Raw genomic sequence first — 60,948 nt, forward strand, 5'->3', positions numbered from 1 at the left:
GAATGTTTCTGGTATAATGAGAGCAAATACATAGAGTCTATGATATTATTTTGTGATGTGAGCTTGGGGACGATGACAAGCTCACCCTTTTTTTTCTCCCCGGATGGGTTGATTCTTTTTTATTTCATTAGATTACAATCTTCTGCAACAGCTCTTCTACTGCAATTTTTCCTGTTACTTATAGGTGATGCAAATCACTTTTTGTGTTTATTTTCAATTATCTTTACACTGATTGTTTTTTCTGTTAGTTTGTTTAGTCTTGTTTTGTTTTGTTATTTTATGCACACTGTGCTGCACGACTCTGCCCCCTGCTGATGTAAACTGGTAATTGCAAGTTCCTTGGGATGGGTGTTTTTTCACGTTGTGTGAGGTCCAACCTTTGCTTCGGTTTGACGCAATGCTTGCCGGTATCGGACCTGTTTTGTTTAGGTTTTGTTTCTTGTGAGCCATGAGTTGTCTAACGCCTCAAGCGGAGGGAAGGCTGATAACGATTGCTTCACATTATTACACTGCCTGGATAGAAATATTTTAAATATTGGATGATAAAGGATTTTTGCTGAAAACAATTCAGAATCAACAGTGATCTCCCAGAATTGTCTTGTGCTTTTTCGCCACAGGTTGTGGAACCAGGAAATTGGGTTCTGATGAAGGTGCTGAAACCATCGACATATACATATATGGACAATGGGTTTACATAGGCTCCAATAACACATTTTTGCAGAGAAATGGGAGGTGGCCACCACCACCATTTTGACCGTGTCAGAGGTTCTGTCAAGCCCAGACAATCCTACAAATGGGAAGAGAAGTGGAGCTAAGGGTGGGGCTGTAAGGCTGGGATCAACTGACGACAGCCGGTCAAACTAGCTACAAGCTAACCTGAAGCTAACCCAAAGCTAATGCGGAGGTGGGAGCTAAGCTAACGGAGGTAGCAACCTAGCTACAACCGGAGTTAACTGTGCACAACACCAGAGCTTCTGAGTCAGAGGTACGCCAGAATGACCGCTGGGTAAAACCGGGTGGAACGCAGAGGTCTCCCGAGAGCTCCACAAGCCGGCAGCCCACGCAGCAGACAGAAGCCACGATCAGACAGAGATGCGCCGAGCTGCGGGGAGGGGAGAACCGGGTGGAAAACATTGGTTTCCATCTGAGAGCTCCACAAGCCAGCAGCCCGCGCAGCAGACAGAAGAAAGAAAATTTAAAAGATGGAATTTTGCAGTTGAATTGTTATGGATGAAATTTTTAATGATGTATTTTTTTGCATTAAAACAATAGAAAAACATAATTTTAGATTATTAAAATAGAATTCCATGATTTGAATGTCTAAAAGAAGTCATATTCTGGTGAGACTGAATTTATTCCATAGCAAAGTAAAATCTGATTGTCTTCCTTTATACATGCCTGTCCAAAGAAGTCACTGCCTGGATTTAAATAAGCAAACAGGAGGGAGCCTCCTATTGGTTAATTACTGCATTACTTTCATCTGGCAACAAATTGTTGAACCCCAACTGGTGCAACGAGTTATTTCTCATTTCTTAAACAACCATGTGGAAAGACACTGGTGGTGGTGGAAAAGATGTTTGAAAAGGGTCAGATCATTGGCATGCATCAAGCAGACAAAACATCTAAGGAGGTTAAGAACTGTTCAATGCATTATTAGAAACTGGAATGCTAGTGGGAACCCATCGTCTTCAAGGAAGAAATGTGGCCAAAAAAATCCTGAATGATGGCGACCAAACAAACGTTTGGTGAAATCAAATCAAAGAAAAACAACAGTACGTTCTCCCAGCCATTAATTCTCCACACAAAAGGAGCCCTTTTAGGACTTAGCTAAGACATCAGCATATTGCAACCAATTCATTTTTATTTGTAATTGTGAAACTTTGTAATTCTTGAAGACTTACCTCCAACTCAACTTACAAGCTTCACATATCCAAAACTTTAGTCTTGACTCTTCTCTCTAAATGTTTTTATAACCATTTGCACCTTGTGACCAAATCAAACATGCTGACCAGGTAAGTAGGTCACTAACACATGACTCCAATGTGAATCTCCTTACATCACCTTATCAACCCCAAAGCCTTTTCAGGTCAGAGAAAAAAAAAACACACAAAAGCCAAAAATTAAGAGAGGAAGTCAGTTTCCTTCTACTGAGATTGTCTGAATTCCTTCTGCCACAAAATTAGTGGACTTCTTTTTTGTTTTGTTTTGTTTTGTTACAGTGAATCAAAACACACTGCCTGCCCCCCCCCCCCAAAAAAAAAAAAACAAAAACAAAAAAAAAAATAAAATAAATAAAAAATAAAAAACAATTACCACCCAAGAATAAAATAAATAAATAAAATTAATAATTTGTTGCTGCAGTATTGTTTCAGTAAGCTTTTCCAACATCACAAGATTTATTTCCATCCAGTGTTGCATTAATTTTTCACCATGATCTTACATTGATGATGATGGAGTCTGACCGCTGCACGAAGCCTTCTCCAGCACATCCCAAAGAATCTCATTGGGGTTAAGGTCTGGACTCTGTGGTGACAAATCCATATGTTAAAATTATGTCTCTTGCTCTCTGAACAACCCTTTGACTATTTGAGCCTGATGAATCCTAGCATTGCCATGTTTATGTTTATATTTATGTATTTAGCAGACACTTTTGTCCAAAGCACGTCAGGGTTCATTTCAAGATCCTGGTTCTGGTCTATAGGGCCTTACATGGACAAGCACCATCTTACAGTGGTCAATCAATTTCCCTCTGGGATTAATAAAGTATTTTTGAGTTGAATTGAATTGAATCTTCTTAGTCCCTACACCCCCAGCAGGTCCCTGATGTCCAGTAATCAAAGCCTACTGGTTGTGCAGCGCACCGGGCTAAAGACTAAAGGTGACAGATCATTTGCTGCTGTGGCCCCCAGACTCTGGAACTCTCTCCCCCTGAGCCTGAGATCAGTGGACTCAGTGGTCTCCTTTAAAAAACTGCTGAAAACTCACTTGTTCAAGCTGGCTTTTGTATGACCTTCTTCACCACTCTCTTTATTCTGCTCTCCCCACCTATTCCACCTTCCTCAGGATCCACTGATTTCCCTCTTTCCTAGTCACTCTCTCTCCTTCTTAACATTTTTTAATCACAATTGTCTATTTTTTGCTCATTTAAAAAAATTTCTAACCATATTCTAAATTATTTTTCATATTTTTACATTTTTTGTTTTTGTGAAGCGCCTCGTGATTTTTATCTTGAGAGATGCTATAGAAAAGATATTTTCTTCTTCTTCTAAAATGACTTACAAATGATAATGAAGCCAGCAGGTTGCTCTTGAGGCTAACAACAAGCTCTAGTCAGTCAATACTAGGCAGCAATGAGGCAGCATAATGAATCATAAAGGGAAGGGAACAAGGAGTGGACAGTAGAGTGGGGGATGGGTGCAGGGATGGGTGATAGTTTAGAAGATGCTCTCTGAAGAGCTAGGTCTTCAGGAGTTTATTGAAAACCGACAAGGACTCCCCTGTTCTGGTAGTGTTTGGTAGGTCGTTCCACATCTGTGGAATGACACATAAAAATGTCTGGATTGTCCCGAGCGAGGTGTAGGCACTGTTAGCCGACGATCCTTTGATGACCGGAGCGGCCGGGCCGTGACATAAGCCTTTACAAGAGGATTCAGGTAGATGGGAGCTGTACCATCTCGGACTTTGTGTGCTAGTGTCAGCAATTTGAATTGGATGCATGCAGCTAGCGGTAGCCAATGGAGCTCAGTGAACAGAGGGGTTACATGTGCTTTTTTAGGCTGATTGAAGACAAGATGTGCCACTGCATTCTGGACCATTTGAAGAGGTCTCACAGTAAAGGCTGGAAGACCATAGATGGGCACTGCAGTAGTTGAGGCAGAAGATGACAGTATATTGCACCAGGAGCTGGGTGGCATGTTGTGCTAGGTATGGTCTGCTCTTTCGTGTGTTATACAGCTCGAAATGGCATGAACGAGCAACAGAGGTAACGCAATCTTTAACGGTCAGCTGGTCATCAATCACAACACCCAAATTTCTAACTGTCTTTGAAGGAGCCAGAGATAGTGAATCCTTTTAGATTGAGATGTTGTGCCGTATGGATGGTTTCACTGGAATGACAAGTAATTCGGTTTTTGGGATGTTGAGTTGGAGATGGTGAGATGTCATCCATCTTGATATGTCAGAGAGACAGTCCGAGATACGTGCGGAGAATGCGTGGTCGTCCGGCTGGAACAACAGATAGAGCTGAGTGTCATTGGCATAGCAGTGATAAGACAAGCCATGGGATCAAATGATCTCACTCAATGAGGTGGTGTATATGGCGAGAAGTTGTCCTAGTGCAGAGCCCTGGGGGACTCCGGTGGCAAGATGGTGAAAATACATTATAAGATAGATTACACCTGAGACCAAGGGCATCATTTTAGCCAGGATTGCCAGGAACATGTCTCCACCACAATTTCTAAATGGGATTTTACCCTCAATCCTTTTGAACAGGAAGTTTATGAATCTACCACTCTGTGCTCCTGTATGAACTTAACAATCTTAAAAAGCAAATTGCAGGTAATTTTTTTCTAATTCATATAAAATACTGTCCAAAAAATAATATTTAAAAAGCTTACTGTGGGTATTTGGTTTTAAAATACATAACAGCAGAGTTTTTCTAGTAAAAAGTGGCCGTTCTCAGCAAAGCTTCTAAAAATGCTCTTTTTTCTAAATCTGAACCTCTGACGTAACCAAAGGGAGTTAGAAGCTCGGCACTGCCTCAGCTCAGTGTGGAGAGTGGGTAGTTTTAGGGTAGAGAGATCATGTTATCCAGTCAGTGTGTGTGTTTACTAGTGTTGGATTGTGTTCATGTTGATAAACTATAGTCTGTGAAGACTGTACCAACTCCAGCCTGTCTGGACATCGAGTCCACAGGTTTCCAGATAAGAGAAACAATGCCTCTATCTCAGTGCCTGGGGGCGTTTCTGCAGCTGAAAAGACGGACTTCTGTAGCTTGCATCGGTCGGTATCAGGACAAGGAGGTCCGAGCTGGGCTCCAGAGACCCGTGGTGGGGTTTAAAAAATTAAATGTGGATTTCTGGAGCTCAGATCACCGTCAGAACCAGGTCAGAACCGACCACCAGGTCTGCGGGCCAGCTGATTTCCGGGGCGGAACCGAATCAGAGCCGCTGCACCAGGAGAGGATGCGCAGCTTTTAAAAATACCAGCTCTACTGTCTCGCTTGTGTTTGGGTCAAATCCAGCTCACAGAGGCCCACATGAGCTCCAGAACCAGATCACAGGCGTCTCTCTGCCTCTCACTAAGAGCTAAACTACGTTACGTGAACGGATATTAACGAGTATGAGACAGCTGACAGATGCTCATTAGTATTAATATTATATTAACTGACCAACACTATTTTAATTGTCTGGTACACAATAGTAATCTGTACAATATTGTGATGTTAGCACACAAGTTTAAGTTAACATGGTTAACTCACGAGACACCTGCTGCTCCCCCGCTGCTTCTCCTCAATCTCTCTGCTTTGGCCGATGGTTTCTTTCTCTGGTTTGTCTCTGCTCTCTGGGGCGTGCAGCAAACTCATAACTTTATGTTCTATTTCATCTAGTCTTAACCCTTAAGCTAGCTGCTATTGGAAGGGTGATCTCAGCATCAGCCAATCATGAAGAGCTTAAATGTACGCCCACCAATGGTGGACACCCCTGTGGGTATATAAGTGGAGCGACTCCGCTGTTTGCCTCCGTTTTCTCTTCAAGCCAAGCCTAAGAGCTTCATAAAAGAGCAATTATCTACTCACGACCATGTCCAGCAACGTCAGGACCTGCCCGGCCTGCCAGACGGGCTGCATCTCCAGCAGCGACCTGCATGCCAAATGTGGGGACTGTCTCGGGGCTCATCACACTGGCCTGGCTTTGACCCCCCAGGCCTCGTGCCCGTTTTGTGCCACTCTGCCCATGGCTGAGAAGATCCGCCGGGTTGAATACTTCACCCTTGCCACCGACGAGGAATTTCCGGTGGCTGACACGTACTCGCTGGACAAGGCCTTACAGTTCTTCAACGTCGGCCAGGAACCGGCTGGCTCCAACCGACTGGATGATGACATCGACCGTGAGGAGTACGGCTAGGCTGGCTACCATAGCCCTTCTTCCCTCCTGGACAACACGGAGGTTGACAAGCCTCTCTCAGCGGGTTCTTCTGCTCCAGTGCCTTCCCGCTGTTCCCTGCCAGCAGTTAGAGCACTGCTCCAGGAGCTACCTGTCATCATCTCCGCGGTTGCGGTCCGCAAGGGGCTAGCCGTGCCAGAACCGGCTCCGCCTGAAGCAGATGATTTGGTGGGAATTTTCGGGGCAACACAAAAGCGCTGTCCAGACCCCATCTGGCCGCGTTTTCCCGCTTCCATGAGCTGCTAGTCTGCCGCCTTCTCCAAACCTGCTAAACTCAAGGCGCCAAATTCCACATACGCGCCAAGAACCACCTCGCTGGCCAGCGAGCAGTTCCCACTTCTAAGCATGACCATCTGCTGGCGCGGCTCACCGATTGCGCACACCAGTGCGCCTTCAAGACCGGCGCTGCAGGAAATAACATCACCCTTCTTGTCTTTGGCGTTTCCAAAATGGTGGAAGAGCTTGACGCTCCTGACGAGTCGAAAGGCATCATTACTAAAACTGCTGATGCCATTCTCAATCTGTGTGCTGCTGTACTCACCGGTTCTGCTCGCTTTGTTGCCTGGCAGACCCTTATCCAGCGGGCCTTGTGGCTCAAGGCCCTGCCCTCCATTCCCGAGCACCTGCACAGATAGATGCTGGAAGGCCCCATCACCTCCGACTCTCTGTTTGGTCCCCATCTTAGGAGCGTCATCAAGAGGGCTCATGTTTTATTTTTTTTTGTTTTGTTTTTTTTTCTTCTCTGGCGCTCACAGGGAGCAGACGCTTCTGCCTTTCCTCCTCCCTTATCTGTGTTTTCCCAAGGCTCTTTTTGTCCCGTCTGCCTACAGAGCGCTTCTCTGCATTTCCTCTGCAATCACCTTTTTATTTTTCAATATGGACTTAATTAATTGGTCATTCAACGCGATTGATAAGATTTTTTCTACAATGAGGACGGAGGAGGGGGCTCACGCTTGTCCTCAGGGGACACATGCAGCGGGATACATGTTCGATTCCTGGAAAAAGTGGAATGTCATCTGTCTCTCTCAGCTGTCCATTGAGGACGTCGAAGATATGTGGATATTTGGCCTGATGATCGTTGGATTTCTTCTGATTGGAGTGGGAGGATATCTGGCTTTCCGTAAAATTGGGATGACGGGAGCGATTGGAGGGCGACCCGCATCCATGGACGGCACCGTCCGTGTGGATACCTCACAGACTGGGACGTTGCTCGAGGTGAATCGCAAGCTGGACAATGTCTTGGCTGCGTTACCGGTGTTAGCGCGCAGGATTGATAACATCTCGGACAGGGTCACCGGACGGTGTGGAGATGTTTAATCACTGAATTGGCTTCACTGGAGGACTTGAATGATCAATACAGACTTAAGGCAGAGAGGAAAAATTATCTCTGTCTGACCCAAAACAAAGTTCTGTTATCGAATCTGACGCCATAAGCAGCCTTGGAGTTGCATGCAAAACCCCCACGCTGGAAGGAATGCAGACAAATGCTGTGAATCTCTATCCACCCACCCCCCCGCCTTTAGATTGTGCTCTCTACCGAGGTCATGAAGCTGATGGACTCTCTGCTCTCTGTGCTTCCCCTGACCTCCCTCCCACCTGCGGAGCCGGCTGGTGAGCGCCACACAGGCCGCCCCCGCTGATGAAACCAGGATCCCAGCCCCACCCCCCTACCTACCGGGTCTCATGTTGTGAACTGTGACGTTTGTTGCTTACATGTCGGGTGTTTTTTTTTTGCATTGGAGCGCTACACCCTGCTGGTGTAACTCTGTTAATGCCTTTTTTTTCTCCCTCCCCTGAACTTTCCTCATGTATTCCCTTACTCATCTACACAGGAGCGCCGTTATGGCTGCTCCCATGGTCTGCCTGTATCTGTTTTGTCTATGTGTGTGTAACCTTGGTCAGGTTGTACTGTGGAGTCAAGTTCCTACGCTCTGAAAGGAGCGCTGGCAATAAAATTCTTCTGATTCTGATTCTGAAAAAGACAGCTGAACTGTCAGCCACGGTGTGAGACCTGGTCCACCCCCGGTCTGCCTCTCACTCCGGCCATTCCTCCAGAGGATGTGACAAACGGCGCGGGAACTTCAGACGCCCAGCTGCACTGCCCACCCCACGGAGCCGGCCTCCTGCTTCGGTTCCACCTCAGCGGGACCAGAGAGTTGGCAGCCAACGGTTTCGAAAGAGCCAGCAGACACCGTCTTGGCAGTCACAGTCTCAAGAACCTCGCCAAAAGCAACCACGAAAATGACTCGTTGGGGGGAATGTGTGTGCTTCTGACTGTAATGTTAACTATGTGAATGATTTTGGTTTTGAAATATAACCCAAAAAATGTCACATTGAGAGCACAATCCTACAGTCCTCTGCAGAATCTTCTGCTGAACCCTCACACTTGTTCCCCACACCAAGCACTGCGAAACACCTGCATGTTCACGCAGTCAATCATGTTACAAGCCCACAGCCAGCTGTACAGGTGTGCTCCATTTGCGCACCTGCCCTAGCTTCCTGCCAGGCCCAACACATCCCGCTCCCCCCACAACGTAGGGTGGGACGGGATGTCATAGCACTATCGCGACCACACACGGCGGCACAGTGCGCGGCTCCATCCGCTGGCCCTTTGTTGTCCCCGTGCATGGGTCCGGCTCCCACTTGTCCTTAATTTTTGGACAACACGCTCCGCGGTGCGGATCAGCCTCTTCCAGCTGTTTCACACGCACTTTCGAGCGCAGCCCTCCATTGGTTGATCCCAGTTCTCTGGTGCGAGCGACGGCGGTAAGGGCGCAAACCCAGTCCTCAGATGTCGTTCACGTGACCTCGAACACACGTCCACTGTCGGAACGCGCGCAAGAATGGCGCCGCCTTTGTCACATGGGCAAATGGATATCGGACACCATTCATTACGGTCATACACCCCATTTTCAGTCCGCTCCTCCTCCCTTCAACGGGATCGTGGAGACGACATTCACATCACAGGAACAATCTCAGGCCCTGGAGCTGGAGCTACGGGAACTTCTGTCCAAGGACGCCAAGTTCCTCGTGCGCAAGAGCTCTCGGATTTCTACTCCCGCTACTTCGTAATACCGAAGAAGTCGGGAGGGATGAGACCAATTCTCAACATTTCCCTGTTCAACTGCTCCATAGCAATGATGCATTTCCGCATGTTAACAATGAGGCAAGTCCTAGAATACGTGCGCTCAGGGGACTGGTTCACATCAATAGACCTGAAAGACGCATACTTCCACATCTCAGTAATTCCCAAACACCGGAAGTTCCTGTGCTTTTCATTCAGGGGGGTTCAATACCAGTTCAATCGGCTCCCTTTCGGCTACTCGCTAGCCCCGCGCACCTTCTCTAAATGTCTGGAGACAGCTCAGCAGCCATTGCGCATGGCGGGCATGAGAGTTTTATTTTACCTGGACGATCTGCTCCTATGCACCCGGTCCAAGGACGAGGCGTCAGAGCAAACCAGGAAGTTAACAGAGCATCTGTCAACCCTGGGGTTTTCCATAAACTGGGAAAAAGCTCCATCCTTCCATCCCAGTCGGTTGTGTTTCTCGGGGTGGAGCTGAACGCCTCCCTAATGAGAGCACGTTTATCTCCGATGAGAATGGCAGATCTCACCACGGTGATCTCCCGTGTGCAACCCCGCAAGATCGTGAGAGCCCATGAAACTTCTGGGCATGATGGCTGCAGCCCACGCTGTGGTGCCGATAGGTTTACTGCACACGAGGCGCCTGCAGCGTTGGTTCATCCGCCTCCGGGTACACCCGATACGTCAGAAGAGACGTATGTTGAGGGTTCCCCCTTCAGTGGGCGGGGACCTCGCTCACTGGGGGAATCCCTGCATCCTCTCACACGGGGTCCCCATAGGACGTCCTACGTCACACGTATCTGTGTTTACGGATGCGTCACTGTTGGGATGGGAGGGCACGTGCTTGTCCCATACGGTGGCAGATCGCTGGCCCTCCCACACGCACGAGCACATAAATGTGTTGGAGCTTATGACAGTGAGAAACGTGATCAGGCACTTCGCTGCCCTTCTTGAGGGCCGTCATGTCGAAGTTCACGCAGACAACCAGGTGGCGGCAGCCTACATAAATCGCCAGGGGGGAGTTCGATCCCTCCCACTATTGCGCGTAGCCACGGATTTACTGTGTTGGGCACATGTCTGCCTGCTGTCCATCAAAGCCACCTACATTCCGGGGGTCCTGAACGTGGCAGCAGACATCCTGTCGAGAGGGGGACCCCGCGACTCCGACTGGCGTCTGCATCCCACACTGATATCACAGATCTGGACCAAGTTCGGGGAACCATCTATGGATCTGTTCGCGGCTTGCGAAAATGCTCAGTGTCGCCTGTGGTTTTCCCTGAGTCCCTGGGACCACACCCCGCTCAGAGCGGACGCCTTCTCACACCAGCCCTGGCCTCAAACGCTCCTATATGCATTTCCGCCGGTCCCGCTGATCCCCCGACTCCTGGACCGAGTTTGGTCGGAACAACTCTAGGTAATTCTGGTGGCTCCCAGATGCTTGTCCGCGTCATGGTTTCCAGACCTGCAAGCGCTGTTGTCCGGCTCACCGTGGAGGGTCCCGTGGAGGGCGGACGCCCTTCTCCAGGTGGATGGGATAATCAAACATCCTTCAGAAATAGGCCAGCGGCTGTGGGTCTCTGGCCGCTGAGCGGTTGCACTTAGAGGCTTCTGGGCTGCCGCATGATGTGGTGGCCACGATTCAGAGTGCGCGGGCGCCTTCTACAGTCGCATCTTATGCTGCTAAATGGGCAGCTTTCCAAAAATGGTGCACAGAATGGAATGTTCAAGCACTCTCCTGCCAGCTGGCGGATGTCCTATCGTTTCTGCAGATACTGATGGACAGGGGCCTCGCATTCAGCACTATTAAGACATATGCTGCAGCTATCTCATCCTGTCACCAGGGTTTTGGAGATAGATCTGTTTTCAATCATCCCCTCTCAAAACATTTTCTAAAAGGTATCAGAAGGAACAGACCCGTGTCCCGCCCATTTATTTCCCCAGTGGGACCTAACGGTGGTTCTGCGCGGCTTATCTGATGCCCCATTTGAACCCTTAGACCAGGTATCACTTAAGTTCCTGTCACTCAAAACTGCCTTGCTGCTGGCGCTGGCATCAGTCAAGAGATTGAGCAACCTAACCTCCCTCTCAGTGGCTCCCACATACCTCAGGATCCAGGAAGATGGCAGATCTGCTGTTTTATGCCCCAACCCGGCCTTTGTGCCCCAAAACATTAATACTTCCTTCAAATCCAGGTCGATTTCATTAGCTGGACTTTTTCCTCCTCCCCATAATTCTGACGAGGAGGCAGCTTCCCACCTTCTCTGCCCGGTGCGCGCGCTCGCACAATATGTGTCATGCACTTCAAGGATTCACCGCTCACAAAGCCTGTTTGTGCACTACAGAGACTCTTCCCTTGGGCAAGCCCTGTCGACCCAGCGTCTTTCACACTGGCTATGTGATGCCATTTCACTTGCTTACACATCATCAGGGCGGGATCCTCCTGAGACACTCAGGGCTCACTCAGCCAGAGGGATTTCCTCTTCTATGGCGCTCCACAGTAGTGTGTCGATGGAAGAAATTTGTCAGGCTGCTTCATGGGCTTCCCCATGTTCCTTTACTCATTATTATTTATGAGATGTGTCTTCAGGATCCATCACTCGTTCAGTGCTTGGACCTCAGCAGGCTGAATGAAAGCATTATAGCACCACATCAGCCCTACTTGCATGAATTTCATCCTCTTGGATGATATTTTAGTGGGAACCCCACTCTTCTCTCTGGCTGCCTAAGCCCTGGGCTGAGGCTGAGCGACCCTCGCTAAAAGGAGACATGTTGGGTGTGTCCATTTGGTTGAGCTAACCAGTGTGGTGTAAACCCATCCAGCTGCGCATTATTCCAATAGCAGCTAGCTTAAGGGCTAAGACTAGACAAAATAGAACGTTTGTTACGTATTGTAACCCCAGATTCTATGAGTCTAGTCACAGCCCTTAAGCCAATGGCCCCTCTGGTTCTGTTTAGACCAAGAGCCATCGGAGGCAAACAGTGGAGTCGCTCCACTTATATACCCACAGGGGTGTCCACCATTGGTGGGCGTACATTTAAGCTCTTCAAGATTGGCTGATGCTGAGATCACCCTTCCAATAGCAGCTAGCTTAAGGGCTGCGACTAGACTCATAGAATCTGGGGTTACAATACTTGACCAACGGTTTTGGTCCATCAGAAGTAGAATTAAAAACATTTAAAGTTTCCTCTGTGTCAGAGCCGCATTGGATTCCATACTTTTCTCTGGATTAAACTAACAGGACTCCCTCAGCTGACGCCACTTGGTTTGGCCCCCCCAAAAAAAAAATGTTCTCACAAAAATGACCCTAAAAGCCTAAATAATTTATGTATGTGTAAAAAAATGTTTAAAACAAGTTTCTGTTATGTTTATCCAAATATTGGTTCATGGGAGTCTCTAACCTGCAATACGCTCTTTAATATCAGAAAGGAATTTTCTTTTAACCAACTCCATAACCTGTTTCAGTCATGGTGTTTCTTGTTCATTGTTAATGTAAGAACTTTAATTAGCCTTTCCTTGATACATGTAGATCTATGTAGTCATTTAATCAATGATCATTTCATTTAGAATAAAAATTGTAGTGTTATGGTTTATTGCTCTTTTATGAAAGAGGAACCATTCTACATATTAATTAGAGATATTAATTTTTAATAAATTAATAATCAAATTTTATAGTTTTAAGAAGACTCAAAGGTTGTTTTCATCGATAAACTGACAATCATATCCGTAGTGTCTGTGTTTCAGTTCAATGAAGGGACAAGTTTGAAAGTTAAAAGTTTTAATTCTTCAAATTAAACTAATGATTTTGAAATGACAAGCATAAGAAATAACAATCAACAATGGCAACTTTGTTGGACAATCTTTAACAGTTGATATTTTAAACTTGCTCAAATCGACCTTGTGTTGGATGTGCTAAAGATTGAGAATGATGTGATGTGATTATGGATGCGTGTGTGCGTCTGAATTTGCTTCAGGAAGAAACAGGTGTCTGAGTGAAAACGATGGTTTGACTTAAACTTAGGTCTTATTAGAAAAGGGCATCAAACGCTATCTATTGTGTTCTGCCTCACCATACGAGGACCCTCGTTCAGATCCGGACCTCAGGAGGATGTTTATCCAGGTCACACCTTGGCTGGCAGAGGAGACGAAGGTGTGTGATGATCCGGTCCAGAGATGCCCCCCGGTACACGTTGTTGAAGCGTTTGCAGATGCGCTTTCTTAAGTTTAATTTACTCAAAAAATCAAAGACTCTGGACGAGTCTGCGTTAGCTGGTTACGATCAGCTATCCAGCGTGGGGGGTGGGGGGTGTGTGTGGGGGGGGGGGGGACGGACAGGAGCCGCAGGCTCCCTTCCCCGTGTGTGTGTTCACTACGTCCGTTCTCTCCCGTGGTCAAACTCGAACTGCATCGTGAACTGAAACTTACCAAAAGCCACTTCTCTTCCCAAAGCAAACGTGCGTCAGAGCAAATGTATTTTGGAGTTTACTGTGAGAGTAGACCTGTGTGAGCGAGTGTGAAGGTCACCACTAAAACATCTTCAAAACATTATTTAATTAAGTATTGATTCATTATAATTATGATTACCCAAAGCATAATAATCATTCATTTGATTAAAACACATTTATGATGAGCAAAGTGCTAATAATGATTATTCAGCATTAAGACTTTGTTATGACTACATTCCATGAGAACTCCTTCGGCTGGAAGCTGCAGGTGTTCAGATGTTGTGGTTTCTTCCAGACTTGCTGGCGTTCAGGTCTTAATCTGTGGGTGAAAGTTGCTGGTGACCCAGCTCTTGACCCAGCCGGGCCAAGTACAACCTTTGGCACAGAAAACCCATATTTCCTCACGTTACAAAATAAACTGTTATTAATACATTTTGTTTAATTTTCAGCATTTAGAAAAGAGCGTGGCATGCTGGGAAATCTGTCCCACCCAATCAGTAATCAGCATGCTGAACAGTAAACACTAGCTAGCGCTTTAGCTAACCTAAACTTTAGGTTAATATCTAACATAAGAAAACAGATAATTTCTTATCAGATTTACTGGCGATAGGGGGAAAAACATACCTAAATCATTCCAAGCAAGCAGTATTTTTTTGTTCGAATAAGACTTTACCAGTGATTGGCCATTAGGGTCAAAAATCCCTGGGAGCGCAACCTCCAGCAAAATAACAAGCACATCAAACTTCCTTTCATCACTGGCAACAAGCAAAGTAACTGTTTGTTTGTTTGACTTTTATTTTATTAAAAAAAACAGAACAAAAAAACAAAACAAAAACTAGTTAAATCTGTAAAACAACAAGGTTTATGAATGACGAAGGTTTTGTAACCGTGTGCTACAAATCAGTAAATTCATATTGTCCTCATGAGCTCCCGTAGAAGGAAACATGATGTATAATATGGCGTCGCCCAGAGACTTAGTCCCGCTCCCATGTATTTTAGGCCAAATTTTTACGGTTACATGTTATGAAAATGCCAATATTTTTCAACAACTGAGCATCATTTAAATTCATTTTTAACAACATTTCAATGGATATTTCCAGAGATTAATGGCAAAAGCTGCACATTGTCTCTTTAATTAAACAAAACTCCAATTTTAAACACCTGGCAATACACTGAACTGGATATTGTAATTAAATGTGTAACAAACAAACAAACAAACACTTATTCTGAAGACATGATGGTGGTCAGACCAGGCACAGCACTGATAAACGCACATCCACATACACTCATACACATGCCCAAACATACAGACATTGAATGCAGATTACATTGCACATTTAAATGGCCGCCCTACAGGCTGGGATTGTTGTTATAGATTTTTGGGTTGTTTGGGATGGGTTGCCTGTGTTTAGGAGTCTCGTCGTGATCGGCGGCAGCAGCTGATTCACTTCCAGGTAGCCACAATCTTTTATATTTGGACATAAAGTCGTCATCAATTTTGTGTAGAAAATGTTTTTTCTATATGTAATATTAGTTATTGTTAGTTAATTTTTATTTCATAGAATATTTCAGATTACCAGTATAATTGCATTTCTTTTATTTTAATATTTTTATTTTCTTCTCTGGTGGGAGGGGCTTGGAGTATATAAGGAGGTCTCCTGAGTTGGTCTGGTGACAGTTGCTTGGTGTCTGCAGATGTATAAGGACCTTCCCTGATTAAGCTCTGAGTGAACACAGCTGTAGGCAATGAGCTCCCAGTAGAAAGTTTGCTCTTGCTAACATGCCAAGTTACCCACCGGTTTTAAGATTTTCATGTCTTTTATGTCTTGACAAAGCTCACCAACATGAAACACAAGTTCTAAGGCAAACTTTTAAACACCTTCACGTTGGTCCAAATTATGTGCAACAACCATAAAGTGTTAGGGCCTCACTGCATTTTAGTTAAACAGCTTTGGGTTTAGGGATCCAATCAGATCACTTGGTGTAGCGGTAATCGAGCTGCTTTGCCAAGAACTCAAATCTCCCTCCTTGTTAGCAGCAGCATGTTGTAATTTGTCTCCCACCCATCGACCATCTGTCAGCATTCATGTGTGATGACTCACACACACATGCAGATTATGGAAATGCAGACTAATATTAGCTCTCCACGTGTAGGTCCATAGAGATGATCTGAAGCAGCTTAGTGTCAGAAAACTTCAGTTTGATCTTCCAAATGCAACTTCACTCCTTTACATCCCCCTTCCCTCCCAATTTAGAAAATTGTTTGAGAGAAAAACAATCAGGAGCAATAGACACTTTAGAAGAGGACAGAAAATAGCAAGGAACAACAAAATGAAGTCAATCGAGTTTTGATTAAGATCCAACAGGAAGTTTTATTCCTTTATAAAACAAGAATTCAGCCTCATAAAGAAACTCCGACAGAAGGCAGGGAGGTAAATCTACTCTTCAGATTCGACGTACGACTTGCAAGCACTTCGAAAATGTACAGAAGCTCAATTCACACACTGATACACACAATCTGCACGTCACTTGCACTGTAAAAAAGAGCAGATGAAAACAGTGTAGATCACAGCTGTTATGTATGCAAATAAGTCAGTTCCACTGAAATACTTTAGGTTCCCCAAAAATATATATTTATTCTAATTCATGATTTGCACTTAAAATAAAAAGATCAAAAGCAAAACTTGCAAAATATTCTAAAACTTTCACGTCCTTTTTAAATTAATCTACTTTTATTTGTTTATAATTCTGATTAAATTGACCCGTGGCATTACTTCTGACCTTTTATTAATGATTTTTCCCAAATGTTTAAATGTGTTGAATTGTAACAATTACAATTGCACTTAATCTTTAAATGTATGCGTTATTAAAAACAGGCAAAGAAATTAGAGTTTAAAACCTAAAAGATTAAAATGTATTTTTTTCAGTGTTCTCCTTTTTATTTAATGCCTGACTTTGATTTGCTTATTTTCATAACTGTGTACAAACCTTTCACATTATGTGCAAAAACAAAAAAAAAATTCTCACGTGTCCATTAAGCGAATACTTATTATGCTTTTTAAACTAGAATTTGAAGTCTTGACAAAAAAAAAAAAAAAACAAGCAAAAAAAACAAAACAAAACAAAAAAAAAACAACAACATCAATATGGCGTTTAAACTGATAAACATCACAGATGTTGCTTCAGTTTCTTGTTCTCTGATGTTTTGTTGCGACTTGGAGAAAGAACTTCACAGTTGTCACCAGATACGGAAACACTGCAGAGAGAAGGACACGTGATATTTCTTTTCAAATCTTACAAAACCATGAAAACATTGAGCTAAAATTCCTACCAGTGTTTGTTTGTTTGTGTGACACCTTTTCATAGCCACAACACGGAAAAGACCAGAGTGAACACTTCATTGTTTCATCATCAAAAAAAAAACAACAACAACAACAAGAGACTTCACAGTTTTTTTTGAACACAAGGTACGTGAAGGAAAAAGTACAGGTGCTGGCCAGTAAATTAGAATATCATCAAAAGGTTGAAAATATTTCAGTAATTCCATTCAAAACGTGAAACTTGTACATTATATTCATGCAATGCACACAGACCAATGTATTTCCAATGTTCATTACATTTAAATTTGATATTCATAAGTGACAACTAATGAAAACTCCAAATTTGGTATCTCAAAAAATTAGAATATTCTGAAAAGGCTGAATATAGAAGACACCTGCTGCCACTCTAATCAGCTGATTTACTCAAAACACCTGCAAAGGCCTTTAAAAGGTCCCTCAGTCTTGTTTTGAAGGCACCACAATCATGGGGAAGACTTCTGACTTAACAGCTGTCCAAAAGACAATCATTGACACCTTGCACAAGGAGGGCAAGACACAAAAGGTGATTGCTAAAGAAGCTGGCTGTTCGCAGAGCTCTGTGTCCAAGCACATTAACAGACAGGCGAAGGGACGGAAAAAATGTGGTAGAAAAAAGTGTACAAGCTCTAGGGATAACCGCACCCTGCAGAGAATTGTGACGACAAACCCATTCAAAAATGTGGGGGAGATCCACAAAGAGTGGACTGCAGCTGGAGTCAGCGCTTCAAGAACCACCACGAGGAGACTCATGAAAGACATGGGATTCAGGTGTCGCATTCCGTGTGTCAAGTCACTCTTGAACAAGAAACAGCGCAAGAAGCGTCTCGCCTGGGCCAAGGACAAAAAGGACTGGACTGATGCTGAGTGGTCCAAAGTTATGTTTTCTGATGAAAGCAAGTTCTGCATTTCCTTTGGAAATCAAGGACCCAGAGTCTGGAGGAAGAGCGGAGAAGCACAGAATCCACGTTGCATGAGGTCCAGTGTAAAGTTTCCACCGTCAGTGATGGTGTGGGGTGCCATGTCATCTGCCGGTGTTGGCCCACTCTGTTTCCTGAGGTCCAGGGTCAATGCAGCCGTCTACCAGGAAGTTTTAGAGCACTTCATGCTTCCTGCTGCTGACCAACTTTATGGGGATGCAGACTTCACCTTTCAACAGGACTTGGCACCTGCACACAGTGCCAAAACCACCAGCACCTGGTTCAAGGACCATGGTATCCCTGTCCTTGATTGGCCAGCAAACTCGCCTGACCTTAACCCCATAGAAAATCTATGGGGTATTGTGAAGCGGAGGATGCAATACGCTAGACCCAACAATGCAGAGGAGCTGAAGACGACTATCAGAGCAACCTGGGCTCTCATAACACCTGAGCAGTGCCACAGACTGATCGAGTCCATGCCACGCCGCATTACTGCAGTTATTGAGGCAAAAGGAGCCCCGACTAAGTATTGAGTGCTATACATGCACATTCTTTTCATGTTCATTCTTTTCAGTTGGCCAACATTAGAGAAACAAACATTTTTTCATTGGCCTTTAGAATATTCTAATTTTCTGAGATACCAGATTTGATGTTTTCATTGGTTGTCACCTATAAATATCAAAATTAAACGTAATAAACATCGGAAATACATTGGTCTGTGTGCATTGCATGAATATAATGTACAAGTTTCACGTTTTGAATGGAATTACTGAAATATTTTCAACCTTTTGATGATATTCTAATTTACTGGCCAGCACCTGTAATCTACTTTCAGATCCTTTATCCACACTGATTATCCTTCAGTGTATTTTATCATTTGTTCTTATTGTTTTTTCCCATAATCACCTACACTCACTCTAATATTAAACACTATTGAAGACGTTTAAAAGTAGGCTGTTGTAGAAAGGTCTATGAATGACCTAAGTTTAGAGAAATGGAGATTTATTTCCAAATTAGCATGCTAATAGCTAACATGTGCAGGGCCAAAACACTAGGAGATACACCAATGACTTGGATACTTTGCATGATGGGACTGTGTAATCATAAAGACCATAGACATACCAGTGGTGTTGACCGACGTCATATCTAGCCCTCAAGTTCAATCTTTCAAAAAAATATAGATTAACATGAACATTGTACATTTTTAGTACACTGAAAACTTTTAAATATTTTGATCTGTTAAAGAATAAATAAGTTATAATTTTTCATGTCTACCATACAAATATTACTTGTCAACATCAGTGCTAACCTAAAAAATGTTTTAGGTGGTTCATTCAAGTGTCATTTCTAACATATTATATGGAAAAATCTCAGGCTGCATTGATAGCGCTACTGCTAGCTGCCAGCAAATAAATGCAAATTTAAAAATTTAAATAACCTTGTAAACAGGAAAGTGATGCTGATTTACAGGTTTTAAAACTAGTGTTTTCACAAATCAGGAACATTTAGCACTAAGATTTGCACTTCGGTCTTGTTCGGACTAGCCATTATCCTATCAATCAAGTCAAAAATAACAGCTGTACAAATAAAATAATTAAAAAAGAAATTTACAACTGATAAGTTACACAATTTCATGAACCTTTCCACAAAAGCCATTTAATTCTTATTTAGGTGTTTCTTTAAACAATTATCTTGTTGCATTAATTTTACTCATAAACACCAAAATCATGTTTGATGGATTCTCAATTTTCAAGATAATTACAGTTCAGTAATTTCAAATACTTTCAAAACTTCATTTATTTTGTTTGGGTATATCATGAGATGTTTTAAATAGGATGTTAACATTTCATGGTTGGTTGGAACTGAAGCCAACAATCTCCAAAGTGTCAAAAATTTAGAAATGAGCAATTTCCCTGCATGGGAGAAATTACAACTTTTCTTTAGAAAGTTCTAAAAACCACAATGTTGCTTAGAACAACGAACAACTATGTGTGCACAGGATTTTAGAAAGATTAGATTTTGTCCTTTAAATTGCATTTAACAGCTTGGTTCAAATATGTTTAGGCAAAAATCAAATAATAAAGATTTCTAGCCATTCATTTAATTTTTTATGTTTTTTTTTGTGGCTATTTTTTGGATGCTTTGGTAACTTTTGAGTGTTTGTCATCACTTTTCTTCATTGTCTTTCAACACTTATGCCCAAATTACTCTTCCTGTGCCTCTAAGCAGATTTTTCCTTCAGGCACGTTGTGAAAAACCGACAGTTTAAATAAAACAACTGCTTCTGAGGGAGTTCACCTGTGGTCTCCCTCAAAGTTTAACATGAACAAACACTTCATACAAACAAACACCCAGCTGAGACACAAGTCCAGTCCCAGCTCCCTTAAAGGGTTAAAAATATCAGCAAGAGCGCTGCTTGAGTTTCTAATCCTATGTAAACAGACTCAGTGTAAGGCAAGGAGGAAGAGGGGGATATGTAGTCAGAGAGAGGAGGAAGAGGAGGAGGGAGGAAAGCAATATGAGGGAGAATAAGGTGCAGATGGCTGGAAGGCAGAAGGTAGAATTAAAGGGCTCAGGCATAAACCTGCACTAAGAACTTGAATCGCAACTGAAAGATTTTGCAGCTAAAAATTGAAACAGGAAAACATTTAACCACCTGTGAGAAAACCGTCTCACTTCATCAGTCCAAGCTGGAACTTTCTTTTGTAGTTTTTGTTTATTTTTAAAAAAATCAGTCTTACATTTGCTCTCTTTCTGACTTTTTTCCTGTTTCCTGCTGGTTTTGTTCTCAGTCTTAATATTTCATAAAAGCCTTTTTGATTCTAACTACAATGTTTTCTCCTCATTAGTTCTCCCTGGCCCCGATGCACTGATTCAGACGGAAACAAACTCCCATTTGTACGGAAACATGCAGATCTGAGGATACTACTTTACTGCATTACGAAGTTGAATCTATCATCTGTTTTTAAACACGTTTCCTGTCCTGAATGTTGAGGGGATTGAAAATCAGGACTCTGAAATGCAGCAAGAAGGCATTTAAGGCAAGCTAACACGATTTCTTCCCCTTAGCATTTTCTTTTTGCTGACCCAAAAATGTGCATTAACCTCAGATGAGCTCATCCAGCCGTACAACTCAGATGCATCTTCAACAGGAAACAGGACTGAACTAAAACGTGCAACGATCAGATGGAAAAATTGAGACAATTCACATGTTGGAAGAGTGAAAACTCAAGCGTGTGGGAGTGCATGCATTATTGTCCACTATACTTCTACATTGGTATTTTCAATACGTTGTTATTTTTTAAATGACGCTCCTTTTAAAAATAAAATAAACCTAAATTAATTTTAGGACACTAGTTTTTAAACTAGCCTTGAACAGATAAACTAACACTAGCAGATAATTAAAGCTTAAAGTAAAAAACCATGAAGAAGTAGCCTATTGATAGTATACTTGCACCACATAGTGTGGGAGCTACTCACAACCCAATGTTCACCAATACAGTGACAAAAAATATCACAATAATAATCATGAACAATATAAATTATTTTATGCCAAATATGATAAAGGCAAGCACACACTATCCACCTGAGTGGACACGTTAATGAACGAATGAAGTAGATTAAGAACACTTGGGGGGTCAAATCCTGACTTGGTTTGTTTGTTTGTTGAATTCGTGCTTGGAAAGGGTTAAACCAGTGCATAGATCACCTAAAAACGATGGGATAGTTTTTCTGAATCCGTTTAGGACTGCATGTTTTCATTTCCTGCAACAATTAAAAGAAAAATGCAAACAGTAAATCATTTTTACACAAATTAGTTATGTTCATGTTTGCATGATCCACGCAACTTTGCCTTTGCCTTCCCTTTGTTCTAGTTATGAAGCTGAAAATGATTCTGCGACAAATCCACACCGTAAATGAAGTCTCACCTAAAGCAGGTTTAATAAACTTCAGTATAAACTGGATAATATGGAAATCTGACCTGAAACGAAAGAAAAACTCAACGCTCGTGCAAACTCGTTTCCTCACCGCAGCCGTGTGAACAAAAACAGCTGTTCACTGTCTTAAAGCACATTACTGCAACTTCAATAAAAGCCTCCACACAGATTTTCTTTTTCACTCTGCAGCAGCTGACAGCAGAGTAATGAGAGTTTTAGCTCTTTCAAGGGGAGACGGATGCGAGAGGAGGAGGAAAGATAAGACAGTGAGACATCTTGGAGACTTATTCTCTTTCTTTATCACCATTTTACTCCTTTATGAGCTTTAGCAACTCAATTGTATTTACCTTTTTGAACTGAATTGAATTGAACTGTCGAGGTGGCGAGGCTACAGAGATTTAAAAAAGCCAATGAAAGTGGGAGAAAGAGGGAAGATGAAGTGGAGGTGACAATAAGAATGGAAAAATGGAAGGAAGAGGAGAGGAATGGATGGAGGTCGTGGTTTTTGGGTTTAGTTTGGCAGTGAGTCGCTGGGACAGTCAGCATTTATGTGTGCAGGGCAGCATATCTAATGCATTAGTCTTCATGATATCATGTTAGTGTTCATAAGTCATGCACGTGAATTCAGCATGGACAATATACTTAGATTACTATGAGTGTCTCATTACACCATATACTTTCTACTTTGATGAAAAAAGAAACAATTTCTAAAGACAAAATATGTTTTTTTTTGCTAAATTGAAAAGTTTTATAAATTGTGGTAAAAGAGAAAATGAAATGAAAAAAAGATGAAATAGTTTATGAATAATAGCAGGGCTGTTTTTCCTGAAAAGTCAAAACACTAAAATTAGTAGAAAAAGAGTGAAAAGAAAATCTCCCGTCCAAAAATATAGATAAGTAGTCTTTCTACTTATTTTGTGAGATAAATAATGTCATATTTGTGAAAATAAAGACTCAAAAATGGCAGCTTTTAAATAACAAGTGATGAGAAAATGAATAAATTGAACCAATAAAATATTGTGAAGTGACAAAAAGCCCCAAACTATTGATTTATACTAAACTAAAGAGATAAAATAAGGCAAAATGTATATTTTATTACAAATAAATGAGTGAAAATCCCCCCAAGTTTTTTCTACATTCTTAATATTAAAAAAACCAAAAGCCCCAACATATTAATAATCCTAATTCCCGTTATTTCCACCTGGTCATGCTGACTTTAATCAACACAAACTTTGACAAACAAAAAAAAAAAGATAATAAAATTCTCCCTTTGATGCAGAGAGAAAAATAGAAACCAAATAAAAGAATAAAATCCTTATTTTTTCACCATCTGACAGTATTTTCCCCTTCAGGCAGAGATTCAGTCACCTTCCCTGCCATGAGGACCCCTCTGGAGAGCTTGGTAAATCTAAAGATTTACTAAGCGTAGTGAAGATTGAGTCCTGAGGAGGAGGAGGAGGAATATCGCTTCAGGGTTTCTGCTGCTCTGCAAGTAGCGGAGTTCAGGACCTCCAGCAGGACTTTGTTCAAATTATTCTTTGGAATAACAAACATTTTCAGTTAGGCTTTATCCAGAAAATGAATAAATCAGTTTGGATTTGTCTTCTTCCACTCAGGCTGTGAACCTTTCAGCGTTCAAACTTCCCAGAGGGAAAAAGCCCAGAGGACATTGGACTTTTCCCACCCTCTGATTCTTCATTCCAACCTCTTCTCTTCTTCGTGAGCTTTCAGCTCAGACAGAAAAGCTTCAACCACGAGGAGGCCCATTACAGCAGAATATGAGCAGGTCGCCTGAGGGGGTGGGGGGGGGGGGCCCGCTACGAGACAGAAACAAGAGATCCACATCACTGCTTTCTGCTGTGGATGGAAATTGGTCTTGAGAGTCCTAATTTACATTAAAGTCTCATGAGGCGGAAGTAAAAGCTGCAAAAATTCAATTTTCACCTAAAATAAACCTGATGTCCTATTTCAGAACTATCACATCTATTTCCTCTCATTGGAGACAAATGTCACCAAGACTAAACATCACTCCTCTGGCTCAGAACGTAAAAAAAAACATCTGAAGGAATATTCTAGCAATCTAGTAAATATGCACACAATTTACCCCCCCCCCCCCAAAAAAAAAAAAAACACAGAAGAAAAACACAGAAAATGAGATTTTTTCATGCATCATCTGAGGTGCATCATCAAGTTTAGACTAAGAAATGTGGGATGAGGTTGCCTTGGCTTTGGGATCAGACAAGCGCTGCTGAATCTGCAGGAAGTGGAATTCTATCCTGAGACTTGCACCAACCCTGGGCCTGGAGGGCCAGTATCCAGCATGTTTTTGTTGTTTCCCTGCTCCAACACTCCTGATTTGAATCATTGGTGATTAACGGGGCAACGGTGGTTCAGGGGATAAGAGTTTGCCCTTTAAATGGTGCGTTGCAGGTTTTGCCTGTGGTCATTTATTATAACGGGTTTTTGCAGAGCTTGATGAGCTGCTGTATCAGCTGCGTTGGAGCAAAGAAACAACTAAAACATTCTGGATAGCAGAACTCCAGAACCAGGGTTGGAGAGCCTGACCCAGAATGACTGTGATTGGATAAAAGAAAGTAAAACAAGCACATTGCAACTTTTAAAGAGGGACTGCACACCATCAAAAAATGTAACTCCACCCCTAGTCAAGATTAGAAAAATGCTATGAAAGTGGGCGTTGCCAGAAGGCGCGGGGTGGCATGGCCAAGTGTGGGGAATTTCCATCCCGGGAGGGAGGGGGAGTGGGAGGAGACTGTACCGATGACGTGAAATTGTACCAGCCCCAGTCAATCACAAGTTTAAAAGGCTGTAGCCACAGTACAACCCACAGGGGGCAGCACTAAGACGTTTTAGACCTAGATTCTAGATTTAATCAAATTTACACAAACGTGTCGAAAATGCACAGAAACAGAAATACTGCATTTGTAAAGACCCAATTATACAGTTTATAAGCAAATAAAAGTTATTTTGGGGTTTAGTAACTCTTTAGAGTGTCTATCCTTCATGCTTTAGAGCAGCGTTTCTCAACCCAGGTCCTCAGCTCATCTCTGTCCTGCATGTTTTAGGTGTTTCCTGGCTGCCACACACGTGACTTAAACAAATGAGTGATTAACAGGCTTTTGCAGCACTTGATTTCTTGCAGAATAGGCAATGCAAATATGTAAATCAGGTGTGCTGAGGCAGATGTTAAAAACATGCAGGACAAACAGTATGAGTCCTGACAGGTTCTGTTTGTGGTTTTCATGATGGTCCCAAAGGAATTTGCCCACATAGATGTTAGTGGGGCCTAAGTGGATTTTCAGGGGCACCCAGATAGACCCGTTAAAATGTTGGAGGGCAAACCCCCTTTCCGTCAAGGAAAATGCAGACAAAACCTGTTGGGACCCATACTGCTTGGGCGAAAATATTCCACATGGGAAACGCCTAAAACCACACCTCCCCAAAAACCATTGTACTAAAGGCTAACATGATTATAATGTCACATTAAAATGAAAATGTTGACACAGTTGGGATAAACTAGGTTACCTGTTTCAGCCACAGCTGTGCTAACTCACAGCATTTTAGGGCAATGCAAATACACCAAACGACCATGTGGTGATGGTGCTAACCAATGGGATGTCAGAACGGTAGATGCTTAAAACTGCTTTCTAACCACAACGAAATTCACTCTACAAGGTTGGAGTTTTCATTAACGTGACACGCTTTAACGAAATAGGAAAATCTTCTAAGTGAGGCAACAAAGTATTTGTACTTCATTACCTGACACCTTTGAATATTGGAGGAATAAAACAACTAAAATAAGCAGGATGGTGGCCTTGTTTTAGGATAAGATGGCCTGATCATCCCATGATTTATGTGCATCCTCACATGATACTTTTTGAATACCAAAAGTTTGGGATTAATAGAATTTGTGACACCAGACTCACCTGTAGATGTACTTTCTGACGAGTCCGTTTTTGCATCAAAGTGACGACACACTGTTGCAGCTGTGCGGAGCATGTTGTATTTGTGTTGGTCATTTGTTTCTCCGTTCATTCAGAGCTGATCTTTTGACTGCAGCCTTCAGCTGACACCCAAAAATACCAGTTACTTAGCAACAGGCAGGCTGGCAGGACAGCGGAGAGCCACTGGAAGCCGGCTCGTCTAATTTCTGCAGTCAAACCGATTCAACGCAGCTTTGTTCGCTCTGTACTCCTTCCTCCAACTCTCCCGGGCCTCCTCCTGCACCTCCTCCACATCCACCTCCACACATTAAAAATAACACTGAGTCTTCTCTGTGAGCTCCACAAAACAGTTTGAATAAGTTCTCAGTCTCTTTTCAAAGGAAAAAAATTGAAATAAAAAGATGGAATTCTCCCGTGAGAGACAGCAACCCTAACATGGTGCCCAACAGGCAGTTGATGAAATCCCCTCACCTTTCACGCTCCAACATTCACTTCATTTTCTCGCTGCATCACTGCTGAATCCTGCAGTGCTGCTGTCGAAGATCTGCAGAGCGGAGGGACTTCTACAACCTTTAGAAGATCTGAGCAGAAACCACCGCAGCAGAATGCTGGTCAATACAGGGGCGTGTCCAGATCTTTTAAAATGGGGTGGCCCAGATGAGGCACAACTTTGTGCATGGGTGGCACCAATGGTTATGCCTTTTTTGTTTTACCCCCAAGCCTTTTGTGGACAATGAAAAGCCTATTTAAAGGTAAATTAGTGTGTTAGCACCTGGGGTGGACAATCAGATTCCAAGGGTGGCATGTGCTACCCCAGGCCACTCCCTGGACACGCCCCTGGGTCAATACATTTTCTATTAACTGACACCTCATGTGTTGCACTAATCATGTTATTTAATCCAAATTTAACCAATTGATGCTGAAGCATTTTTTTTGTGAACAACAATTTATAAAGAAATGTTGACATGTTGTCCACCGAAAGAGAGTTTAAAAGTTTAGTTATTTTTGTCAGTAAATGTTCTTTTTTCGATGCTTTCTGGTGGTTTTTGCTCAGACAAAACTCGTCTGTTGGGCTCACTGGGACGACAATCAGGCTCAAAGCAGTAAGAACACAAAATGCACGTTTCCTTTTTGTTGTTCTGTCATTTTGGTGAGTGGTTTCATCACTCAAGTTCAAGTAAAGTAAAGTTTTAGAGCCAGAAATAAAAGCTCACAACTTTATTTAGACTTCAGTCAGCTCATTTTATAGTAAAAAGACTCATTTACCACCAGTTTTTACTATTTTGTGATGCAAAAGTCTTTTATAGTTGTGAAGCTAAAAGTGCACATGCATTAGCTTTTGCATATATTTGCAGTTATCTATTGAAAGGGTTTATGTTTGTTGCAGGTCAGGCACTTTATTAACTTTATAAAATGCTAAAAATTAAAAAAATAAGTAAAAACAATTTATTTTAAATGATTAAAATAAGAAAAATATTCTGGTTCAAATACTTTTTTTGCAGATTAAATGAAAACTTCATAGATTGAAAGCCTTAAGTAGAAATAAGTGGCTCTGGTTTACTTGTGGAATAATTAGCAGTGAGAAAATGTGCATTTGTGTTTCTGCTCTTCTACCTCAGCATGATCGTCGCCTCAGTTTAACCAGTCATTTGTCAGGGTTGCTGCCTCTCAGGCTGCCTGTCAGGAAATCCGGTAATCAAAGGTGTCCTTCTCCATGTAGTCCGTCCAGGTGGAGGACGGCATGCTGCGGTACGGGTCCAAAAGGATCCGGAAGCAGCGGACGATCAGCAGGCCCAAGAAAATGAAGAGGATGAGGACGAAGACGAAAGCCGCCCTTTGTTCAAGTGTGAGGAACGAGGCAGAAGATGAAGATGAGGAGGAGAAGTCAGACTCAGAAGCTGAGAAAGTGCTGCTGTAGAGGTCATCGGCCATGTTGAGGGGATGGAAAAGACTGGTTGGTTCAGTTTGTGACCATCTTCGCCTCTCCATAAGATAACTTGTCCATCACAGAGAGATCAGAGAGAAGGTGTCTACAAAAGAGAACAGAACATGCATCAAAACCTCAAACTTTAATAGCTGAAGAAGCAAAATTTCAAATTTGCATTAAAAACCACACCTAGTTGATTTATATAATTAACCAGTAAAACAATAACAAATAAATGAAGGCTTACATGGAAAAACTGATTTTCCAAGAATAAAAACAAAAACCTTTTTTAGACAATTTAATTTATTTTTTAGTCAAAGAAGAAAAAAATAACTGCAAAAACAGCACTAAGGTAAACCTTCTTAAAGACCAAGTTCACTCACTTGCCTCTGGTATAAACAAGTGACTTGTGAGTCAATATCTGTGGGGAAATAAACTTCGGGAATTCTGAGGAGTAGACGGCTGATCACGGGAGATTTTGGAGTCTTATTTCCAGATATGTGGACTTCTCGCCTCTGATTGGCTAACAGCTACTCAACTCTACCACTGACTGTTGCAAAGTTGATGTTTTATCTCCACAAACAAGACAAGCCTGGAAGAGTTCTGCCGTGTGGTGGAGTTGCTAATGCTATTGTTAGCTTCAACTAGCTGAGACGTACAGTACTCTGCTGTTTCCTGGACGCTAAAACAACAACATCTTTCCCATCACGAGTCAAGATGGGTGAAGTCATGGATGTTAATTTTCAATGTGATGTAGATCTGAGCGGACTTTCCTGACCTGAGCGTTTACTTATCTATTTTCTATCAGAAGCTAATGTATAAGATAGGTGTAGAGGACTATTTTCATGTTCAGTTTGCATGCTACCTCAGAGCGACTGATCAGATTTTACAAACTAAATGGTTCCTCAGTGAACATGGCCGTCAAAAATTATCACATTTTTCTATTGAGTAAAGAAATTTGACGATGGGGTAAGCAAAAGTTATTTGGCAAATTTCTCTGGAAACTAACAAAATAATCAAAATGTTAGAATTTAATTTTTAGTTTTAAGGATTCTAGCCAAGCAACTTTTGAACAGATTTTTTTAACTCATCACAAAAATTTCATCGTATTTTTCTTGTTCTTGTTCTTGTTCTTCTTCTTCTTATTATTATTATTCTTGTTCTTGTTCTTCTTCTTGTTCTTGTTCTTGTTCTTCTTCTTGTTCTTCTTGTTCTTGTTCTTGTTCTTCTTGTTCTTCTTCTTGTTCTTGTTCTTGTTCTTGTTCTTGTTCTTGTTCTTCTTCTTCTTCTTGTTTTCCTTCTTCTTCTTGTTCTTGTTCTTCTTGTTCTTGTTCTTCTTGTTCTTGTTCTTCTTCTTGTTCTTGTTCTTCTTCTTGTTCTTCCTCTTCTTGTTCCTGTTCTTGTTCTTCTTCTTGTTCTTGTTCTTCTTCTTGTTCTTCTTCTTCTTCTTCACTTTAGTGCTGCTTTTGCAGATAAGATTTTGTTTTCATCTTTAGAGCAAAAATAGGATAACACAATGCTTTATTTACTTTTTGAAAATCCGTTTTTGCAGTGTAAATTAAACAAAGTCAACAAAAACATGAATTCATTGATCTTCCATCCCTTCAGTGAGCTTGGGTTCTCCAAAGGAAGATCACTAGGAAGAACCCTAGAGCCACCTCAGCCGACTCCTTTGGATGCGGAGGAGCAGCGGCTTCACAGGGAGCTGCCGGATGATGGAGCTCCTCACCTTATCTCCACCCTAAAAGGGAGGCTCATTTCAGTGGCTTTACCTTGTCCTTCAGGTTATGATCCAGATCTTATAACCAAATTCAATTCAAAGATACTTTATTAATCCCAGGGGGAAATCAGAGTTTCAGTACACACAATTCTGAGATCAGACATACATACAAAGGCATAGACACATGACAAGAAGCACAAGTAAAATAACAAAAACTGAGCCAATTTTTTAAATTAAAATAAAAAACAAATAAACCAACTGACTTTGATAGAGCTATTAAAATGTTAAAATCCTTAATCACAATTAGAGTTCTCCAGATGAACATATTGTTTTACTGTGTGCACAGAAATGATAAAATGTAAGAAACAAAACTACAGCCCATTTACATGTAAATAGATTTTTCTTTTTGTTTCAGTGAGCAGTCAGAGAAGCAACCAAATGCAGGACTAAACAGGCAGCAGAGAATACTAATGAACTTCATGTCACAAAAACAAAACTGAAGGCGCTGCCAAAGTCCAGAGGTGGGTGAGAGCAGATTCTGACAGCTGCAGGAAAAAAAGGACAAAGGTTGAAATCTTGAGGAGTATATATGGGGGTTGGGGGTGAGGGGGTGGAGGTGGGGGTGGGGGGTTGATTGGCTGCAAAAATACGATAACCAGGGAAGAAATTAGACAATAGAGAAAATAAACACAAGGAGAAATGAGAGACTGGAACAAAATGAGAAAACAGAACCGAATAATGCTCTTTATAATTAGATTTATTACTATTGTTCTTTTCCGTGTCCTGTCCAGCTGTAAAGCAATCAGAACTAATGTCTGAGTGCCGAAGACAAGAATTACAGCTTTACTCAAACACGGAGCGCCATAGACTCAGCTTTAATGCTCTTTATGAAATCAAATCAACTGAAACATCACCAAAACCCTCAGAACACAATAACTGTTGGATGGTCAAACATTTATGGAAATGAACAAAAATAGATTTTCCCTGCTGTATTATTTGGTTTACGGTATATGCAAACTATATTTTTATTTAGTTTGTATTTAGTTCTCTGTTGGTTGACAGACATACAGCTCATGTAATAGTTATTGATTTGGTTGTTTATGCACTTTGGCTAAACATATGTTTTAAAGGGGATTTATAATCACTTTTTTATGTTATAACAGTTCTATTGTTGATACAAAACATGGTCATGAAGTTTTTTCGCATCAAATCCCTCTCACATAAATCCATTTCAGCAATTTTATTCTTGACATTTTAAATACCTGCCAGAATGAGCCGTTTCAGGGCTCGATCACTTTAAGAAAGCACCTGGAGCTGGCCACGCCCACCCCTCTCATAATTGGCTGCTATGAGATGAGAAGCTCAGATATCCAGGAGGGGCTCAGAGCATGTGAGAGGTGGTTTTATTTTAATTTCCTCATTTGGGACATCACAAATGGGGACTTTTTGACACAGGTTGTCTTAGGAACATAATTCCTAAAACGTTTAACAGACAGAAAACATATTTTTCTATTTATGGAGTGAATAAGGAGGCAGTAGAGACCAACAGGGAAGCACAAAGGATGCAAAAAGTGAGTTTTGCAAAAACTGTCTCATTTAATTGTATTATAGAAGACGGCTTGACTAATATCTGGATCGTTTTTGAGATAGAATGACAGTTTTTCCTTATAAACCAAGCCATTCTTCAAACTTCTCTATTTTCCCCTCTCACCGTTGTTCTCCTGCCAGCGAACCATGGGAGGGACCGTGGGTGTCGTTTGTTTTAAAACACGTCTTTCTGGGAAGAAGCTCTTTATTTTCTGCCCACATGTAGATTACAGCCAAATTCAACTGGCTTCAAATTTTGCCATCTTTTCACAGTTTTCTCAGTCTAACACCTAAACGTGAGGAACTAATTGTACACTACTGAAATGAAACCCCTCCTTTGCACTTGGAGATGGATAAAAAAATCAGTTTTCAGGATCAGCGCTCTGAAGCTACAGCTTTTATCTGGCTAAAAGGAAGAAAGACGTGAGCACAGAAAAACAACAAATGGATTGTCTGGATTTTGTGTTCTGATTCACCAGCGGACCAAAATAGCTGCTGTCTGTTGTCCCACATGTCCAAACGGTCGACCATCCAGGTTTTCTGAGCTCTGCGAATTAATGTTGCATATCCACAAGGTTTTGTACCAGTAAGACTACAAATTAAACGTGTTTTAAGTTGGTTTTTTTCCTCCCTGGGACTTCTTTGATATAAAATCCCTTAATATATGTCTTTCCATGCACCACGTAAGGCTGAGCCTGATTAGTTTGAACAAGACGAGCGCAGAACGTCTATGAAGGATTTGCTGAGTCTGTACATTCAAACGTCTCTTCTCCCACCCTCGTTAATATTTCACTGCCCGCCTTCCTCGCCTCCCCTCATTTTCATTCCGCTCACCTTCGGTTTCTTATCTTAGTCAAGAAAAAAACAGTCAAAGCTAGCTCGCATGTGTCAGTGTGACCTAGAGAGAAATAATCCTTTAAAACTGATGTTTATCGCATCATGTGGTTGTTGTTTACACTTTTGTGCTGAGTCCACATACAGAGGCTAAAACACATATGCACACACACACACACTTATGCATTTTCGCACGCACACACACATGAAGCAGGCTTCCTTCTAATGCAGGATCAAGTCCCAGAGACCCTCCAGGCTGCAGCTGCTGCCTCTGAAAAACGCGTGAAAGCTAAAAAAAAAGGAATTAGATTAGATGGAACGAATCACGCTGACCTCAGAAGTGTCACTCCAACCATGAAGACTCATCACACTCAACTGACCCAAAGTCTTTGAAGAACCATCAGCATAAAAAAGTTCTAAGAGAAGTTCTGAACCTGGCTGAGGTCAAAGCCTCAATGCAGCTTTGCTTTTCTTCTCCAATCTGTTTCAAAAGATCAACCATGTAACAATGACAAGCCGGTTGTGTAAATACAATAGTGACCCCAAGGGGTGACCAGGGGTGGCCAAGGACCCTCCTGGAAAATTGCTCGGAAAAGGCTCTTATTTTAATGAATGTTATTCATGTTCACATGAACTATACATTAATATCCTTTAATGAAGACTTACATGTAAAACCAAATAAACACTTGACAAACAAATAAATAATTTATAATGAATATATATGTTGCTGCTGCTCGCCATTCTCGAAAAGAATGGATGATTTAACAATAGGTGAGTAAAACTGTTCTAACACATGTGAAAAAAAAGTTGAAATAACTGAAATGTTTCTTTCTCTGATATGTTTTTTTTCCTCAAAAATAACGCAAACATGTTGGATGCATTTTATTTTTTAATGAAACACACAGCAAAAGTCCAAACCATCCCAGAGTTACTACAAGGACCAACTTGCTGTGTCACCCTAAAATTTTCACTATTTGGCCAGAAATTTTCTGTTAATGGTGATGCTCCTCAGACTTTTCGTGTCAACGTCACATTCTTCTTTGTGCTCAGTCCAAGCTGGAGCAGAAACACAAAAATGCTTCAGTTTACTGGGAGTCAATGCAAAACATAAAAATACAACATTCTACAAACGTAATCTCTTCAGCCTTTTGGATATTTTGGTCCAGAAGTGTGTTATGTCATCGTGCAAATGGAAGAATCTGGAAGAATTTCTGTGCATTTAAGGCCAAAAGGCACGAGCAGTCGTGAAGCGTCCTGCTGTCAAATGAGTCGGAGTGAAGCAGGAGCGGAGGAGGGAGAGTGGGTGAAGGAGGAGGATGTCAATCTGTGTGGGCCTGAAACACAAGCTTCTGTAGAGCGGAGAGTGGATTTTTAACCTGATGCTTTATTATTCTTTGTAGTCAGCTCTCTAAGAAAGCAATGCTCAAATGAATCGGTGCATTGGTCTAAAATTGTTACACACAAACATTTTCCAGCACAAATAATTGTATGATTTGGTGTTACTCAGCTAATTTTGTGCAAAGCTGGTTTGATCTGTTTAGTTTGTCGTGCTCATGCCTGGCTCAGGGTGGCCATGGAAACCAGGAACTCTGGTTAGGAAATCTCAGGGTCTCATTTCTGTTTTTTACAAATGATGTGGTTCTGTGGTTCACCCATCTTGGCTTGTGACCAGGGAAGGCTGCAGATTTAGTAGCCAGGAGAGAGCAGAGCGAGTCTCGGCTAACTGTTAGCAGCTAACCATTAGCAATGACAATTCCATATCATGGTGGAGCACATTCATGCTTATCTTTTTTTTTTGTGGCGAGAACACATCAAACTTTGCATTATTCACCCAAGAAAGAAGAGTGAATGGTGGCAGAGGAAGAGTTGTGTTACTGTTAGCCAATCAGAGATCAGAATGTTGATGCGTAAGAGTCCAAATCCATGAATGTTTCAGTTAGGACATGGAAATACGTAGCATCCGTAGGGATTTATTGATTTAACTTAAATGTGGATTAAACGTGGATTTCACATTTCACACACGGACTGGTTCTGTCAAACTTGTCTTTTTCATTTTAAATCTTCCTTTATCGCCTCTCAGTGATCCAAAGGAAAAACAAACTTCCAGACGGACTCATTTTTTTCTGTTTAATGGACTTACTTTGATTCATGAGACGATGTGCTGTGCTATAGTTTAAACTGACTGCACCGTTTTTTTCTGAATTATTAATATTGCTTACTGGTAATCATGTAGATGTTTTAAACTATTTGAAGACCAGGAAAAGTCATCAATTTGTGTCAAAACATTTCAGATTCTGGAAATAAAGCATTTTTTGGCCTTGTTTTTAACAGCAAGTGTTTCCTGCTAGAGAAAGTATGTCGGCTCTTGGAGAGTACAGACGCCTTTTTCCTCCTCTCCTCCCTATCTTATCCCTAAGGCTCTTTGTCTTTGGGTGTACGGAGCTTCTACATTTTTTCTGGAAACTGGAAATTATTAAAAATGGACCTGGTCAGCTTGTCACTAACGCGATTGACAAAATTTTCTCAACGATGAGAACGGGAGAAGGGGCTCCCGGGTGCCCCTCTGGGACAGACCCAGTTGGGCATATCATGGACTCCTGGAAACAGTGGAACCTGATTTGCCCATCTCAGCTGTCTGTAGAGGATTCTGAAGACATCTGGATATTCGTGGTGTTGGTGTCAGGTTTCCTGCTCTTAAGCCTTGGAGGTTACCTGACTTACCGGAAAATTAACGAGCTGTCGAGGAATAATGGCTCACTCCCGGAGCTCAGAGATGGATTACACCGCGCTGTGAATTCACAGACTCATATAATTGTCGAGATGAGTCGTAAGCTTGGAACTTTGGCTGAGATTCATGCGTTGGCACAAAAGATGGAAGTGATCAAGGAGCGTGTGGATGAATCAGCACAGATTGGGATAGGTTAATCTACGCCATTATTGGGATTTTGAGAGGTTGAGGACCAGCAGAACTCTAAGATAGGGAAGACATTATCTCTGTCTGGCCCCAAAACAATTTCTTATCTGAATCTGGTGCCCTTGAGCCTGTGAGGCTGAAACAAACCCCCTCCTCAGAAGAAATGTGGAATGCTGCCGTCGCCATTGCAACTCTGTCTTCCTATCCCGGCCTGGGTGGGACTGCGAGCTGTGAAGGCCGCTGAATCGTTCCAGGAGTCACTGTGCTCTGTAAACCCAACAACCTCCCACCCCTTTCCAGACTGAGGTGAAGGGCGCTGCTTATCGCGGCTGCTACTGCTGACATGTGGAGAGTCCCAAAACCCTACCACCCCACCTAGTGGACACTTATGTTGTGTAATGTCTGAAGTCTGTTGCATTTCTGTCTGAGGTGTTTTTTGCATAGCAAAGCTGCCCTCCCTGTGGAGGGTAACTCTGAAGTGCCTTTTTTTTCCTCCACCTGACACAATCCTCATGTAAACCCTCTGTTCTCTATTAAGGTAGCGCAACTCGGATTGCGAATGACCACTGTCACCAATTCTTGTCATGTGTCTTTGCCTATGTATGTCTGATCTCAGAATCGTGTGTACTGAAACTGTAATTTCCCTCTGGGATTAATAAAGTATCTTTGAATTGAACTGAATATTTTAGCCCGAGTTGTTCAGCTGGAGGCCAAATACTCATCTCTACTCGAAACCGAATAATTCATAAGATCAATGCCGATCACTCAGAGGTTGTGCAGGTGTGTGTTCTCGCTCCTGTTGAACAAGTTAAAACACACAAATTTAAGGAGTTAGGTCCATTTTTATCCTGTCAGATGAAAGTAAACAACACTTTTGTTATAAAAATCTAAAATTCTTATCAAAAAAAGAAAAACTCAGATGCTTCCTGCTTAAGGTGATTTTTGTGTTTGGAAATGCAAAAGAAAGTCTCCCCAGTAAACCCATAAATCATTATTTTATCCCAACAGAAAACAAAAAGGATCCTAGCCTTTATCATTAAACTTGCCTTAAATAACTAAAACCATTTAATCTTGATTATCTAACATAACAGCAAAAAATCAAAAATGATTTAAAGATCAGAAAAAAACCCCAATAATTTAATCTTTTTTGGGTTAAAGAACTAATGTATAAATGTAACAGAATCATGAGATGGAAGCAAGATTTTTGTGAGTAGGACATTTCCAGTTCATCTCAAACTGGAATCAACATATTTACATAATATCAAAACTTTTTAAAGTGATAATTGAAAAAAAAAAATCCCATATTCACGTTTGTTTTTAGGAAACTTTGCTAATCTGACAGGAAAAAAAATCTTTTTCTAGAGAGCTTAAAAAGAAACTTTTTCTCTGCTGTCACCAGCTTATGATATTGCAAATTTAATGCCTGAGTTTGCAGAGGTGTAATTTTTCATTTTATGAAACTGAGACTAATTCACCAGGAGAAAGAACAATGAATAAAGTCTGGATTGTTCATTCCATCAATTTTTTGCTCTGCAGTGTTGAGAGAGAGAGAGAGAGAGAGAGAGAGAGAGAGAGAGAGAGAGAGAGAGAGAGAGAGAGAGAGAGAGAGAGAGAGAGAGAGAGAGAGAGAGAGAGAGAGAGAGAGAGAGAGAGAGAGAGAGAGAGAGAGAGAGAGAGAGAGAGAGAGAGAGAGAGAGAGAGAGAGAGAGAGAGAGAGAGAGAGAGAGAGAGAGAGAGAGAGAGAGAGAGAGAGAGAGAGAGAGAGAGAGAGAGAGAGAGAGAGAATTGCATGAGTTAAACCTCATCATCTCTGCCGTCAAACGGGAGCCTCTGTGAAACTACATCGTCCTCTAATTGAATTCTCTCTTGCATGAAGGCTGGACAAACACACACATACACACATACACACACATACACACACACATACACACACATACACACATACACACACATACACACATACACACACATACACACATACACACACATACACACATACACACACATACACACATACACACATACACACATACACACACACACACACACATACACACATACACACATACACACACATACACACATACACACACACACACACACACACACACACACATGCTTCATTCATAATGGAGATTTGTCATATTTAATGACACAGAAAACACATGATAATCTAATCAATCCTTGGATATTTTATTCTAAAGCATACATTTAATCAGCAGAAGAATCCCGAGTTTCTTTGCAGTTTCATCAGATCAAAGGAGCAATCTTTGATAAAAATAATTGAATTTTACACACACCCTAAACAAAGAACTCATTTTTTAATTATGTTTTGTGGAATTGGAATCTACGTTACTTTCCTAAAGAATCTAATTTTACCGATGTTTTGTAGAACTTTCTCAGACTTATAAAATATCAAAGCCCATTTAAACCTGCAGCCTTGTCTTCGCTCCGACTACCGAAGTCGCCGTTGAAGGTTGGACTGAACAAGCGGAAAATTCAGATGAAGCCTCAGTTCAAGATGATTATTTTCCATAATTTATCACATGATGAATGAGGCTCTGATCCCATCTACATGTTGGCACAAAACTATATGCCAGAACCAAAACACTTCCTGCTGGCTGGTTTTACGCCCCACACCCCACCATGGAAACAAATATTTTTCGCTTATTACAGGAAATAAATACAAAATCAACCTGCTGTGTGTTTGAGAATTTTTTTCTCAAATGTCAACTTTACTTATATTTTAAAAGCATTTTCAGGGGTTTCTGCTCTAAACGAAAGGCTTGCGAGTCATTGTCTGGGAAAAAAAGCTCTGGCGCTCCTGTTTGAGGATGCAGAAGTCAGTTGGAGGAGAGAGTGGCAGAACACGAGAAGATCTGGAGTCTTCTTTCTTCAGTTTTGGCCATCTCGCCTCTGATTGGCTAACATCAACGCAAATTTTCTGACTCCATTTGTCTGTCAGGCTTTTTTGAACCAAGTACCAGAAGCTAGTTCAAGAAATAAGGGTAAAATACTATTTTCCCACTCAGCATGCATGTTAAACTCAGAATGACTTAAAAATAAGTAAAACATGATTTCTCAGTGAACCTGCTAATTAATAGTGAAGCCATGCTTACTTTTTCCATGCTTCACAGAAAAATCCTGATAGTGTGCAAACACAACACACAAGATGCTTGCTTTGTTCTCTCTATGTTCTCTCTTTAAGGAACAAAAGATTAAACTTAATAACTAAGACCTGATTATAACTCAGTGGGGAGAGGAAGGTAACGAAGAAGCATGATTACAAATCAAAACCAAGTGTGACAGAAGCAGTTAGGAAAAAACTTATCTTTCAAAATAAAACTATTTGGAACACAACATAACAGTTAAGGTTGGTTTATGCTTGACGAGTCCGCGAGGTCCGCACGGAAAACTTGCGTCATTTTAACAACCACGCCCCTCCACCGCGTCTCCGCTCGGCCCAAAATTTCCGCAACGCGCACCTAGGAAATTTTCTAACCACACGGATGGTCGGACGCAGAAAAACATGGCGGACCGGCAAGAACTAGTATGGCAGAGGTTTGTAAATACAGACGTTTGTATGATTCAGCTCTCAGAGATCACCGTGATCAACATGTTGTTAATAATTCTTGGAGAGAAATAGCTCGCACTGTCGGAAACGACGAGGACACTGTTAAAAATGCTGAAATGCCATGTTGTAAACAACAGTAATTTCTACTTCTACTATGGTGTAGTGTTGGATGCATGCCGTCGAACTCCATGCTGCCCCCTACAGTTTGGGAGAATATTGGCTCACCGCAGAGACGAGCCGCATGAACCATAAACGCTGCAAGTTGTGAAGCGCGTTCCATCCGCGAGCCGCATCACCAAGCGGAAAGTGAATGCGTCAAGCATAAACCAAGCTTAAAGTGAGTCTGGTTGTCTGCAGATGCTCGGTGTAGAACAATGCCTCGGCAATGAGAGTTTTTTCATATAGTAACTTCAGTTTTAGTAACTGCAGATGCTACAAGTGGCCGGATAAACAATGTAATGAAGAAAAAACAGCAATAAAAACATTAGTAAATGTTTTTAGTGCAATGGAAGGTTATTCGTTTCATCTAAATCTGTGTAAACAGACTTCTACCACAGACAGTCTTTCTTTTAACACTTCTTGTTGTGTCTGAGTTCAACCTGGCCACGAGTATCTTCTTGTTCTCTGATCTGCTGTATATGTTTATGCATGCCTCTCTTTTGCTCATTGTACGCAATGAGCTACAAAAATATGCATGCACATTTATCTCAGCGTGTGATTCCGCAGCTTAGAATAACAACAACTCCCTGACTTTTCCTGCAGGCAGAAACAAACACATGAAACAATGCAAAACACACACACATGCACACACACACACAGAAACTGCTGCAGGACTTTCCGTAGACCCCCTGCTGCATCAGAGAACCTACACATGCTTCATCTGGCTGCACGGTGAAAAAAACTGACATGGAGTGTAAGCGTCTGAGAGATGCACACAGACGTCCCTGTCATCCCTCATCAGAACCAGCTGTCAAGTCTGGACAAGAACAGCTTTTTAAAATTCAAAGCTACTCCGTGTTAATCAGGATGGAATTGTTAAGATCTGCTCTTGCAGGCAGGAGCTGATATCATAGCGCCGTGGAGTTGCAGGACAAGTTTGATGTGACAGTGAGGCGGTGTGGATTGATGCTCGTACACGTTGGGTTTACTGTAAGGGGTTCCACGGTGGCGATGGAGTGACAGTTTCAACTCAACAGGAAGAAAACAGCATTTAGTCTTTCTGCCTCAGGAGTGAAAATACAATATTTCATTTCAATGCACCACTACAATGAGCCCCTAAAAGGGACTTGTTAGCCATTTTGAAAAGTGTTCATAGTAGTTCATAGCTTTGAGAAAGACCTCAGTTTATACACAACTAATCTTCTGAGGCCTATGTCTGTGTGCAGATTTATATAGACTCGTTTCTGAGTCTATATAAATATAACCCCAAAATTCCACTACCTCCGCCCCGCTACGGCACGGACTCCGCAGCAAAAACGGTCCCGTTGTAGTCAATCAGAGCTGTTCCACTACTGCAGCCGTGCGGCGCAGTACGCCGTTCCGCCATCCGGCAAAAATAGGATCAATTCTATTTTTGCCGGACGCCGGTGTTCTGAGAAAACATCCTACTTTGGCAAAACGTCCTACCCTTCGTAGAATTTTACGGTGTTTTACATGACACAAACCCTATCCCTCACCCTAACCCTAACCAAAGGAAAAAAGTACTAATACTTACTACGTATCTATTTTCCTGCAAATATGACAGCAGAGTAGCATTACCCTTTTGTGTTGTGCGCATACGCGCACATGCTCAGTAACAACGGGTAGGAGAAATTCTCAGAACACACCGAAGCACCTCCACAGTAAATGGACAGAAATCACAACCGCCCAACAGGAAAAGGAGCAAGCACAACTTCCGTTATTTCACAATAAATCAATAAACAAAAAGCGTTTTTTGTTTCATATGCACAGGTTTAACAAATTTTAACAACTATCAATGGCGGTTGAAGTTTAAATGCACAAAAGTAAGCCATAAATACAGTTTCTACTATCAAAGTAGTCACACTTTGTTGATCCAAACACTGCTGATCTCTCAACACAAATGATGGGCAGATTAAACGGTTCATTTCGATGCTTCTCCCACACAACGGGTGTTTGGATCTAACTTCCGCGTTTATTGCTCGGACTGTATCGCAAGATCTCGAAAATCCCGCGCATGCCTGTTTGCGCACCTCAGGTCTCCGCACCGGAGCGGAGCCGTTGTAGAGAGGGTACCAGTAAAAATTGAGTTCGGAAGCGAGCGGCTGCGGAAGGCGGGGGCGGAGCGGAGGTAGTGGAATTTTGGGGTAAGTCAACCGACTTCCTGCCTTGGTGTTAAGTACTAAGACCCTAATGAGTCAGTTGGTGGGACTTGTGTTGACTCATGCTCACCAACTTTAATTCAGCGGGAAATATTATCATCAGAAGTCATCAAACAACCGGCTTTTATGGATTTGGAAAAGTATCTGGTGAAGCAGAATGGAAGGTAATGAAAGTAACTTTTAATTTCCTAAAGCAGCAGCAACCCCATCCACGACTCCAAAACGTTCTGGTCCACGACAGAGCGCCCAAAAAGAATTTCCTCTTTTTACATAACACATCCAGTCCCTCTGGATTAAGGATTAGATTAGCTCATCAGTGATATCAGCAGTAAAAGCTATTTCTTCAAACAGAGGACGTTCAGCAAGCTGTTTGAAATAGATAAGATTAGTAACAGAGGTGGCTTATTTCTCAGTAGAAGAAATGTATTAATAGTTAATTAAAGTTATAATTTGGCTTAAAATAAGAGTAGGAAATCGAAAAATTTCTCTCAACCAATAAAATAAAGATGAGGGGTTTTGAGCCACAGCCTACAAGAGAATCCTGTACAGGGTGATGTTTCTCAAGACAAAGCAACAAAAATGTACTCGGATACAAGAAAGCATTAAATGTTTCATCTTTTCTATCAGCATCTTGCAGCGTAGCACCAAAATCCACCAGCTAACAGGGTGTTGGGAGTTAAAAGCAGAGATGAGGTGTGTGTCTGGCCTCTGGTTTGTCAGCCAGCACATGAACTTTGTCTCTGCTGGGAAAAGTGGGATTTGTTGCCAGCTACCTCTGGCAAATAGGTGTTAAATGCCAGCGAGGTGTGTGTGTGTGTGTGTGTGTGTGTGTGTGTGTGTGTGTGTGTGTGTGTGTGTGTGTGTGTGTGTGTGTGTGTTTGGGTGTGTGTGTGTGTGTGTGGGTGTGTGGGTGGGTGGCAAAGTGTTGTCGTAAATGTGCATTTCTTCAGTATAAAAAAGCATATATCGCCAGTCTGAGGACAAATTGAGGTTTTGGGTTCAAACTAATTTTAATAAGTACATGATGCTCTGTATGCATGACTGCAGGTAATTACTGCAGGTGTTTCCAGCAGCTCCGGATCACTTATTAAATATCATTTTAACCCTCTCAGTTGTCTTAAACTATTTTTGAGCTGATCTATGAAACCTTTGATCACTTCAATGTTTTTGAAGCCAGTCATAAAGAAACGATAAGTTCCTGTTTTCTTTTCTGATTTCATCGAAAATGAATTCCTTCAGACATCAAATTATATTTTAGCACCAAAGAGTTCTGAATAGCAACCATATGTTGCGCACACACACACACACACACACACACACACACACACACACACACACACACACACACACACACACACACACACGGCAGTAAAATCATCAGTTAAACAGATTGTAGCTCAGTGCCACTCATTCTTCTCCCTGCAGAGGGTAATGATCTTTGTGTGTGTGTGAGTGTGCACGCGTATCTGTGTGTGTGTGTGTGTATGTGTGAGCGCATCTGTGTGTGTGTGTGTGTGTGTGTGGGCATAGAAATTATGCTCCATCATCATCATTCTTCATATTACATAACAATCGCTATTGAGCAGTATTAATCTCTGGTTAACGATAAACGTATGTGTGTGTGTGTGTGTGTGTGTGTGTGTGTGTGTGTGTGTGTGTGTGTGTGTGTGTGATTGTGTGCACAACTGAGTTTACAGTCAGATTATGGGGAAAAATCAATATGAGAAAGATTATTTATGCCTATGAAGGCATTATTTAAAGGCTTATTACAGTGCCCGGATCACTGAAACAGGAATTTGCTTGTATCTCTTCTAAATGTCAGTAAAGTGTCAAACACAGCTGAAGCCCATTTTCTGCACGATTCAGTAGGAACCACAGATTATCAGCACTGTGTGCACGTTTCTGTTCTTCATGGGTCAGCGCCGCTGGAGCAGGTTTTACCTGCCAGTCGTAGCTCATGACATGCAGACAAAAAGACTAGCCTGTCAGGCTGTTTTACCTTCTCTCACTGTTTTATGATGACTTCCAGAATGGGTTTTCGGAGCTTATAACCATGGCAACAGCAAAGGCCAAAAAAAAAAGCAAAAACTGCTCATTTAGAAAGACCTGCACAAAGATCTATACGTTTTTACAGAATTCAGAAACAGTAATGCGACTTCAAATGTCTTTTAATGGGACTCTGTTGCAGGATCTCACCACTTTATCACCATTTATAACTTAGGGATTTTGCAAGCTTGCAGTGATTCAAGTGCTAAAAGAAATAAGAGAACTCATACAGAAAAGATGCTGTTAACACCTGGTCTAAAAATACATAAGAACAAGGTGAAACAGGAGGTGAGAAAGGTGTGTAAACGGTGCATAATGAGCTGATGCTGCAAAAAGTTTCCTACTTTCAGCACCTAAAACACGTAGCTTAGCTTCCTGCACGAAGCACGCTTTTAGGATTATTTTAACAAAACCTCTAGCTTCTAGCATCGTAAACTCCACAACCTCACCACACATTTGGTATTACAGCCCTTGCAACAAAACTAGGAGAAGCCTTTACTAGAAAATGTCTTTTAAGCAGAAGATGAACTGGTCAACATTTAAACATCTTTTTCTGACCGCAAATTGAGTTTATATTCCTTGCCAGTAACGTTCAGCTCATCATCAGATTCATGGCTTTATGTAATCGCCAAATAAAAGTAGAAAAGACCATTCAGTTAATAATTTCTTTGATTTCTGGGATAGGGTTAGCCGGATCAACTTTCGGGGGCATACTGCGTATCATCTTGAGTCTGAGATCATGTCCTGATCCCCCAAGGAGCTTGAGGACTTTGCTTTGGGGATGGCTTTCTAGTTACTCTGACCTTAAATAAGTGGCAGAAAACAGTTTACGAAATGGGTGTTTGCTCCTAAAAAGGAGAAACCATGAGAAATTCAGCTGCCAAGCTCTGCAATTAAAACGGCTGAAGATTATACCTAGTCATGGAGCTCATGGAGCTCTATCTACAAACGCCTGGTAAGTTCTAGAATCCATTAATCACGGGGCTTGATGTTCAGCCTGCAGGTCTGCATGTAAGCTCGGGCTCTCGTGCAAAGGTTACCAGCAGGGATGCACGCCGTGATCACAATGTTATCGCTGAGACCACATAAAGCCACGTTTTACCTCCTTTTTTTTCTCCTTCTGTCCAGCTCCCACAACACAGCACACTTTAGCTCATCAGCGACTATCATCTGCAGTGGGTGCAGGCTGCAGGGCATCGGATTGGCCCGACACAAACTGGACGCAGAGCTGAAATGCATTATCGCAGTCCTTGCAGTCTTTTGTGATTGATACTGTCAGAATCAATAATTCAATGGTGATAAATTTGCAACACGGGGTCCGTCTCCATCAGAACTTCTGGGTAATTTTACCAGACCTTCGCGGTTATGTGCGCGCCTCCATTTCACAGGGGTGGCAGGGCCTCCTAACGAGTATCTGAACTGGGGTATGTACTTAGAAATGGCCCGGTAGAGTCGATGGGCGGGACTTGAGGTTAAATCATGCTGATTGGTTGTAACTTGGTAGGAAATTAAATAGGCACATGTGGCTAAACAACTGTCATCTGTTAAAAAAAATGGCTGCTGATGAAGCAGAATGGAAGAAAAAGAAGATAGGCAGCATTTTCACTTCTTTAAAAGTGATGTTTCTAAACTCCCAATAGCGATAAATGCAGCGGACATGCTCCCACAATGCCGTCGTTTTGGGCGATTTGTTTTCTCAACAGTGACATTTTTCTGGTCATTGATCGCCACTCTCCCAGTCCCCTGATTGGATTAAAAACAGTGGTCGTTGACAGAATAAACTTTGGAATATTTATTAATGTCCGTGGTCTAATGAGCTTTGAAAGAAAAGCATCTGGACTTCTTTGAGTTGCTTGAAGACGCTTCCTTTACTCCTCTTTCAAGCCATTTATGTCCACTGTGAGCAACCATCTTTGAACAGAGGCGGTGGTTTACGACACCAACTGTCTGTCATCTATAATCCAGTTTTGAGATCCCTTCCCAGATGCCTCAATGCCCACACATATCCTGGGCCATCTGACCTCAGGAATTCACATGATAGGGTGGGGCCAGGTTTCACAATGAGCTCACCCGAAACTCTGGCTGAATAGGACCCACACCCACCCTCAATGTGTTTATGTAGAAGATCATCAGGGGGTCTTTTGTTCCCTCTTCGGGGGGAAACTCCCACTGGGTTTGAATCTGGGACTCTCCACCATTTGACCTTAGAACTGAAGAAGCCTCTCGGATGAGAGGTGAAACGTCTTCAAGCAACTCGAAGAAGTCCAGACGCTTTTCTTTCAAAGCTCATTAGACTACAATGACCTGGATGACTGAGAACCTTCACAGACATTAATGTCCATGAACACTTTTTGGCACTGACCAGTGACATCACTCACTGCTGAAATGGCCATGATAAGCTGACATCTTAGCAAAGTCCTGAAAGGGACGGTTTTTCATGAAAACAGCTGAGAGGGCCGTGCCGTCGTATTTTCTCTGTCACCTTTTTCCTTCCCAGAAAGCTTTTGGGAGCCTCGACGCCAGCTAACAGATTCACACCTGTTGCACTGAAAATGCAATTTTGCAATTTGAAATGTCGTTTTTCAGCCAAACTGACAAAATGCTAACTCATCACTTTTTCTTGAAGATGCACCAGTTTTGTGATTGGTGCAATATTAGCACAAACACCTTAAAGAGCTTCTTTCATCAGGAGCCCTTGGTAGGATTATGGAGACCAAAGTTAATAAAATGTTGTGCATGCAGAAAAATAACGGAAATTAATCAACATGAATCAGTTGATTGGCCCAGCTTTTTCTTTCTGCTTTTTGTTTCAGTATTAGCAGCTACATTATTGTGACTTTTGCTCATTTCACTGCTTAGAGCTGCGTTCACAACCACTTTCAGTTACATGAATGAACTCTGTTTGCTGCTCTAATCAGGAACACTGTTGTCTTTCATTTTCATCATCTTGTCATGATCCGCCCCAGCCTCCCTGTCTGTGTCTCTCCTGCCCTTGATTAACCTTATTGTTCTCACCTGTCCCTCATTACTCTGCCCATGTGTTCCTGATTCCCTTGTGTATTTATACCTCCCTCCTTGTTGCTGTCTTTGTCGGATCATTGTTGTTTGTGCATGTTCGTTTGTCCTGTCGCTCCCGTTCTACAATCAAACATATTTTTTTTCATCCGTTTGCCTGCTCTTCTGCCTCCTGAAACCCACCACCACACATGGCCTGCCATCTCCACCCGCAGAACATGACACATCTGGCATTTAGAAATCCAGCCCAAAACCATTTGTCACTTTTCTAGTGCTGCATTTGAAAAAATACGGAAAAAATATGCATTTATGTTTTGATCCTCTTTTGTGAAATTTAGTATTCTACACCGCTACCTCTGAAGTTGTAACAGGAAAGCTCAAGTTGTTATTTTTGGGTGTTTAAAACCCAAAAGAGTAAAAAATTATGTTGACTTTTAAAGTAAATGAGAATCGGGGTTGGATTTTAGCGCGCTTTGAGCAGGTTCTATTGTGTTAATAAAGTGTGAGCAGACACTTTATTAATCTGTGTTCTGACAGCGAACTCGTCGATATCTGCTGCTTAATGTCAGGAGAACAGCAGCACAAGCCGCCGCATGCACCTCCTAACTAGGAAAAGTGATTGTTGCCACGGTGATTCCTGACAGCTCGTCAATAAGTCATCCCAGCAGGTAGGCCGGACCGCGACAGGAGGGAGGTTATCACTGCCCACAGGAAGCACAGACACCGAGAGGTGGACGCCGGGCTGAACATGAAAACGTTTTTCCACCTTTTTGTTTTTCCAACTCAAGCAGCTGCTGCTGGGAAGAAGAATCAGCAGCTGCTGTGACCTCCAGCTGCGGGCCAAAACCAGATGCTCATCGTTGTGCTAAAAGTCACCAAAACATTTAAAATCAAGTTTGGAAAAATCATTGAATAACTAAGTTAGAGATCCTTTTTAAGATGTCTTTTTAATCCACTTCATCGGAGTTTAGTGGATTTATGTTTTTCAGAGTCATAAATGTATTTATTTAAATTTAGCGAACAGCTGTGTGTCAGAGCGTGATGTGGAACGGTGGTTCCTAACATTAAGCAGGACTCCATGTTCCTAATCTTTTTGTTTGTTGCATTATTGTTTTTTTTTAGCTTGTGGAGATATCTGGAGTGTGAACAAGACAGCGGGGAGCTGAATGCTTCTGCTCTCGGATTCTAATGAGCTGATGCTTTTTCTCTTGTTTTGTGCCTCTCCACACTTCATCTCGCTTTATTTCTCTTCTGTAATTACTTTCTCCATGTCTCATCTCACTGTTGATAAAATCTATTTATCTGATAGCAAGAAGGGTTTTACTGTCACCGCCTCCCCTCATCCTTCCCTCTTTCCACTCCTTCCTTTACATTATTACTCCTGCTTGGACACTATTTGTCTCTTCTTCTATTTCAGGTTTAAAAATAAATAAAAAAAAAAACCCTCCCGACTGCCAAACTTGAAATAAATGCTCACATGCACAAACACACAAGGATCAGCGTTGATTCAGGGACCAGGAGAGAGTAGAGCTTATCTTGGCTATTAAAAGCTAACTGTTTGTAATTTAGAGAGCAATAGAAACCATCTTGACTTTATTTTAAAAACAAGTGAATGATTTCACTAATTAGTTGTCACAGAACTGACATATGCAATGTTTATTTGTAGCAACCTTAAAGCTCTTTTGGTAAAGGCCAAATTTCAAATGCACATATGGTCATCCTTCCCCCTGGGACTACGTCCACTGGAACACACATTGCCAGAGCAAACGAGGTAGCGCTAAACACCAGTTGCCATTTCTAAGGCCAAACGTCTTTTGTTGCCCTTGACATCAAATGGTGATTTTCTTTTTGGGACTCTGGTGGTTTGTCCTAAAGTTGAACAGGTCACAACCAACAGTTTTTTCTTCTTTAATGCTATTGAGTGGTGAAACAGTGATGTTCTGCTGTTAAATACGTGAGTGTGTAATGAATGGAGGACCCAGGGAAGTATGGAAATGCAGCGGTTCGACAAGGCCGACAACCAGATGGACCAATAGTTGAGTTATTTTTTATAGAAAAAACTTTAGCATTTTTTTTCATTTAACACAATATATTTATAGCTAAAGTATATTAGAGCGCAGTTAAGAGGTATGAAAGCAAATGTTTTAAGCTATCTTAGTTTACAAATTTGCTATAGCACCTTAAAGAACACATCACCCCCAAATCAACTTATTTTTGATGATAAATTATATAAACGAGTGCCTAATTGTGCTGTAGACACGTGTAGTCAATAATTTGGCATCTTAGTTAAAACTGAAATATTCTTCCTAAAACTGTCCGTGTTGCGCCCTCTTCGGGTAAAAGCTCTGCACTGCGATTGAGCTGAAATCTGCCATCAGTATTGGCTAAGAGGTACCCTATGATGTTAGCTGGTACCATATGATGTCACAATGTTGTTGTGAACCCGTGTGTGTGTGTGTGTGTGTGTTAGTGGGTCCGCCCTCTCGGTCTGCCAGGCAACAGCATTTGTTGCATTTTCAATCAGGAAGTGGGAGTGGAGTAAGACTCTGGTGGGGGGTGACTCGCTCTTTAAGTCACATGGTAAATATGACAGCATTGCAGATAAACTGCAAATGTAGTGCAAATGTTCATTTCTCAATTTAGTGTTTTTTAAATGGTCAAATTGTAGTTTTTACCATTAATGTCTGGAAATATCCATCAAAATGTTGTTAACAATGAGTTAAGTGATGCCCAGTTGTTGAAGAGTATTGATGGTTTCATAACGTGTAACCATAAAAATCTGTTCTAAAATACACGTGAGCGAGTTTAAGTCTCTGGGCGATGCTACATTAGAGGTCATGTTTACTTCTATGGAATAGAGCCCTGCACGGGCCTAAAATCTGAGCCCGTGTCCGGCCCGGCCCGAGGGGGTGGAACCCCAGCCCGACCCGGTCCGAAAAGGTTTTCAGGATTCTCTGGCCCGACCAGAGCCCGACTTTTTTTAACCTTTCATAAAGTTTTAGCGTGATGGAATGCTCAGCATTCTAATAATCTGCGAGAAGCGTTCTGCAGTTAAAAAAAAAAAAAAAGAAAAGAAAGAAAAACAGCATCAATGCAGCTTTTTTTTTTCTAACAGAGCGTATTTTTCGAGCGGCAGATGAAATTTACGAACACTATATTAATTGGATGCGTTTGTAAATTTAATCTGCTCTGAAAATGCGCTCTTGTGCAATTAGAAAAAAATGCAGCATTCTATTTTTCTAACTGCAGAGCGCATTTTCAGAGCGGTAGATTAAATTAACGCCCCCAATTATTATAGCGTTTGTAAATTTAATCTGCCACTCTGAAAATGAAAACAGCAATGAATGCTGTATTTTTCTAACTGCAGCGCGCATTTTCAGAACGGCAGATTAAATAAACGCCCCCAATTAGCGTTTGTAAATTGAATCTGCCGCTCTGAAATTGCGCTCTCCAGTTAGAAAAAAAACCCAGCAATGAATGCTGTATTTTTTTTAACTCCAGAGCGAATTTATTCACAGAAAAACAGAACGCTGCCGTTTTCATGAGAATAAACGAATGGTTCCTGACATCAAAGTGGACATAAAATGGCATATGAGAATAGGGGCACATGTTTCAATCAGCAGTTTGAGAATTCGTTTATATAGGCGCATTTATAAACCACACAAACCTTAACTGAGTTAACGGTGCCGGTGCGTGAGAAGCAGGCAGGTGCTGCTTCGTTCAAGTGTTTCATTTTTTGTTGTTGTTATGAATTCAATTAAAAATAAAAGCGCCCGGCCCGGCCCGTGTCCGAGGTAATTACACAGTCGTTGGCCCGAAGCCCGGCCCTCGGGCTGTCGGGCCGGGCCGACCCGAGGGCCTAGGGCTTCAGTGCAGGGCTCTACTACGGAAGCCTGTGGGGACAAAATGCATTTACTGATTTGTAACAAACGGTAACAAAACTTTCACCATTCATAACATTGTTGTTTTACACATTTACTTCTTGACTTGTTGCCAGTGATAAAAGGGAGTCAGATGTGCTATCGCTAAGGAAAATACTCACCCTCACTTTAAGCCTCAAGCTTTCCTCCATTTACTCTCATTTTATTTGTCATTTAGGTGCCAACTCCTCCTAAAGTTGGCATACATTTCACTGACTTGTGACTCACAGAAACAAGTCATTTCAAAGCACTTGAGGGGTTCCCAGAGCGTGCAACAACTCAGAGACACTTCAAGGACAAGATTTGTCTCACTGTCTTCTAGGACAAAAACGCAATGCCTTACAACTCATGCGATGAAATGGGGAAACTTCACAAGACCAAGCTCTCACACGAATGTTGTTTTCTTTGCTTTTAGTTTATTCACTCGATGTAACAAATACAAACAGCAACATTAAATCATAACAGGCTTTTACTTTACATGCCGTACACGACTGAAAAGTGAACAGTAGGAAGGAAAATCTTGTACAAACCTTCCCCTTTCTCACTGATTACCATAAATTTCCATTTCATTCACCAAATATGTAACAGCTAGGCTTCTCCTGATGTGATAAAGTGTTTGTTCACTAAACCAAACCATAGATCTCCTTCAGCGACCGCCCTGAAGCCGATTCAACACGTTGAACTTGCTCAACCTAAAAAGCATCAGCTGGTCTGATGGGACCAACGGTGCATTTCACACAGAAAAGGAAAGGAGACGGACGTTATCCGACTCCCCAGACATTCCAGACGGTCGATTGTCAGCGTGTTGTTTCAGAGCTCCAACATCTCGTCACCTCCTGCATCCCACTTCATCATATTCCATCACTTTCTGCCTCCTCAGCTTATTTGCATCTCTTTATGGTTGGTTTTATCTGTAACTGAAGGCTCTCTGTAGATATTTTGAGTGCCTTAATAGATATTTCAAGCTCTGATCTATTTGTGTCTCTTTGCAGTCGTTTAGCGTCTCTGATCTGAGATAATTTTGGAGGTCCTTGTAGTTTTAATTTCTGCCCTTTTGCAGAATTCTCTCTTCCAAATTAATTGTTTATCTTGTCTGGTCTTGATTCATCATTTAGCATGTGTTGCATGCATTTTGCATTGCATGTGTTTTAGAACATCTCAGTTTATTTTGCGTTTGGGTGGTCTCTCTTTTCCTCTGTGCCTCTCTGTTTGAGCAGGGCTGACAAGTGAATGTGATAATGTGTTAATGCAATCCTGCTTAAACACATAAAAAATTAATTGTGCCATTAATGCATGCAAATGTTTATTTAGTCTCCTGCAGACTCCCATTATGGACCACAGTGTTATTTGACAAAATGCATGAGGAGAAAACAACTCCGCAGTCTTGGAGTCAGTGGGTTTAGTCTTGATTACATCTAAGTGACGACTACAGAAACACAAACACCTAGTCTGGGTAATATATTGGCTCACTGCTGCAATTATTAGCACACTTTTATTTTTGTCTTTGTTCTTTCACGCTTGTGCTTACTTTCTGCCATTTTGAATAGATATTTTTGGTTCTCCAGCTCTGTGATTCTATTTCTGTCTTCCTCTTGATTCCTGCCCGTCTAGCTCCTCCTCCTCAGTGAGTCTGCAAACTTAGACAGCACAAACACACAGATCAGTGCGTTGGAAAATCTAAATATATGTTAAGTTAAAAGAGGCTAGAGCTGCTATAAATGTTCTGACAGCTTGCTGTTTTTGTTTTTTTTCCCGTCTCAGGCTGGTGTTGACCGGATGCAATCTACCGTAAGACAGTTTCTGCACGTATGTCACTTGTGCTTTTAACACTTTCACCTTCCGTGGCATGATAAGTCTCTTCAATGTTGCAGTTTTAATGATATAAAAAGCATCTAAAACATCACAAACACTCCTGACAGCCAGAGATAATTTGCAATGTTTATCATTCCTACAGTCTCTGCTTTGGGATTTAGGAACATTCAGAAACAGATGGGGAAAAGGAGGATTTAAGATGTTGATTCATCGTGAGTTAGAAGGAAACGAATAACCTGCTATAAATCAGTTTTGCCCATGCAATTATATTCCTTTAATTTATTCCTGTTTTCTATGTATTCAATCAACAGTAACGCAACAAATCGGTTTTCAGCTTTGACGCTAATTTATGACAGACAGAAAATTTGATCTGCTTCAAGACTACAAAAAAGAGAAATCCCAAAAACACACGCACACATATACACGATGTAATATTCAAATGTACTAACACCTCCAGCTGTCGTTACATTAATCCTTCAGACTGCAGGTTTCAAAGATCCTAAAGAAAACCTGTTACAGCCAAATAAATAAGCACACTTCTAAATCCTAGCTGAAAGTTTAAGATTGCTGCACAAAGCCGGTACTTTGTGGTGCAACATCAAGAATCCGATGGATAAAAAAAGTTAAAGCAGTTTTAATCCTGCACAAAGGAAACAGCTAATGACTGTTGTTAAAGGCCACTTCGAAGTCAACCGAGATTCCTATTTTTATTATAAGTGGTTCTCTAATCAACGCCAACATTGATGTGCCAGTTGTGGACAGAGCGCTTCCTTGAGCTAGAATAACTCTTTGAAGTGATTGACTGGAGGAGCGTAAAGCGGAGTTTTTAAATTAAATTCTTCATTCTTTTTTGTGCTATTCATTTATTCGTCACTACGTATCTGTTCCATGTTGAGCATCAGGTGTCTTTTAAACACAAACAGTTGATCTAATGTAGGTATTTTGTACATGGGTGTGTTTTTACATGAAATAGTTGATTATTTTAGTTAATAAATTAAGTTAAGCAAAAATAAATAAATAAATAAATAAATAAAATAAAAGTGCAAAGATCTAAAACCTCAAGCAATTTTTAGCAATCTGAATCAAAAGAACCGGATCTCTTAAACAAAAACTTTCCTACTTTTTCATGTTTGTAAATAATTTTCTTGAGCCAGTATGTGCTAAAACGACCTTTTACAGTGTTAATGAAATGTCACTCAGACCCAACCACCCTCTTTGGCTAGAATGCCGCCCTTGCAACTTCAGAGTGGCGGTCTGGTCCCTGTTAGTCAATAGTAAAGTGGAGTTGACATGCCTGGAGCTGGAGTCAGCTTCCAGCACGTTTCCTGCATGTTTTGTATGGTGAACACAGCTGATTTGTTTTATTTAGTGATGATTTGTTCCTGTAGACACAGATGAAAGCTGAGGAGACATTCCAGCAGTTGGATTAAGGTGTTGAACAAATGAACACAGTGAGGAGGAGAGTTTCACTTTTGTTTTTACTAACGGACAGAAGGAGGCACTAAAAGCAAGCCAAAGCTGCTTAGTATCCGTTTAAAAGACCTGGAATTTCCATCACTTCATTTACAGGTGTACTAAAATACTGTTTATTAACACTTGGAAACATTGAGCCTCTGTAAAGCATATGAAACTGTCCTGGGTGTATTATATTGCAGCATGGATAATACCAGAAGGGCACATCCGCGGTCTCGTCACTTCCAATCACAGATCGACTAAGTTGTTGACATGCAGAGGAAATATGGCTCCTGCCACATTATCTAGAACCGTTTTGACTTCAACCAGGCTAACACGTTAAATGCATTTTTATCATCTAATGTCAGTTTATTTAAGGCTAGATTCGGTTTTCTGATTCGCATGTTCCGCTGAACGAGGAAGCGATTTTCTGAAAGAGGGGCTGTGCTGTCGGCTGTGAAACATAGATTTTGTCATGGAAGCTAGCGTTCTGCTGAAAGACTGTCTTCTGGATTGTGGAGCGTTTGGTTCCTGACAAACAGTAAAGTGGAGTCCCAGTAGGTTACATTCTGGAAAGTTAGTGCTTCAAGAATATTTGTTTTCCTTGTGTCCACAAAGATGTTAGCAGCAGTTCAGCCCAGTGTTTAGTTTGGCCTAGCGTTAGCAGTAGCTCAGGCTAGCGTTATCAGTAGCTCGGTCTAGAGTTGTTGTGCAGTTAGCGTTGCTGCGACCAGTTTATATCTTCTAGACACTGAAATTGGTTTGAACATGTTATCATGAAGCTTTCCTAGAACCGTTTTTTCCTTGTCTTTTCCAGATGACTCGTTTACGTTGATGCAGGTCAGACACAGCTCTGAGTTTTTGGTATCCTAACCGTCTTTATTCAGCAACAAGATAAATGTGGTTTTTCAATCTACTGCCCCTTTAAACCGCTTTAATGGTACTAGTCACTACGTTCAGGTCCATTTAGGGTTCAGTTTCTTGCCCATGTTCTGGACCGAACACCTTCCCACCAACTCTTGAGTTTCCCAAAAGACAGCAGAAAATATTTCATTCATTGGTCTGTTGAGATTTCATGGCTGTTATGATCTCAATCAATCAATCAATCAATCAATCAATCAATCAATCAATCAATCAATCAATCAATCAATCAATCAATCAATCAATCAATCAATCAAGGCTTTATTTAGATAGCACCTTCCTCACCCATTACGGGAGGCCAAGGCACTCTTTGTCTGATTCACATCTTTTCATGTTGCATTCAAGGGAAAGCTGTTCTAAGTCGTATTATTCAATATTAAAAAAAAAGGATCTGTAATGATTATTACTAAAGTGATGATGATTTTCACAACAAACAGTTCCCCAGCCACTACAGAAAGACCAACATATTTAATTCTATGCAGTTTGTCAGATTATATAAATGACAAGTTAGCAAGCAGTAAACACCTGTAACCAACTCATTAGAATAAGTCGTCGTTTTTTGTTCCATCCTCTTGAACGCATCTTTGAGCGTTTGCTGTCATTTTGTAACAAATTATTCTTGTCAACCCAGAAGTATAATCTGAATTCAACTATTTATAAATTATTACTCAGTTCTTTTTGTTTTAGTCAAACAAACACAAACGCAGAGAAAACACAGAACCAGAGAACAGACCTCACCTATCCAACCCAGAAACTGGGCCTTAAAGCCCTGGAAACATGATTGAGGATTAGCTGTGTTCCTGAAGTGGTGAGGCTCATTTTCCATCTTAATCAAATGAACACAATTATTATTATTATTATTATTATTATTATTATTATTGTTGTTGTTGTTGTTGTCATTGTTATTATAGTAAGCAACACTGGCAATCTCCTTCAAGATACAAAAGGAGTAAATAATTTCTGTAGAGTGATGCAAAGTAACTAATATATGTATTATTCAGTGTAAAATTCCATGACTACATCTATATATATATATATATATATATATATATATATATATATATATATATATATATATATATATATATATATATATATATATGTTTTTGTCAAACTAAAAATAAAGGATCGGAAGGATTTGTAATGAAACTACAAGTAAATTTATAATTTGAAAATGGATTGAAGAAAGTGGATTATGATTGTACTTAAATAAGTGTGTAGTAATAAGATAATTCTGATCGTTATAATAAAAATAATTCAGCCGTAAACATAAACGGACTGAAAACATGTCTGACGAAGCTCAGATCCCAACCTGTAGCTGGCACTACGGCGCTTCACTGAGCTGACTGGGTGCAGCTCTTCAGACACCTTTCAGTTTTTCATTTCTATCGACGTGTTGGTTAAGCATCTGTCTGTGGCAACATGTTGCTATCTAATTTTATTACAGTTATAATTATGAAAATCTGATGAGAAAGAACTAAAGAAAAGGTTTGTCGACAGATACTCCATTAGTAATTGAATTAGTCTTTAATAATCAAACACTTATTATTATATGCTACATGTTTAATTTGAATCATATCAAATGTCACTGATTAAAAAGCCGACATGCTGCCTTCAGGCGTTGCACACAAACAGCTTCCCCTGATACTAAAATATTCCTAAAAACGTTGATGATGATTTGATAAAATGTCCAAAAAGGCAGCTTTTGGCCCTGGCAGAGCCATTGTTTTTGGGTATTCACCAGCTGTAGGTGCCATCACAAACACATGGCACACATGCATAATAGCTCTCACCTCACCTCACCACACCACCCAGACCTTTACATTCTGGACCCACAAGTCACCTGGCAGGCAGACATCTGGCAAGGATACAAACCCCAAACAGAAATTCTGGTAAGTTGGGACTCACCCTGCAGAGGCAGCAGTGGCGTCGGCAGCAGAGCTGGTCCCGGTCTTCCGTGGTCTCGGTGGTGGCTCTGGCGTCGGGGTCACCACCTGGACTCCAACAACGCGGAGTGCTGAAGCAACACTTTCCTTGGAGAACAAGTTGTCACCATCTTTCTTGCTGCATCTCCACAGTCAGAGGCAGATTCGAAGGAATCCGGCAGACTTCCTTGATGGTTTTTCTCTTTTTTAATATTTTTTTTTGTTGGTTTTACTTTGACAAGAGAAAAAGCTTCTTCCTCTCTCCGCCGCTCTGCTCACGCCTCGCCTTTCTCTCTTCTCCGCATGCCTTCAACAACAACTGAGAGGAGGATGCTCACTGGCACCGGCTGTGTCTCGTCGCCCGTGGCAACCAGTTGCTATAGCGATGGACCTGAGCTCATTGGGAGATGGGGTGATGATGGAGATGTGGGGAGGCCTTTGGAGGGATAGAGGATATGGGAGAATGAAGCAGGTATTAGAAATAAAGGAAAGCATTCAATTATAACTTTATAAATTCAATTAAAGTTTATTTTATTTATTTATATTTATGAGAGTTTAAGACATTTTTTGAGAATTTTCTTTATAAAATGCTGAAAAAATGTGTTTGGGAAAATTTTACATTATCTTTTTAATTATTGAAAGCTCATACGTTGCAAAGATCTTGATTTTTGATTTTATCACTATACTAATAGCCGCGAGCCCCCTATTTTTAGCTCAAGGTCTGCTTTGCTTTATTTTATGGATTTTAGGATCTGCTCCTTCTCCCTCTGTCTCCCCTCGGTAAGTGTTCGTTTGACTCACCTGTCCCTTGTTATCCTACCCACCTGATTCCTGATTACCCTAATGGTTTTAGACCCTCTGTTTGTGCTCCTCATTGTCAGATCCTTGTCGTCCCGCTGTAGTACCATATCTTCCATTATTTGTATTAAAGAGTTTCTATAGCCTGCCAGTCTACCTCCTGTTCTTGCTCACGCGTTTGGGTCCTATTGTAGCCATCACCATTTCATGACAGAAAAGGTTCATATTCTAGGCAAAAGTGTCACACTCTAATCAGCAAATGAAACCAAAAGCTAACAATGTATAACAATGTATAAAAATGTTTAACAATGTATAAAAATGTTTAACAATGTATAAAATGAATAACAGTATTTAACACTGTGGAACAATGTTTAACAATGTTTTACAATGTTTAACAATATATAACAATGTATAACAATGTATAACAATGCTTAACAATATTTTACGTATAACAATGTTTCATAATGTTTTACAATGTTTAACAATGTATAACAATGCTTAACAATGTTTTATGTATAACAATGTTTTACAATGTATAACAATACTTAACAATGTATAACAATGTTTTACAAGGTTTTAAAATGTTTAACAATATACAACAATGTATAGCAATGTATAACAATGTTTTACAAGGTTTTACAATGTTTAACAATATACAACAATGTATAGCAATGTATAGCAATGTTTAACAATGTATAACAAAGCTTAACAATGTTTTATGTATAACAATGTTTCACAACGTATAACAATGTATATCAATGCTTAACAATGTATAACAATGCTTAACAATGTATAACAATGTTTTACAAGGTTTTACAATGTTTAACAATATACAACAATGTATAGCAATGTATAACAATGTTTTAAGAGGTTTGACAATGTTTAACAATAAACAACAATGTATAGCAATGTATAACAATGTTTTAAGAGGTTTGACAATGTTTAACAATAAACAACAATGTATAGCAATGTATAACAATGTTTAACAATGTATAACAAAGCTTAACAATGTTTTATGTATAACAATGTTTTACAACGTATAACAATGTATAACAATGCTTAACAATGTTTAACAATGTTTTACATTGTATAACAATGTATGACAATGTTTAACAATGTATAACAAAGCTTAACAATGTTTTATGTATAACAATGTTTTACAACGTATAACAATGTATAACAATGCTTAACAATGTTTAACAATGTTTTACATTGTATAACAATGTATAACAATGTTTAACAATGTATAACAAAGCTTAACAATGTTTTACGTATAACAATGTTTTACAACGTATAACCATGCATAACAATGCATAACAATGCTTAACAATGTATAACAATTTTTAACAATGTTTTACAAGGTTTTACAATGTATAACAATATTTAACAATGTTTTACAGTGTATAACAATGTTTAACAACGTTTAACAATGTATAACAATGTTTAACAATGTTTTACAAGGTTTTACAATGTTTAACAATATATAACAATGTATAACAATGCATAACAATGCTTAACAATGTTTTACGTATAACAATGTTTTACAATGTTTAACAATGTTTTACAATGTATAACAATGCTTAACAATGCATAACAATGTATAACAATGCTTAACAATGTTTTACATATAACAATGTTTTACAATGTATAACAATGCATAACAATGTTTAACAATGTTTTACAATGTTTAACAATGTTTTACAAGTCACTCTGGATTAATACAAAGTGTTACCTAATCCCTGCAATATAAAGTTCCGATCTTCTGTTTAAAGGTAGTATTCAAAGATACATCAAATTGATTCCATATTTTCTATGGAATCTCACCTTTGATGGTTTCCTACGTAAGATGTAACTATTGAACCACAACATATTTGGCGAACCAGCCCGTTTATTTGTACATTTTGACACTTCGTGTTGACTTTGAGTCATTTTAACTATCAAAACACTCAAAATTTATTTACAATTTGATGTTTTTGGTTGAAAAGAGGCAATATCATTATCAGCCACTAGAGTGCAGTCGACCTCCATTTAACTCACTAAAAGTGGGTGACACAAGTCACCTTCGACAGGAGGCACTGATTCATCTCTCACCTAAAGCTGACTCACTGACTAGCTCTAGCTGCCATATTGGATTTTCTCTAGCCACAACCAAAGCACAGGTTTGTTCCTGCTGTCATTTTATACAAAGCATTTATTATCTTTTATGTCTTTTCTGAGTGTATTCGTGAACACTGTGTATATTCTTGTGTAACTGGATATTTTCTCCCAGAAGCTTCGCTTCCCCCAGTTACCATTTGATCCCCGGTGGCCATCCCATTAGTGTGACGTTAGCATCGAAGTGCTGACAGTCTTTATAAGTTAAACGAAGAGCGAGCTGCAGCAAGAACTGTACATGCTATTTGTCTGAAAAATTAACACGAACGCCTCGCGAAGGTTCGGTTATTCGGGTGGGTCAGTTCTACGAGAATTAGACCATAAAGTCCCGGTTAACTACCAGGCCCGCTAGCTTAGCACAGCTTTCAGCTGCTAACTAGTTTCGGTTCGACAGCCGTGCCTCGTGAACTCGGACAATTTGTCAACTGACTGATACAGTGATTCTGTGTCCTAAAGTCCACTTTTTCCTACGGGATAAAGCTCCACTCCAGTGGAGCAGATTTAAGTGGCGTTTTTAACACTTTTTGTGTGAAAATGAAACACGGGCAGCCATCTTGGCTCACCGCCATCTCGTGTGGGTCCTCAGCCATCTTGGCTCACCGCCATCTTGTGTGGGTCCCAAGCCATGCAACGTCTGTCACCACCCCGTGGCACCTTTGTACATTACAATTCTTTTGAAAAAAAAATCACTTTTGATTTTAACAATGTATGAGGAAGAACAACTGTGTTTTCCCTTTGTGGGTAGACAAGTTATTGACGCTGGAACAGCATGTGTAGGTTCTACCAGCATGATTGTTCACAGTTTTGATGGCAACCTGCAGAATTGTTCAGTTAATGACCTGATGAGTATTTTGATGACACACTTGGAAAATTTGTCCAAAGAAGGTGAGAAAGTGAAGCCAGCTGCCCGCACAGAGAACCTGGTGGGATTTGCTGTTCTACTAGCTCATCTCTGGGACAAAGCAGTTAGTGCTCATGTGGAAACACAAAGTGCAGTGCTCACACTTTCTGACCAACAGCAAAACAGAGGAGCCTGTGGTTCCAACTCTGAGGACAAACAGCACAGCAAGGAGCTGATGGAAGCTCGAAAAGGGCTGAACGAAGCCCTGACTGAAAATGCAAATTTGTTGCATGACAAGATCCAGATGGAGTGTCAAGTTGCTACCTTGGAGAATCATCAAATCAAATCAACTTTATTTATATAGCACTTTTCATACAAAAAAATGCAACTCAAAGTGCTTCACAGATTAAAATGGCCCCATAGATCCCATATTCCCATCCCAGCCCCCCTCCCCAAGTATAAAACAATTGACAATTACGATTCCCCTCCCGCACCCAACTTCCAAAGTGGACATGCAATCACCCGCACACTCGTCCATGCACACACACACACACGCACGCACGCACGCACGCTCACACACGCACACGCACACACACACACACACACACACACACACACACACACACACACACACACACACACACACACACACACACACACACACACACACACACACACACACACGTGAACAACAGAGGAAACAATAGGCTGAGTTCAGATGGGTCAGGTAATGAACGACACATCATCAATGGAGCCATCTGCCCTGACAGCAGCAGATCCACGGCAGCAGCCAAGACACCGGCCCATGACGCCCAGTGGGGGAGGGCAGAAACCCCCACCACTGCCCGGGCACTACCCGACCACCGGCCCCAAGGCAGAGGGCTCCGCAAAGGAAACACTGGAGGATTAAAATATATAACTGTAAAATAACAAAAGCTAACATGGATAAAAAATAACTGATAAAAAGTGATTATAAAGATAGTAAAAGAAAACATAATCATGTAAAAACACTAAGATGTAAATAAAATGATAAAATTAATTAAAAGAGCTAAATATGTACATATACAGTGGAGCAAAAAACTATTTAATGAGCCACCGATTGTATAAGTTCTCCCACTTAAAATGATGACAGAGGTCAGTAATTTTCATCATAGGTACACTTCAACTGTGAGAGACAGAATGTGAAAAAAAAAATCCATTAATTCACATGGCAGGATTTTTAAAGAATTTATTTGTAAATCAGGGTGGAAAATAAGTATTTGGTCACTTCAAACAAGGAAAATCTCTGGCTCTCACAGACCTGT

At 41.1% G+C, this 60,948-nt stretch overlaps 1 protein-coding gene across 1 annotated transcript; it reads right to left on the reverse strand.

Moving 5' to 3' along the window:
* Nucleotides 1-26,237: 26,237 nt before the first annotated feature.
* LOC107396829 (cortexin-2) lies at nucleotides 26,238-56,200 on the reverse strand. Its single transcript, XM_054734618.2, has 2 exons — nucleotides 55,835-56,200; nucleotides 26,238-27,898 (listed from the first exon to the last, which is right to left on the reverse strand). The coding sequence occupies exon 2, from the start codon at nucleotides 27,855-27,857 to the stop codon at nucleotides 27,549-27,551; it is 309 nt and encodes a 102-aa protein (XP_054590593.2). The 5' UTR covers nucleotides 27,858-27,898; nucleotides 55,835-56,200; the 3' UTR covers nucleotides 26,238-27,548.
* Between the last annotated feature and the right edge of the window lie 4,748 nt (nucleotides 56,201-60,948).

The sequence above is a fragment of the Nothobranchius furzeri genome, chromosome 19 (genome assembly GCF_043380555.1).
Source record: "Nothobranchius furzeri strain GRZ-AD chromosome 19, NfurGRZ-RIMD1, whole genome shotgun sequence".
Lineage (NCBI taxonomy): Eukaryota > Metazoa > Chordata > Actinopteri > Cyprinodontiformes > Nothobranchiidae > Nothobranchius > Nothobranchius furzeri.

Excerpts from the sequence above, each read along its gene's own strand:
- LOC107396829 (XM_054734618.2), bottom strand. The coding sequence starts at position 27,857 with ATGGAGAGGCGAAGATGGTCACAAACTGAACCAACCAGTCTTTTCCAT.